The sequence below is a fragment of the Sipha flava genome, unplaced genomic scaffold (genome assembly GCF_003268045.1).
Source record: "Sipha flava isolate LNK unplaced genomic scaffold, YSA_version1 105_pilon_pilon, whole genome shotgun sequence".
Classification (NCBI taxonomy): Eukaryota; Metazoa; Arthropoda; class Insecta; order Hemiptera; family Aphididae; genus Sipha; species Sipha flava.
This window is the reverse complement of record NW_020271719.1, coordinates 364,198-430,940: the sequence shown is the minus strand read 5'-3', so window position 1 is coordinate 430,940 and position 66,743 is coordinate 364,198. Positions and strand designations below refer to the sequence as shown.

Genomic DNA, 66,743 nt, shown 5'->3' with positions numbered 1-66,743 from the left:
AACCAACGGGTGTCCGTCCTTATAAATATATGTATTATAACATTATCTTGTTGCTTTGACGGTACGTGATAATGACTGCGACGTGATGTACACGGGTCTGCGCGCGCGAACGAAAATCCTGCCAAACGGACGGGCTGCGGAACCTATTGCAGGATAATACCTTTGGCCCGATGATATTGTTATACCCAACCCGACGTGTGTCTACGTTACCGGTCGGATAAAGTGGGGAAAAAAAAACACCGATTATTGCGTTCGGCAGGAACACTTCTATACTAACGTATTACGCCCGAATATTAGGCGGACGACACGAAGAAATTATCACGTCACCGTTGACCGGCCGTTCCGCATACAACAACGATACGTATTGCGTTCAACCTTCGACGTAGCGGGCCGCTCGAAACGCCTAATAAAAATAATTTTTACTTTTCGATACGATTTGTAACTGTACTCGTAGAATAATTATATCGTTTGTCTTTGCTGCCGGGCATTGACAATTATTTTGTGAACGCTGTAAACAGACGCGTACGGTCTTATAATTAAGTCGATGCCTGGTCTCTCCCGTAAACCCGTAGAAGTCATCGAATACAGTGCCAAAACTGAAGTCTATAAATTACTTTATGTTCGTCGCGGATAAGAGAGACTAGACAGCGAAGACAAACTCATTCGGGTCTTCAATAATAATAATTGTGCTCGTAAACTTTTACCGTTTAATCGAGTCCACCGGCAGCAGATCTTTTATGCTGCGCCGATTGTCAATCGCCCAGGCAATCACGACCGATAATACATGATTAATATTTTTCTTTTTTGTCATCGATTACACGTTATTCGTTCGGAGAATATTGCGCTCTTACGCGTTATTATAGTAGTAAATGACGTTCAGGCGTAACAATGATAACGCGTACATCAATCAGTATATCACCGCGCAATGAACACCGTAAAATGAATACGTGTACAAACCATGCCAGTGCAATACAATAATAATTACCGTCTACCTACATGATTATCGTATTCCAGAGCCGTAACTAGGGTAAGGCGAACGAGGCACTTGCCTCGTTATTTTTCAGATTTTTCCGAATCGTATTGTACATATTAAAAACTGCGAGTGTGACAACCCTACAACATAGGGGGCGCATTGTTTCAGTTCTGCCTCAGGATAAAAAATGGCTTGGTACGGTTCTGTCGTAGTTCCAGCAACACCAGTGTATCTTTACACGAACCAATTCGTCCGGTTATTCTAACCCATATATCTCTGTTTCCTCTTAAGATAAACTTTTTAAATTTAAAAAATAGATTAATTGCGAGTAGCGTAGGACCCTGTAAAAATGAGCCTTTAATATTGTACCATTTCGAAATGGAAGGATTTCAAAATTTGTTACTGACTCACTCACTGATCATCAATATTATAAGACACTTCCGGTATAGGTAGAAACGTGAAATTTGGCACAGAGGTAGGTTTTACAGTGTAACTAAAGGGAAAAAAGGAAAGGAAGGAATAGTAGGTAGTTGTATCTACATTGCGGCTAAGTGTAGTTTATGCCTCATTCAGAAATTGGCTAAGTGTTAAACAATACAAATAAAAGAGGAATGTTGCTCTTTAACGTAGAAGTGCAATGAGGTTATGAATTAAAAAATATCAGACTTGGCCACAGTGTAGATTTCACTAGTTTGATAGATCAACTTTTTTGGGAAGGAGTTTGGAACTCGGCCTTTTTTCACCGTTAGGTTTTTTTTGGAGATTATACATACATAAACGGTATGTAATGTTACAATTATATCTGATGAATATTATTTAATCCACGCGTACGATTAAATTTCCGGAAATACACGATGATCATCTTATCATTACAGGAGTTCACAGGTTAGGTATAGGCGGAGAGTACAGGTACACCGCATAGCGTCAGAACGAACTTTAATGACCACCCGTCATAACAATGTAAGGTTAGGTTCACATTGGCGAGCGACTGGCGACAGAGAAGAGCAATTGGCGATGCGCGACTAAAGCATTTACATCTAGTAGCGATTCGCTAAAGCGATTTTATGTAAAATATTTTATCAAACAAAATTCATTTCTCATTTGTCAATATGTCGCCGACAAGTATAATTCAGCTAACGATACTGCTAGAAAACCCTGTGCTAAACGATTTTTTTTTTGAAAATCGGTTTTAATTGAACTTCGGAAATTAGCATTTCTCTTTACTCAGAAGTAAATTTATTGTACTGGTTCATAATTTATTTTAATAATTGTAATAAAGTTAAATGTATAAAATTAATTAAAACAAGTGAACACGTTTGAAAATAAAGTACATATCGCTCTAAAATTATGACCAAACATTAAACATGATTAATATTAATCACGTCGCTCGAGAATCGCCGGTCGCTGTCGCCAATCGCTCAAGACCAATACAAACACTTCCGTTTGGAACTATGTTTTAAATACCTATATTTTAGGATATTCCTAGTCACTCATCGCTCATCGCTGTCGCCCGTCGTTCGTCAATGTGAACCCGTTCTAATGCGAGAGTTGTCGCAAGCGCTTTGGTTTACAATATTATTATATGCTCATATGGTTATCACCAGGGCTTGGAATTTGTAGCACTAAAAATGTTATTTTTTAACTCTTAAATATGCACTTAAAAACTCTAAAATATGCGCTATAAATAGCAAGATAAATAAAAAAAAAATGCATTTGTGTTGAAAATATTATAAATTAATTAGAAAAAAAATTAAATGTCGTTTTACAAATATTTTGGTTCATAGACGTTTGGACTGATTGAATTATAAACTTAACAAAAATGTTAAATTAATTAATTATATTTGTAAAAATGTACTTATAATTAAATGATTTTATTTAGTCACTAACTATTAGTACATCAAATTGTCGATGAAAAAATAAAATAATAATTGTTGTTGTCTATTTATTTCCAATTATTCAAATATTTTTAAAACTATAACTAATTAAATCATTATTATCAGCAAAATGTGATTATTTCCTGCATTATGTGAAAATATACCCAGAAATAGTATTTCTTCTTCTTTTTTTGGCTTTTATAACTCTCCAAGAGTTTTTGTCGCCATCACCAAATCACTCCATTTAGTTAGAAATAGCACTATAAACCCTTGATTAGCAAAATAGCAATAAAACCGGTAAATATGCAAAAAATAGCTAAATTAAATGTTGTGTATGATATCCAAGTAGTTTAGAACATATTTGTATCTTACTTTGGATGTTCTAGGATGAATCAAGAAAAATATACATTTGCTAAAACTTTCGAGCCCTGATTATCACGAAAACAAATCGTTTTGCTGTCACGTAGACCGGCCGCGGCGGCGGGTGCAGACAACGACGTCGAAATTCTAATATTTGATGTACACATATTGTAATTTACGACAAGACGTTATAGTAATACGTAAAATACATCGTACTGCACGCGAACAAACACACGTGTGATCTACATTTTTTTTCCTCGCCGAGTACTATGTATAATTTACGTGCAAGAGTCAACGAGACCACGCAGAGGAACGTCGACTGCAAAGAATGTACATACGTTACAGTAGGTAAATGTATACGGTGCATTATAATTTATAATGCACGGCACGATCTACAGTATAGTAATAAAAAAAACGTGTATGCTCCGTACACAAATATTCGGTAAAAAATTATCGCGACGTACAGTTTTTATTATCCGATCCGCGAGTGCAATTACAACTCGTGTGTATGAATGTAGTGTGTATTATATAGTGCGTTATTCGGCGGCGAAGGAAAAACGAAATTTCGAGGACGGAGAAAGGAAAGGAAAAAAAACCAAAAAATTATAAATAAATACAACAAAAACGTGGTACGCGCACGTACGCGTACGATTTATTTATTATACTAGGTCGTCCCCGTCGCGTTACACGTATAAATTGCTATACAAATGTATACAGTCTACCTACATATGTAATGCTGTAGCTTGTACGGCTTTTTTTTCGTATTAGTATTTTTCGGGATGCGGGATTTCGATATTTTTTCTTTCCAAGTACATTATTTCTACAATTCTCGCTCGGTTGACCGATCAAATAACTGGTGAGTTTACTCTTTTGACTGCGCCTTTTATCTAACGTGTCCCGATTAAATATTGCTCAACGTGATTTTACATTTTTTATTTATAAAAATTGATCTGACATTTCATCTGACGGATTAAAACCTCCGTTTAAACACACCTCTACGATATTCTACGTGCATTACCGACGGCATAGTAACGTTCAACGATACAACACACAGAACGCCCAAATATATTTGTACCCATATATACTCGTACATGTATTATGACACACACGTAGTATTATTATTATCGTTTTTTATTACACCGGTACGCGATATGTTATATTATTGTTTCCCCCGATATAATAATAATAATAATAATAATAATGACGTGTACACAATACACAGTAGACGGTCGGGAACAGACAATGACGTGAAAATCCCTGCGTCTAATCAGCTTATTTCGATTCGATGCCGCGCGCGCGCGCTCACCCTTCGCGTTTGGCACCGATCCCATTCATGTGTTTGCGGCGCGGTGGGTCACGATCCGCCGGAGCCTAATGATCGGTTTCGGATTCTCTGCGCACCGATGAAATCGGATAGGACCGCCGCCGCCACAGTCATTGAGTCATACGACGCACGTAATTTCTTTTCTTATATATATATTTTTTTTTATTACTATTATCATTTTTTTTTTTTTATATATATATATATATATATATTGTATACGTTTTTTTTTCTCCCGCTCCATTGTACACACAAAACCGTATAGCAGTGGGTGGTGGGGGCGATTGACGGACGACCAGGTGGAGGTGGAAGTGGAGGAGGCTGCTGCTGGCTGGCTGGCTGGCTGCTGCTGCTGTTGCCGCTGCCGCCGTGTTGCTGGGACACAAAAGAACATCCGGTGGACACCACAGGAAATCGGGTAGCGTGTTATGACTGTACACATGTACACGCGGAGGGCGACGTTCGCACACGACGCGTTGCTGCGGGCGACCGGTAGGGTCGTGGAATTCCAGCATTTTCGGTGGTTTCAGCTGCTGCGCACTATCTCGACGTTTTGAAGCAGATCTGCTGCGGACTTTGTGACGTGTCCGTCCGAGCTTCGTAGCCACGCGGATCGCAACACCGCCTTGCCGCGGGATAACGGAAAACCGGACTGCTGCGGACGCACGTCGTGCACGTCTCGCAGCGTTTGCAGATTTTTGGTTTTCGATGGCTACTCGCACGAGCCCGCGGACATTGGATGAGCAAACGTTGCGCTTTATACCACGGTAAAGCACGAACAAACGAAGGGACCAAAAAACCCATGAGATATGACGAAAAATTCTTATCGATAATAATATCGAAAACGATTTTCGGTGTACAACGCGGGTCAGTGGCGAAGCGTGGGTGTTCAACGAGTACAGGTTGGGATGATCGCGAAACGCTAAAAAGTCGACCGAGTAACTGGTGGCAGGAGTCGAACGTAAATAAAGTGGGCGGCGAAAAACTTTTTCGAAAATACCAGTTTTCGAAGAGGGAAGTTTTCGGTGACTAAAAGTACCGACGAAGTATACAAAGAGAAAAAAAAAAACCCCCCGAGCGACGTACACGTACGCGCACAGGTGAAACGGGCGAACGTCGTTGGTACTCATTACGCACGCGTGCGGATCACGTGCAGATCGCCGTCACGTACGCATTCGCACGCATCGTAAACGCACTGTCGGGGCCGTTGCCCAGTGGCGGTTGATTAGCGGTTGCGCGAACGGTGCCTACAGGTCCGAAGCCATCACAGGACCAATAGATATGTATACGTATATGTATTGTCATCGCCGGTGACGAACGAGGGGTCGAAGGGGCAGCACGGGGGAGTAGGGGGTGCCAGGTGGTGCGCCGTATATACACAGGTGTTTTGTCGTATTTAGGAACGCATTAATAACATTCTACGGAGGACCGACCGCCGCCGACGCGGTCGTCGGGTCGGGAGGGGAGTGGCGGTGGCGAACGGTGACGGCGACGGCGGCGGTGACTGCGGTAGTTCCATCCGGTGCGTGCAGGCCGGTTCGGTTCAGTTGGTTATTTCACTCACGATCCACAACATCGCAACAGACGGCGTCGCACCGCGAACACGTCGTACACGCCGCAGTCGTCCGCAGACCTCGTCCGAGTACATAACACAATACCGTGTCGCTTTTTTATTTTTTTTTACGTACGGTTCCGCGACGGTTTTGCGGTTTTCGTCGTCGTCGCGTGTTTCGGCTGTTTTTCAACGGCAGTGCGCCGAACTCATAACTCATCCGTCCAAAGCGAAACGATCTCGTCGCGAAATTCACGGGCGACATACGTAATATAATTTGTATAAATTTACATATATATATATATATATATATATATATATCGTACAAAACACTGCGGTGACAGTTTGCCGTTTCCGCCGTCATGACAGAAGCTCATCCTCGGATCGTCATCGCTCCGTGACCGCGAACTTTGGCCGCACTTTCGCACTTGCACTGGCCGCCGTCGCGACTCGGGGTAAGCTTTATTGAACGTATACATGTACGCGCTGAACCGTTCAACGTGCAAACGATGTACGAACCGCGGTACGTACGACGTCGGTCGCGATACGCTGTACCGAGAATTTCGTGTCGCGAGAAAAGCGTAAAACAACGACAAATTTGATTTTTAACATTTGAACACTAAAACGTCTCTATAATCCATAGTATGCCGTGAGCATCCACGAATTTAAATCCAACAAATAGCTTTGGATTATAATATTTTATAAAACGTTCTTGTACACACATGTGTGTATACAGACGAGAAAACCGCTGTCACATGACATTCTGATCGCCAGTAGTATGTATTTATGTATACGTGCATATGGGGTGTATACCGTGTAGTGTACAAGAATCCTACCTGTATTTCGAATTGTGGCGGGTTCCAAACAATCTAATCGCGAGGAAGAGTCCTGTTATCGGGAACGGGTACACTTACCCGGCGGCTTAAACGTTCGAATTAAAACGCGATCGTTCTAAATCGGACGTTTCGAAACAGCAGACCTCCGGGTTCGTCCGGCTACCATTGCACGTTCTGGTCGTTGCACAACGCCGAACGGACGGTTGACGAGAAAAAATAATATTAACTTGGTAATTGAGCGTATTCACTTCGCCGCGAATCCGTTTACACAGCGCTCGCCGTAGACTCATCGGTATTCATTATATTCATTTTATACGTACTGGCCGTATACGTTTATGTGTAACGTCTATAATTCTAATGTGTCGTGCGAGAGAATCGGCGGGTACGTTGCGCTGACGAACTGGCTGTCATTTCAATGTGCACAAAGAGAACTAGTGTTCGCGTATCGATGAAATAATAATATATACTCGTATCATGCGACTATTTTCAAACGCACGTCTCGACATGTCTCAACCGGGCGGGTCGAAGAATGTTCGAAACATTTCTACTCATTCGTGTACTACACAGCGAAAGAGACGCTTTGTACACAATTCGCGTACATCCGTTGCCGTTTTATAACACGGGTTTTTTTTTTTTTTTCATTAGAGATTTCGTTTGCTTAACATTCTCGTTATTTATTAGTCATCGTATGGTTATTTTATAATAAATATATATATATATTTATATATATAAATTATTTCTAAGTTAGACTTAAGAGTTCTCTTGAGAAAAAATTGTTATTCATGTGAAAACTATGAACGTTTAGATTTTTCAAGTCGTAATATAATCAAACGCTTCTTGCGATTTTGCCATTTTTACACGTTCAATACTTCTCGGAATTATTCAATATAGTGATTAAGTCGTTAGATATTATTGGCTGTATCAGCTACAATTATTTGTAACATTATTGGTTTTTTTTTTTTTTACTAAAAACAGTTCTCGTTAAATGTTTTAATCAATTTCATGTTCGATAAAATACATATTAATTAACAAATATCGTTTCTTGATAAGATGCAGGCATTAGATGATTTTTTTTTTGTTATTAATAGATTAAACTTAAACGTTTAAACTCTAAGTAGTTATTAGGTCATATACGCAACAAACAGAAGTTAGCGAATCGATACATTTAATAAACTCAGGTTTCTTTGATTTAGTAGTAACGATGAATAATTCACAACAACATATAGTTTATTGTAGAGCGTCGTATGCTATTTGAAAATATACACATATATATACATACAAATTTCAATAGTCGTAAGTTGATATATATATATAAATTGGTACCATATTTACATAAAATGCCATCATCTATTATATATATATTTATACAGGTATAATAATTATTATTTAGCAACGATAGGTATTTATGAAAAATAAAAATCCCGACAGTAGTTATAAAACTTGGAAAATCTATAATTTTCACTATTTATATAAAAATAAATTACTCGTTGGCCATAACTATTCATTAGGAACTAATTTTTAGTATTACAAATTATAAGCATATATACTTTGTCAGATTTTATTTTAAAGTTTTATTCATAATTGATTTTTAAAATTTTATTTTAATTAAAATATTTTTTTAGTTATTCATGTTTTAATTTTCCCAACCATTTAAAAAATTAATAATTACCTTATTAAGTGCCTAATTATAAACTGGTGTTTAAATTGTTTCCATTTATTTCGGGTTTTAAGCCAAGAATATATTATATTTTAGTAATATAGGTATTAAAAACAAGTTTTGTTATCATTTCTTCGTTGCTAATGGTAACATAGTTGAATTGTGCTTATTGACGTCATAGCTACATTGGTCAATTTAAACAGTTATTAATGTATAATATCGATCCGTTAATTTTTATGAACTTATTTAAAATATAATAATAATTATTTATTAAATTCATTAATTTAATACAACTATAGTTAAGATTTAGTCAAAGTTTGTAGCGACATTATGTCATAATAAAATGTATACTTACGAATAAATTCAGTCTAGTAAATATATATTTAAATATGTTTATATCGAGTAAAATAATAAATCAATACAAGTTGATTAGTTTGTACAGAATTATGGTATAGATAATTTAATTTTCAACCCATGTTTAGTTTTAAACACTTAAACATTTTAAGAACTTGTCATTTACATAAGCTACATTTTTTGAGACTTGTAAATATTTATAATTTGTATGAGGTGATATCTTTTCAACTTCATTTATAAAATTACAAAAAAAATATGTCAACGAAGATCACGAAAATGACACGTATATTTTCAATTGTATTAAAATTAATTATTGTTAATATATTTTAATAGTATGCATAGAATTTTTTTTTTAGTTTTCAAATGAAGCGTAGGTAATACTTACGATTATATGAAAAAATAAATCATGTAGTTACTTTTTAGAAATATTAATTTATTAATAAGTTCTATGTAGTCGATTGAAAATATTCTCACTGATCTGTTGTTAGTAACACAATGATTTGTAGATAATTACATTTTCTATGTTTCATTGTTTTAAAAATAATAACGTTCTAACTGTAACTGACAAACCCTAATTGTAAAATAGGTATTTAACTATCGATTACCGCATGTAATGAAATGCAATTTATGATTTTATAGCTAACCTTACATTAAATATGTTACACGAAGACATGCAATTACATGTACAATAGGTACGTATGTGCGACGTGCATAGAAAACGAACCTACGTTAAAAACATTTACTTATTTCAGACATTAATGCATGACAAATTATCCTTAAAAAATTATAATCAAATGGATCGCAGTCAATTTTTAGTTTTATTGTTGATAATTTATTGTGTAAATAAATGTAATATATTTTGTAATTAATATGAATCTGTTTTATACAGCATGCTAGTTTTTTTTTTTTTTTATTGAATACCATTAATCAAAAACATTAAACAGTTAAATCAAATTTTCAACTGCTATGCTCTTCAAACACTTCAAATACTTCGGGTGATGTGTTGTGTTATTGGATGAGTAAAAGTAATCTAATAAAAGCAATCTAAACATTAGACTTATAAAATATTTATATTTCTTAAGTGTATGGATGTCACGGTTCATATCATTACTAATTACAATAAATCGTATGATTTCTTTTGAGTATAGAATAATGTTGTTGTGTGAATAAACAATAATATAATAGTAACTTCAATTTAAAATATATTTCAATGGAACTGAAGTGATACATAGTATTAAAAATCATACATGTTTAAGTTTACTAGAATACAGTTGTATATATAATATATAAGTAATTTATAATAATTAAATGTATGCACTTTGGATTCCAAATATTTGAAAATATAATTTCTCATATTATAAAACGTATTAGTCACTGATACGTTCTGAAATTTTGAGTAATATATAGAAAGCACAATATGACATATGTATAGAAAATTACAAATATTTATTCTTTCATTAGCAAAATTTCATATAATAATAGTACGCCAATTAATTATGTTTTTTTTTTAATGAAATAATATTGTTTGGAATCTGAAAACAAATAATGTACCTACTCATAATAAAAACGCACTTGATGTTAACATTTTTTCTTAGTTATGTGTATACTTGGTTTCAAACATATACTTAAAAGACATTACTGACAAAGTAGGAAGTTAACCGTTAGTATTGTCAGTCTCTAACGATTCATGACTTATGATCCCACTATCCCAGGTATAGCGTGTGAAATCTAAAGAACAATGATTATAGGATCTTGACCTACCTGGAAGTTTGAGACCACCTTTTTTTTATTTTCTTATTTTTTTACCAAATGTTATTTTTTAAAAAGAACAAAAATTGCTACCTTTTTCTTTTATTAAAAATACATTTCCGGAACTCATGAAAAGAATTGATGAAGTATTATTCTCCTCGGTAAAGATCTATTATAATTTATTTTGTGATACTTAGGTACTAAGTCGTTTTTCTTACATTTATCAAAAAGCTATACAATTGAAAAAGCAGAAAAAATGTAGGTAAGCTTATATTTTTTAGTGTTAAACTATGAAGTAAAAACATTCATTGAATATCAAACACATTGTTAAAATGACCTTTTTTTCTTTTACCAGAGATTTACAGGTTGTACAACGATAATTTACAATGATTTCTTTATTTAATAAAACTAATAAATCGTCGAGGGGAATCATATATACATAGCCTAAAAAATATCTTGAAAATAAATCAGGAATGTATTTATATGCTCTAAATATTTTTTTTTTATTATTCAAATATAATGTCAAGTTTTGATACATATTTTTTATTTTTGTTCAAAAATATTTGTTAATTTATTTATACTCATATTATTTTTGAATAGTAAAAATGCTCCGTCGAGAGTCTACAAACGTCTTATATTTAATATTCATCGAACAACTATTCATAGATCGAATTTTAACATAATAACTAGGTTGACTATTGTTTACGATTTAATCAAAATATCCATACGAAAAATGAACATGTTTTTTAATGAGTAATGGTCACTTTCTATAGACCGCATAGGTATTAATTTAATCGCATTAATGGTTATTCTCAAAGTAATTTTAACGAGTAGATGTATTTCATGAGTCGTATAATTATGTGATCGTTAATTAATTTTCTCGAATTGAAATTACTAAATAAGTAACAGTTTTATTATTTTAACTCATCAAAACTGGTGTAATTTATTCAATTTTGTGCAATGTACCTAATATGCTATGTACATACAACAGCATCGTGAATACAATAATTATTAGGAAAAAGACTATTAAATATTTCTAAAATGTATACATGTACGAATAGATGTTTTTTGGTCATTATAATAATTTTTATAAATTAATATTTTACATGAAATTCGACAATGCGTATATAAGATTAAAATGATTATTAAACTGTCAGTATATCAACAGCTCGTGAATCGCACAATGTTATATTAAAGATAAATCTTATACGATAAAAATTAATCCATAGTATTAATTTGTATGCGCTATGGCAATTGTGCCTTAGGATTTTCTTCAAAAGTCGAAAAGTACGATTTTTCGATAATATTATTACAAAATTATATAGTTTTACCCAATTAAAACAAAAAAATAATAAAACATAATAGATTTGTTGCGTTTTCAAAAGTTTTTAAACTCTCTCCACACGTCATTATATTTAGTCATTGGCTTAATATTATTTCAACTCTACGGACATCCGAAGATGAACCGCCGTCGGCCCCCGGTACGTACGTCTTCCGAGTAATGTTATTCGTACGTTTTTTATGGACCATTAAAAATACGTTCAAGGGATATATTATAGCCGGTTGCGTTCACGTTGAATAACTGTTCGATTCGACGATCCGGCACTTAATAAATGTCTCGGGTTTTTTTATTCGGTTCTGGTGTACAGTATTTAATTTGCGGGCTCGCGGGTTAAGAGTTAAAACGTGTTCGGCGCTTAATGAATACACTAAACAACGATTTAAATAAATAAAAAAGTAACAACGGCTATCAAACACACGCGGCAGTTTATACCGTATGTACGTGTACGTGTATATATTGACTCGTAAATGTGTTATTTATGCAAATCGCGCGACGTCTCTTGGACATTGCCCATGAGCACGCCACGAGACCGGCATTATATGGTTACGTGGGTATGTATATACGAGTGTGTGCGCGCGCGTGTGTGTGTGTGCGTTCACGTACATACGGTATGTGTAAATATTAACTATATACGTATATTTATGTATGTATACGTTTACGTTATTGTGATGTTTTCGTTCAGACGATCACACGCCCACGTGAAAAATTCCATATTTACTCACAGTCATTATTCCGGTCGACACATGTTTTATGACTATATGCGGCCGGCAACGATTTAATGACCCATTGAAAAGAAAATAATAATCTCGACAATAGGATTCGTGTGATGTTTCATTCATGCGTCGATCACAATGCGCTGTGAGATGTCCGGTTATCAAGAACGAAAATGTCCACCGGTGGCGCGCTGTTACCGTTTTATAATGCACACTACTATTGTTGTACGGACGACGACGTTTTCCGTTTTCCTATAGAACCTGCATAGCGCACTCTATTTCTCTCTCTCTCTCTCTCTCTCTCTCTCTCTGTTCATAATATTATAAACGCGGACTTGTACAGAATCGAAAAGTCGCTGAACTCAACCACAGATCTACGCACATGATTGTTATTATCGTACAGATATTATGCACGTATTGTGAACCGTAAACGTCAAGTCCTTTATGTGGTGGTCTTGCTGCAGCCCTATCACTCGTGCATTTAATTGTTATATTTCCAAGCTGTTTTCCAAGTATACGATCAATTCACAAGACATAAACTGTGCTTCTTCTTACCTAAACCAAAATGATCGAATTGCGCGTGTATTACAATTATAATAGATCTGAGTTTTGAGAAACTACTTATTTTATGTGATGATTTGCTACATTTTGAAAAAAATAACATGATTGCACGTACATATATGGTTGATAATTGTTTAAATATTTCAAATTTTAACTTTTTTACTATAATTTATTTAGTCGTCGTGCAATTCGAACATTACCTTTTTCCGACCACCTGGTGACCTTTGGCCCGTACCTAAATACGCGCAGGCGTACGTATACGCGTGTATTATTCACACGCGATATTACAGCATATATATTAAATAATATTTTAATGTTTCTTTCAGGTGATCGTGCGAGATATAATCGCGCGTAGGAAATCCGTCGCAGAGGAAACTGCGGACAGTGTATACAATACGACCATTGTGCCGGGAGTGAAATAATAATTATACAATACGGCGGTGATAATGGAAAATCCTGCTTACAACCCGGAGGAGGGTCAGCGGATGGCCAACGAGTGTTTGGCCGCGAGGTTATTGTCCGGTAAGGACAACACGGGCGGTGGAGGCGGCGGCGGTGGCGGCGGTGGAGGCGGCAGCGGCGGTGGTAGCGTCGGCGGCGGCGGCGTCGGCGGTACCGGCACCGCGGTGTCCACGATCTACGACCCACGCGCCTATGGCAGCACCACCACCGCGGTAGTGACGACGCCCACGCCGGCCGCATTCCAGCCGACCCGGCAACAACCCGGCAAGAGGTGTACCTGCTGGCAACCGCCCTCGGACATACCGCATTTGCATAAGTGCAATTCGCCGCCCAGGACCATGTGCCACACCAACATGTTTGTCCTGTACACGTTTCTGTTCTTCACCGCGATCATATGCCTGACCACCAGCGTGCTGCTATACATCACTAGAATACAAGGTGAGCTGCGCGTGTAGTAACGCTGTGCGACGGCCACGAGAACGCAATTAATGTATCCGCGTGCGAGGCAGGACCGGATTGAGATGGTGTTAACACCGGGGCCGGCTGAAACACCGGGTAGAGCCCTTATGCCGTTCATATTACCTCAGCAGCATTCGATTTTAAAAGAAACTAAACGAATTAATTGATTTTCATAGAAATGTATTTCTTTAATACCTAATGCGTTTAACGTGTTCGACGCCCGTATATACATGACCAGTGTCGTGCCTAGCATAATTAACGCTCGGTGCTAAGAATCATTTTTAGCGCCCTCCCCTCTTTCAAATATTTGTCCATCTATAGGCTGTAAGGAGACTAAATAAGAATAGGGGGTAACTACTTTTGTATTTAAATAAATAAAAGAAATAATCAACAACTAAAGAACAATATAACTAATATATACAACTAAAACTGTAAAGGTAGACCAAAACATATAGATGCCTAATAACCTACTTTATTAAACTGGTATAATTAATTTACAAATCAAATTTATTCGCATAAAAAATAATTTTCTTTAAATAATTGCCGATGAAAAGTAATTAAGTACCTATGCGAATTCGGCGTTCATGAACTATGATATGAACACTATCATAGATAGGTTCAAAATACAATCGTACTACTCGTCAAGTCGACATTCATCTATGTTATTTTTTCAATTAACAATAACGTTAGAGTATAAATGGTATATCATTGTTAATTTGTTATGGACGACGTCGTCATTTCGGGAAAAATAAATACAAATACTAAAAATAAACTAGCAACACCGTCGATCAGGAATCTTGATTCAGAACAATGTTAATGATGTCGACTACGCGTCAAGACCATGGCATTGAATGTGTTAAATATTATGAATTAAATAATATGGTTAACTTTCAGTAAAATTACGTAGATCATGAAAAAGCTTTCGATGCTCCCGTCATGGCGCCCTGTGCACGCGCACCTCTCGCACCCCCCCTAATCACGGTCCTGTATATGACGATCGGTTTTAATTATTACCAATATTATTATCTGAACGTAAGAGTACAATATTCTAAAACTGTAATTAGTGTGGCTTTAAACTAATTCAAATGTTCCGATAAATAAAACTTGTTAACGTCGATGTAAAACGAGAAAATCCGACATCACATCGTCTAATTAAAAATGAATTAGCCATTAATATAACCATACTACTAATCCATCATTTCATAATTGCACGTAGAGATGGCAATTGGTACCTAAGCGTTTTCGATTTACAACAGTCAATTAGTAAGTCAAAAATCGGTCTACGGTATAAAGTTAAGCTTATTACATAATATTGTTATTTTCCACGGAGCCAAATAGAAATAAAATTTCGATTCGGAAATTTTCAAATTTAACTTATAATATTATAATTTCGTTCTGAGAAAAAGGGTAAACGGAGTTCAATACTTCAGGACCAAAAGTCCGAGCTCCTCGAGCCCTGTGCCTTGGCGCGTATGCTTCGTCAGCACGGGACGGCGGTATTCGTAACGATTTCTTCGCGAACGGGGCTAACGAGCGACGGTCACGTATAGGTATACCGTTTTGCTTCTTGGTTTTTGTCGCCCGCGTCTCAAAGTCGAAAAACACCGAGAAAGCGAAATAAGCTTTACATCACTTCATCAGTCGCCGTACCCGATACATGTTATCGTAGGCATTCGTTCGATGAACGCTTACGGGCTAAGTTCGTGCGGAGGGAGTGGCGGTCCCGTTCTCGTCGCGCCCACCCATGTGGTGCGTACCCGTTTGTTCACAACACCGGCAACAGTTCTATTATATATTTATATACGCGCAAGTATTATTATTGTTACAGCGTACGTAGACGTGAACGCGCGATCCGCTACAATGATGCACGTATACGTACGTAATACGTATACAGTTCGATTTGTGAAACACAATAGGTCGGGCGCACATAATGCACCACGCGCTGCGAAGACGTAGATCGATCAGATTGCGCGTGCGACGAAGATCGAACGATATCGAAACGTTGATACCGCCGCGCGCATAATATACGTTTCGCGCGTAGGACAGGCGCGCGCGCGCGTGTTGCCGGGCTGATGATAATAATAATAATAATAATAATAATAATGATGATGCCGATTTTCGGGGTCGTGGTTTCGATTGAAAAGCAATTTCCGTTGACGAAACCAAATTATCCGTAAAAACTAGGTTCTCCGAGTTCTTATACTTATTGTGTACATTTTTCGTTTCTTAATAAATAGTAGTAGTGAGCCGCTCACTAAAATACAGTCCCGACACGAGTCCCGCGCGGAGATATATTATTGTTTTTGGAATAGGCACACAAGCATCTTTTAATTCACCGCCCGGAGGCAATGGTGTACAACAATATAAACAATTCCGAATTCTCGAGAAGCACGTACGGCTAGATCGAAAAACCAATAGTAATTTAATCGTATATCTTGTATTACAATATCCACGCCATCACGTCGTGTTCTGCCGATACCGCGATAATAATTAACAGTTAACAAATCGATCCGGAATAGGTATACCCTACACGTCCGTTTATGTATTCGACGTGAACGTTAAATGTACGTGATGATTAAAATTATAATTCAATATTATAATGAGTTCTCGAATACAATTTCTGAGGTTTTTTTTTTTTTAATACTTAATTTTTTTTTTTTTTTACAGTTCCACACAAAGAAAAATTTACATTAGTGGTAGAAGGCGAATTTAAAATTACAAATATCCCATTCACGATAAGCTTTGTGAATAGAAATTCTACTGAATTTCAAGAATTGAGTAACAATATCACGACTCAGGTAATTTTCCACTTTATACAACCATCGATTCGCGTTATTCGTACATTTTACCGCAATGTTATACAGTTGAATTAATTCGAATTTTAAACTGTTTTGGTCTACAGCTGGACGATACATTCAAGTACAGTGAACTGTCCCCGTGGTACGATGGCTGCGAGGTGACCGACCTCAGTCCCGGCACGTCGAAAGGCGTACAAGTGCAATGCGAGATCAAGTTCTTTCAAGACCCGGAATCTGCGATCGGCATTGGACAGATCGGTATTGCGTTCCTCAAAACGCTTCGCATACAGCACGGACATACTTGGTTAGGCAACTACAGCGTGGACGTGCAGTCGATCGGATTCCAAAGTAAGTTTTCAATTGCATCCGTTGGCGAATAAAAAATAAAACGATATTCACAAAACACCTGATCAATTGCGTTCTGCGAAACAGTGAGCGGCGAGTTGGGCGAATGGACCGATTGGTCCGAATGGAGCGGTTGCGAGGACCCCGGTGACTACGTAGCTACCAGGACGAGAAAATGTTTGACTCGAGACACGCGGGAACCAACAAGCGTGGACCGGTGTTTACTCATACCAGGCAACAAGAGCGACCTGGACTTGATGCCATGTCGAATATATCTGTCACAAAACTCCGACCTCGATGAATACTTCACAGTCCCACCGCCGATTTCCACGTCCACCAGTAAAGAAGTTATCGAACAGGCGCCGGTCAGCAAAGCCACTGAAAACGGTAAGCACACAACTCGAAATATTAAACGATTTATTAGGCAACGCTATCTAATTTGCAATTAATTACCATCACATTAAAAATGCATAAGTTTTGTATTGCTGTGTGACATTCGTACATTAAAAAAAGATAAATCCTAATATGTTTAGTTTATACATTTGATTTTCCCAGTCAAAATATTCTTCGTTGGAATTGAAGTTTTGTCATTAAATAAATAAAATCAGTTGTGTTTAATACGAACTATATGATGCTGGACCATGTCTCACATGGGCTTGTAGAATCTTTCAAAAGACTTTTCAAACAATATTCTTATCATTAAAAAATGTTGAGTATTGCTATGAATAATTTATGCCAACTCGGCAATTGTATATTTCGATTTTACAATCCAATCTGTTCTGGCCTTAGGCTATTTCTCGTTTTCATTTCGATTAAATTTTAGCAAAGAATGTAAATTTATTTTTATTTGACCATTTTAACTTTAATAAAAATAAGTATACATCGTCAAAAATATTTGTTATTCGCAATTTTATACTCGATAAATAACTAACAAATTACATTTCTATTGGATTTTAGTTGAAGATAATTGGATTTGTGATGAATGCAAGGAAGATGAAGTGTGTTTAGCTGATCGCGACGAAGGGATTCTACAATGTTTACCCAGTTTAGATATCAAAGATAAAACTGGATGTGGAGGCCGTTGTGGCATAAACACTCAATACTGTCAAAATATTCATAGAAACGCGTACACGTAAGCAATTTTTTTTTTTTAATTTATATAATTGAAGGTTATGTTACAATTCAATCATCGATTATAGATAGGTGATGGATGAGAAATCATTTTTTATATTTCGGCATTCCACTGAGATTCCTTCAAAATTGGTTATTCAGTAGTTGCTACCCAATTACTGTTATTAAACAAAGTTAATTGGAATATAAAATATAAGATTAAACTGGTTTGGGTTCCGCGACTGTGAATCCACTCAAATTTATATTGTAATCATTTTTCAAACTGGTTTTCCGAAATTAAAAGAAAATTAAAATTCTTATTTTGATATTTTAATGTACCTACCTAATACAACGCCATTAGTTTTACATTTTCATTGTATTACTTAATTATTTATTAGTGGCATAAAATATAAAATTTCATTAGTAAATATAAATATATAAATAATATAACAATAATAATAAATAATAATAACAACATATACAACATAAACAACATTCGACTACAATTCGGTTATTACAATTATTGTTATTATAATTTTAAAATATATTTTTACTCTACAATTTTTTTATATGGATGACTCATTATAATGTCGATTTTTCTAATATGAAATAATCTCTTTTTTATATATTTTTTTTTTTTATGTTTTCTTTATTTAACTTCAAATCTTTTATTGTTCGTTTTTATCTAGTCAATATTTATTCATTAAATGTCCTAATTACTTTGATTTGTTATTATTTGTCACTTATTTATATAAATAAAAAATATGAGTCACACCTAAACTATTCCTTTCGAGAATATTATATTAGTTTCTAACCCAATTTAATCTTGTTATATAGTCGGTTTGCTGATATATTTAACTATTTTTATATAATGTATAACATAATAAAATACTATGTAGCTGTCTGGTTCCATAATACATCTTCTTCAATTTGAATATTTGATTTGAGATTATTTTATCAAACAATACCCGTTTAATGTTGATCTCCATCCGCCCACATTTGTTCGTTCTATGCACATTATTCTTTCCGAAACAACCATTATCTCATTCTACTATAACGATCACAGACGCCGACTCAGTAGGGGTACAAATACCACTAATAGTCTCCATGCATTTGAACAAAGGCGGATATTAATACATTTTCTTCTCCGTAGTAGTATGTGTTTGTAAATTATAGATCAATCATTTTCAACTTTATTGATATTGTTAAAAATGGAAGATAGTTTATGCAAATAATGAATGCAGGAAGTTTGTAAAAAATCTTAACGATTGAATGTGCATTATAATGAATTTATATTTTTCAATAGTATAAAATATACAAATCACAACTCGACTCAAAAACATAATACCTTATCTATATGAATCGTAATTCAACTTTGTAAAATCGATATTTTTTATACGGTTAACTGAAACTAATAAAAATAACCTAGAAATGTTTTATACAGATTCTCTTATGAAAAATATTAGCTCTCGTTGTTTAATCTATCTAACATTAAGATTATATATATCCTCCGTTAATATTAAACACACATAGTTAAGTATTCCTTTAAATGTTATCTGTATTTCATTTTATAATCTACATCGCAATATTATTTAATTAGTTTTGTGGAAACATTTTTTTTTTAAATACATCGAACGTTTGATTAAAAGTTTTAAATACTTGAGGATAATTTTTTCTTTTTTACCGGTAAATTCTAAATAGATATTTAGAATTTATTTTTTAACAATTTGTCTGTGAACTAAAATCAAGTCATTGTTATGATTTTAAATATATTTATATTTCAACAAATATCGATCGGGATATCACTAAAAATCAAGTTTGACATTTATACGTTGACAAAGTACAATATTTGGCTATTTAAGTTACCTTTTGACCAACCAAAATGTTTTTTTACAAATGTGCATAAACAAAAAATTATAACAATTGAATACATGTCCTTGTTATTTTTTAGTTGTGTGGATACATCGCCGTGTTCTAAGAATGAGTTTGAGTGTGGAAACCGTATGTGCGTGTCGGATAAAGCAAAATGTAATGGTATCTACGATTGTTTCGACCAGTCAGACGAAAAAGATTGTGGTAAGAATTGCCCGATGAACATAATTGCATCGTATACTATTATTATAACACGAGTGTTTAAGAAAAAAAATGATACATTTCGACGTTTGTTGTTTTAGCATGCGATCTTGAGACACATTTCCGATGTGGTATACAGTGTTTGCCCAAGGCAAAAATGTGCGACGGTGTATCGGACTGTTGGAACGGCCACGATGAACTGAACTGCACTCGTAAGTATATTTATCTAGATTTCATTACTTAACCTCTTATCGATACATCGAGCGTAGACAAAACCAAATTGAAATATTAGACGAGTACAATATTTTATTATCATTATTGTACACGCGCATAAACCAAAATTTAGATTGCGAAGACGGCAAATTTGCTTGTAATTCAAACGACGAATGTGTAAGCCACGATCGTTATTGCGACGCTTACGCCGACTGTTCGGATAAGTCCGACGAACCGTTAGGCTGTGAAGGTCCTTGCAGAAGTGATGAAAAAGCTTGCAGGTATAGAAATCGCATCATTAGAATGCTTCTTCACACGAGTTTCTTTGGCTGTCTTGAGCACACCAGTTCCTTTCAGAATTTTCAAACAAACGCGTCGTTTAAATTAGCATGATAAAACGAGTGTTGTGATTGAAATGCGGATTCATCAATTGTTACTATTGATTTATTATACCCGTATTATATACTTCGCTTGAGTGTGGTAGTTATTCAACTTTCAAGGTCATAATAAAAATTCGAAAGACATTCACATCATTATAATTAAAACTATTTGATATAAATCTATTGTTTATAAACGTATAAATATTTATTATACAAATTCAAATTATTGTTTAAAAAAAATTTTAATAATTTATTAATTATTTATTATTATTGTTTTCAAAGTATATAGTATAAAAAAATTGTATAATTTACGTACTAATTTTAAAACACGAATATTTTTTCTAACGTTTCTTTTATTCACGTAATACATGAAAATCGAATATATTTTATATAAAATCAATTTTTTCATTAATCTCACTATGTTGCTTCATTATTACAGTGCACAATTTGCACGCATGTTTATTAGTAAATAATGTTCGTGGAATGTGATATTTGACTATAACATTATTTACACACACCTTAGGAATATTAATCTCCAATGCTTTTTTGATTTGATTTAAAATCATCGTGTGTAATATAAGTAATAGTGTAATACCACTACTCACTAACTGTAGAAATTGATAAGAATTTTGAAAAAATATTCTAAATTAAATTTAGGTGAGACTAATACATTCACGATTTTTTCAGAAATGGTCGGTGTGTAAAAATCTACAAACCTTGTGATGAAATAGAAGACTGCGGAAATGATTATAATAATAAAACTAATAATTGTTAATATGTAAAAAAAATAATAACAATAATATGTATATTAATATGTTTTTTTATAAATTTTGTATTTGTTGTATGTTGTAAATTAGTATTTATTTAATAAAAAAATAATATGTTTTAAAGAAACTGGAAAAATTATACTCAACAGCGTAAAATATATTTTAAAAACCTGTATTATTTGTAAGTCAATATACATAAAGTAATAACTGGTCAATGATGGTTGAAAGAGGCATTGACGGACTCCACGAAGCTGGGGAAGAAGATAGAGAATGGCTAAAAAATCAGTTTTATTTACAAACTGTAGCAAACAAAAAAAAAAAAATGACAACCAACATTGATAACAACAAAGTGAAAATACATTTATTGATACCATCGACGGTTTGAACTCATTAACATTTAAACTCGATTGTGAACAAAAAATTATTGTGATAAATGTAAATAAAACGATATTACTTTTTTGTCGATGTATTTTTAACTCTTTTAGTAATAGTAATTATATATAGTTCGTGGATGGTCATCAATTTGATTAATATAAGTATATTTATTAGATATATGAACAGAGATTAATATACATGTACAATAATCTTTGTGGTGTAGTGCATACAAATAATTTTAATATAATAATACAGATAATTTCTGGTTAACTCAAAACGTCTAGATGGTTAACGATTTAAATATTGATTGTATAATATTGCATAAAACCATGTGGCATAAAATATTTTAAAATTTTTTAAGTAATTGCAATAATATTGTTTTTTGTAAACTATTGTTTATTAAAAGAGTACATGAAAACGTCTTGTTAAACTTTTTCAAAATTTATCAAAAGTCTCTGTATAATATTTTTTGTATCATTATAATCCCTCAACAGTTGCATGAACTATAAGATGCAGGGGGTGGGAGATAGAAAGAATACTTAGGTATATAAAACAACGGGACGTCAGTGGTACCTACATGCAGCACATTCGCTATTACACCATTATTACATAATTGCAGAGTTGTCTGCTCACGTTTGTGCAGTTGAATAATAACGTTGGTCTATTATTTAATATTTCGAGTGCATTGTCTTTTACAGATGTCTCGCTAAAAATCGACACTTCCCCTTGGATCATTTGAAATTCCTCTTTGAACGTGTCCTATTATATAAAATGCGTATTACGTCTCATATCGAAGACTTACCTATTTGAAATCATACAAACGTTCACCACTATAATATACTTATCCCTTCACGTGTTCATTAAACTATCTTATTTTGCAGAGATAATTTGTTTCCATAGACATCAAACTGGTCTTCGTTATTGCGTGTTCAGATTGAAACATGCATGGTTGAATAATGAATTGAAGATTCAATTAAAAAAAATTGCAAAAATATTGTAAAATTAATCGATAAGAGCTCGACATTTAGATCCTTGGAAATCAACATTTGAGCTTGATGTGATGGATAGTTGCATTTTAATTTCATGCAGGGTAGTTGCTGTTAAAATTACTTTCTTATTTATTTCCTTGTCAAAATAAATTTAGCCTATTATAACTAAGTCATAATTTCTTTTTTTGTATATTTTGATTAATTGCATACATTTAATGTATGGATACATTTATGTAAGCATATGAATAATTAATTAAGCAATAATATTGAAAAATCCGATTATTGCTTTTTGCATCTATTTTTATATCTCTCGAGTATTTGTGTAATAGATCTTCTCATTTGTTAGATTTTATCATATGTATTATAGTATTTCATAATCTTTAAATAGTCAATATTAAAAATCTTCAAAGTAACGCATTGATATAGTCTAATTGATATAGTGTTTAATTAATTAAACAAAGTAGAAGTTTTACTTTTAATAGTAACAAAACTATTACTTTTATTAGTAAACAAAATTCAAAAAAAAAAAAACATTTCACCTTTGATGATTTAATTTACTAAAATAAATATCATAGTCAATAATAATAACACACCTAGGAATAATGAACTGTCCAGTGAGAACGAGACCCCAAAGATTAATGAAACGCCTAAGGAAAACATAACTGCAAATTATTTATACGAAACTTTGCAATACCTAGATCAGGGATCTTCAAACTTTTATAAACACTGTACCCTTTTTTATCAATAAACATTTTTGGGTATCCCTTCTTAGTTAGAAAAACTAAAATAAATATAAAAAAATTTAAAAACTTAATTAAATTTTTATTTCATTAAAAACTAATACACACAAAATGTTAAAAACAAAAGAGCTTACTTTCAGAAAAAAAATTAGTGAGAAGGGTTAGCTTGTTTTTGTTGGCACAGTCGATCCATATTGAGTTCTAATTTAGTTAAATACAACCTTAAATCATTTCAATATTTAACTTGTTTCTATATTTAATTTTAAAAATGAATAACCTTTTGCTCATAAATAATTTAAATTTAAAGATTTGTTGGCCAGACTCGTACCCCTTAAAAATTGTCGATTACCCCCAAGGGGTACGCGTACCACAGTTTGAGAACCTCCGACCTAGATAATACTATAATAGATAATGTTGAATTCTTACAAATTGTCTAGAATTCCAAAGACCAATTTTATATAATATATAATACTGTTATTGACTGACGTACGTAGGATATTATAGAACTTATAACAACAGTTGTAATTACGTCAACATGACAACATCATATTAATCTGTCTGTGAATGTCACTAGATCTGGTATGCGAGATCATTCAAGGTATTTCGTATTGTACGACGTATTTCGTATTCCATTGATAATGAAGCTGAGCCGGCCGAAAATTGTTTTCCGATCTGAAAATATATAAATTTATGGTGGGATGAAAATATCGTAATTAATATTACAGATGTTCGATGTATTATATTTAACTTTGTCTAAAAATTAAATTAAATATTATGTTTAGACAATAATTTACATTATTGTTATTTTATCAATAATTAATTCGTTTTCTAGTCGAATTCATACTTAAATGTATGTACAATTAAATGAACATAACTTCTTAAATACAATGGCAGGTACAACAATTTAAAATCCAAAAATAAAGTATAAATTTCTTGCATTAACTATATTTAAGGATTCTTTTATAAAATACTTCGAGATTTTAATGCGCTAGCATAGAATATATCCAGATTTATTTTGAGTTCTAGAATATTTCACCATTTGGTTTTTTTATGAGAATTTTTTCAATGTTATGAGAATATAAAAATAAATAATATATATATCTAATTTAATTATTGCATTATTAGTGAAATAATAAATGTGAATAAAAGTAATACAAATTCACATTACAGTTAAGTTTTAAGTACAGAAGTGATAACTTACGTGGCTGTTCTCTCGTATGAACATTAATATTGTATTTTAACACAAATAATATTATTTTCAATAGCAAAGTAATATGTATAGCAATTCCTTTTATTTTAGTATAATTTAAGTATCAGTAATGTTTCGAATTTCTACAATATTTTTAGGGATTTACAATATAAACTTAAAGTTTAATGTCAATTTTGAGTGTTTCGATTTTCACCATCATGTTTTTGAATTAAACTCTCATTTGATCCATAAAAATGAATCAGAAAAAAAAAACGTTAAATGAAAACACACATGTTTAGACTTTACCAAATATTTGTTTTTAAAAATGCAGGAAAACACTTTGAAGTTGATCGAACCTGATTATGGAACTGAAGCGCTGAATGAGGCACATTGTGATTCAAATCGAACACTCGATGGAATGGAATATATTTTATTTCACGTCAGCAACGATGATTCATTAACATTGTTATTATTATTGTTGAAACAGTTACAATGCGATTTGTCTGAGGACTTTCATATGGTACTTATACTCAAACATAATATTACGCTATTGGATTGGACGGTTTGTGCACAAATATTTTTTAATTTATTTTATTTTAAGTATTATTACATTAATTTTTATCTGACTTTGCTGATGACAAAGCACTAATATCCATTAACAACAATCCAATCTTAGCGTCAATAAATCTTCAAACTCACCTTAATGCTATGGAAAAATGGTTTACAAAATGGCGGTTTAAAGTTAACCAGAATAAATCCGTTCACACAACCTTTACCCTAAGACATACTCCTTGTCCTGGTGTTGTCCTATATGGAATTCCAATTCCCTACTCTCCAAAAATCAAATACCTCGGCCTTACGTTAGATCAAAGATTAACGTGGGCTCATCATATCAGAACCAAAAGATTAGCATTGAATCATCGTCTTCGATTACTTAAACCCTTATTATCCAATAATTATCACACCTCTCTTAGAACTAAACTGCTTATATACAAAACACTATTGAAACCACTATGGACCTACGGCCTTCAGCTTTGGGGCAATGCGAAAAAGAAAAATATTTTGAAAATCCAAATCTTTCAAAATATCGTGCTTAGAAAACTAACGAATGCTCCACCTTACGTGTCAAATCATACACTACACACCGACTTGAAACTTAATAAAATAAATGATGAAGCTAAAATCTTTTACAAAAGATTCTATTACCGTCTAAATAATCACCCTAATCAATTAATAAAAACTTGGCCACTTCCACAATACCTGGAAATCCTCCGAGACGTCTGAAGCATAAGTGGTGTAGAGATCTCTTAAATTAAATAAATTATATATTATATATTAAATTAAATTAAAAATAATTAAAAAAAAATAAAAATAAATAAATAATTATCAAGTTAGTAGATAGTGCTATCAATGGGTGGCTTCTTTCAATAAAACCTCATGATATGTTAACCTTTATCATATTTTCTTATTGTGTCTAGTATGGATACAGATTGTTAATTACTTTTGAATATTAAAAAAAAAAAAAATTTTATTTGAGACGTTCACTAACCGAAAAATTATGTTTCATGCGATACAAATACTACGAAATCCTTGTGTGAAATATAAACGCATGGGTATATTCATATATTGTACGTGTTCAATTAAGAAATTCTAAATTGGATTTATTTTTCAAAATAAAAGTTGCAATTTTTATAATGCTCAATGAATTATATAATTTCCAGTTTTCATAAAAATTCACTGTTATGTTAAATAATAGCATTAAAAAAATAAGTAGCATATATTTTTTTTTTATCAGAATATTTATAAAATAATTTTTATTCTATAAGAATGCTCTTCGGTTTAATATTTATGAAGTATATAAGTTATCGTCAATGTCGGCAATCAGCCATTACCAGAAATGACTAATCATTACTGTGGTAATGGCTGATTTGGTTTGGCATTGTTGACACTATCTAGACATTACTGGCTAAGATTAATAATCAAAGTTGACAATATTTAATTTATTTTGTTTATTAAAAGTTAAAAATCAATACAGTTTAAAATTGTATTAATTTTCACAGGGTAAGAGGTTCAAAGGTTCACTGCTATTACGACTTTCCGAGTTACATAGAGTTTTTGCTGTTCGACAAACACATCGATTGTTTTTACATTTTGTTTTACAATAACACTTCTAATAACCTTGGCTCCCAGCAACCTCCCGGAGAATTACTTCATTTTGGCTGACAGTATCGTACTTTTTTAAGTCGATCAACTTTTCCTCACAAGGAACTATTTCTGTTCTTGTATGGTATACTATGTTTCAGAAAACCATTGTCTGTACCTACAATTTTTAATCAGTTAATAAAAAAACATCAAATTTATAAATTATCGCATTTATAATTTAGTTAGATACTCACATAATTTATACAAGTTATTTTGAACATCTGTAACGACAACCAATATATTTCGAGATGATCCTCTAGACCAGTGGTTCTCAACCAGGGTGAAATGGACGCAACGTAGAGGTGACACGATATATCCAAGGGAAAAGAAAAAAAAATTAATTTTTATAAAATTATATTATTGTCACAACTGTCATGTAAATAGCATACCTTTAAGTTTATGTCTTTATGTTATTTAGTTATTCACTTTAATTTTAGAGCTATGGGTAATAACCGCTCGGATCATCTATAATTAGACAGCGTCAATTAAATTGGTAAGAATACAGACAATTATCTAGATAAGTAAAAATTTTATCTTGGATAAGTAATTAGATAACTTAGCGTTATTTATCTAAATACGATAAAAGATGACAAACAATCAATCTATAGTGCGTTTCACGAAATCAGAGACTCGACTGTAGCGCGACCGGTGGTCTATAATCAGTAGGGGCACTCAAAATGTAGGCTAAAAAGCGCACGTAAATTGAACTGCCGTATACAGCGCTGCGCTCAGTACACAGAATGACAAGATTATGGACCAATGGTTTTTTTGATAAAAAAATAATGATACTGAAGTAGCTGATGCGCAGATTTAGGTTAATTATCGTGTTGTTATTATCGTTAACATTACACGTGTTTGTTTGTATTTTCTAATCGAGATTTCATAATTATTATCAGTGTAACCCGTTTCACCACAAAATAAATCCATTATCGTTTTTGTTTAGATAATTGTTTTACTGATTAATAATTACAGTTAACTCGCGATATTTGAAAAATATACCTACTGTTTTTTTTTTGTTTTTAATAATTTCACGACATGTTGATATACATTCACAGACAAAAAATACAATTTTTAATGTTTACAATTATTTTAAAAAATTGTCAAATAACAAAGTGAACGTCGAAGTTGCCAAGTATTTTTGTCAGACTCAACAAATTACTGCGGATGCTTGTGGAGTCAGTTTAAGTACCGTAAAAAGGATTACGACTGAAGGTGTCAAATCTATGGTACATTCAGAACCAGAAGTCGGCCTTTCATGTGTTTCATTTACCTCTTCGCGAAAACAATATAAGCGAGCAAAGTATGTAACAAGTACTGACGACTTTGATGCGAATATTGTACGGAGAACTATCCATGAGTTCTACGACAATTGTGAGTACTCCACAACAACTAAACTGCTGAGTAAGTACCAAGAAAAAACTGAATATAAGGGATCCAAAACATCTATGTGGTAAATTTTGAGGTCTTTACATTTCAAATATAAGAAATGTAACGATGGTAGAAAATTTCTTATGGAAAGAAACAATATAGTTGCGATGCGCGTTAAACTTTTAAGAACCATGTGTAATTTACGTCAAAATAAGGATACTCGTCCTGTAGTTTATCTGGATGAGACCTAGATAAATCAAAACTACACTCGCGGGTACATATGGCAGAACAAAGATAATACTGAAGGGTTGAAGGTTAGTTTAGGTTAGGTTACCTACTGGAAAAGGGAGCCGATTAATTATTTTCCATGACGGGTCAAGTTCATTTGGGTTTGTAGCAGGTTCAAAATTAGTGTTCCGTTGTCAATTTGGCACAAATGTAGACTACCATACCCAAATGAATTCAACTATATTTAAAGACTGGTTCATTCAAATGATGAAACGTTTGGAAGAACCCTCCATTATCGTAATGGACAACGTGTCATACCACTCTACAACTTCGGAAAATTATCCAAAATCGAATACCAAAAAATTTGATGTTCAACAATGGTTAACCAATAAAGGTATAGACTTTTCACCACTCGAAACTTTGTGTGAATTACGTGAGAGGGTAAAATATGTAACACCAAGAGAAAAAAATTACGAGCTTGACGAGATTGCATTACAAATGGGACATTCAGTTGTACGATTACCACCGTACCATTGCCAGTACAATCCCATCGAGCTTATATGGGCGCAAATTAAAAATAAAGTCGCGGAATTGAACACTACTTTCAAAATTGTGGATGTAGAAAAACTGGTGAACGAAGTCATAGACTCGGTAACGGTCAAAGATTGGTAACGTTGTGTCAAGCACTGCTAAAAATTGCAAGACGACGACTTCATTAAGGAAGGCTTACGGGACGAGATTTTAGAACCCATAATTCTTACTATAAATCCCGATGAAAGCAGCGACGACAGTGAAGATTATGAAGTATTATGAATGTATGAATGTATTTTTTATTTTTAAAAAAAAATAATAAAATTTGTTTTTTTTTTTATAAAATAATTTGTGTATTATAATATTTTCATTTTTGTTTAAATAATACATTACTTTTTTTTCATTTTTTTGGTAAATGTCTAAAAAAAAATCATCATTAAAAAGGTATGTTTATTTTCAAATCAACCGCGCTATTGTAAAGTTTGAACGACACTGAAATGCAAAGTTTTGACCATCGGTTGTGCTACAGTCGAGTCTCTAATTTCGTAAAACGCACTATAGTCCCAACACTGATAATAACTAATAACTAGGCTTAGGGACTTATAGCTCTAAAAAATACACAAATATGCATGCAAATATGCTTTTAAAATCATTAAAATATGCATTCATATGCATTAAAGAAAAAAAATGACCACATAGAACACAAAATAAAACGTGTCCATCGGATGTAAATGTATCTTTAAACTCCGAAACAAAACTTTGTAGTCGACTAATCGTAGACTGTTGTACTTTCGACATTACACAATGTTACAAAATACGTACCTTTTATGTATGATTCGACGTTGGGTGGTTGCGAGACACAAAAATAACGACGGATAATAATCGACTGAACTGAACATTAAATAAATAATCTATTATTCTATATCAACTATTATCTTTATCGACATCCGGTCGATATCTAAATATGATCGATACGGGTTTATAGTAATATTTATACTTACACAAATATTATAACAAAATATGTGAGGTAATTTGCAGATAGCATATTATTGGAAGTATTAAGTACTAATTATTAAGTAAATTTTTTTTTCGATCGTTTGAAATATGTATATATAGTTATACGTATCTATAGTTTTTAATTTTAAATTTAAAAAAATTGTCGAAATATGCAAAATAAGCATAACAATTTTAAAATATGCACTTTCCTGCAAAATCTATCAAATATGCAATAATATACACATTCAAATTTTAGATCTGATATCATGGCATCGAGAGACGAATTTATTTCGCACTCTGCTATATTTAACAATAATTAAAAAAAATATGCAAATGCTAGAAATTCCTAAGTCTACTAATAACAAATGTATTATAATTTATAAACAGAAAAACAAAATAAAATGTAATATAATATACTGTATATATATGCAACTCACATCAAGATGAATAGTTTAAAAATAAATTTACGTTAATTTATACGTTAAATTTATTTTTTTATTTTTTGTCTTAGAAAATAAGTCAATGACATTGTCAATAAATATTGGGTCAGTGACTAATTCACTCAACATTTTCTTCTCGGTAACCATAGTACACAAATTTGAGAATCTATCGTGTGTCATTGTATTTCTTAGAAATGTCTTGATTCTTTTTAAAGTACTCATACTTCTTTCACTAGAAGCCGTCGTTATAGGAATACACAAAATTAATTGTAACAATTTTGTAAGCTCTACGTATACTTCTTGTAACTCGGCTGAAACAAATATGATTATATTATAATTTAATACATAGTTTTTAAAAATAAAAATTAACCAACTTAATTTAATATATTAGTATGTACCAACCTTTAATAATATAGTTCAGCAATTCTTTAGGTTGGAGATGTTTGTTATTATCATTGTAAATAACTTTCAATTCATTTTGTAATCTCTCTTGTTCGAAAACTCCAGGGAAAACTTTTAGTAGTTGATTTAGTTTCTCAATTGGAAAATGTTTTTTGTAATTCTTAAACTCGCTGTTGTTTGCAAGCTCAATAAATTTCAAAACGGGAAAATCTTGAAGTCGAACTTCATTTTGGATAATTATTGAGTCCAATATTTCAAACGTAAGATTTTTCAGGCTATTAACATCTTTGTCTGTATATTGAAGTTCGTTATTCAATTCCATTGCAGATTCGCAACACTTGGTTATAATATTTTGGTCATTTCTCATAGCAGATAATTGCGTAGATAAATTTTTTATTTCAATTATGCAAGTTTGTACATCCGCAGTGCATTTTTTTTTGAAGTATTAAAAATACATGATCCGAGTATATAAATATTCGATGAAATAGACATAATAAATAGACAAATTTTGGATTTGATAATTTATGCAGTAACCCATAAGCCGTACTTATAGAAATCGGATCCTAGTCTTCCTCTTCTGTTACATACGATATCGCTTTTTGTAGTTCTTTAAAATGTGTATTTATAGTAGCTGCTGCTCTTGAATGGTAATTCCACCTTGTTTCGCTACTTGTTGGCAACTTAAAACCTTTTTCCCGTAGTAGCTCAGTTCGCTTTGGTGATCTACTGAAAAATGTGTGAAACATTGTAAGGTCGCTTATAAAAATACTAACGGACTTAATATTTTTTGACGCATGTAAAAAAATTAGATTCAGTTGATGGGCATAGCAATGAATAAATAGGGCTTTTGGATAAGTTTTTTTAATAGTGGCTTGGACTCCATTTTGTTTTCCTGCCATGACGGCTGCTCCATCATAAGTCTGACAGATAATTTTATCGTTTATGTTCCATTTGGTTATTTCTGCCAATAAAATATTTGAGAGTCCAACAGCACTTTTATCTTTTGATACGTCAAAAAAACCTATAAATCTCTCTTCAATATTGTTGTCAACAACGTATCTTAAAATTATAATCATTTGTGATTTGCACGATACATCGGTGGTTTCATCGGCTTGTATAGACACAAACTTTGCACTTTTTAAATCGTTCATTATTTTAGTATTTACAACATCTGTAATACAAGCAATTAAATCATTTTACACATCACTAGACGTTCCTTTAAATAAAGAGTTCGACAAAAAATGTTCTTGAGTATTTGTTCTTCTTGAAATAAGAGTTCAAATAGCTCTAAATAATTACCCTTACTTAATGAGCTTTTTTGTACATCGTGTCCACGGAAAGCTAATTCTTATTTCCCTAAATAACACACAACATGAATTAATCGAGTTAATATGCGACGATTAATGCCAACTTGTTCATTATATTTTATGGCTTGCAAGCGTCGCCCTTCTGATAGTGCATGATCAATTATATTTTTACCGAGTAACTTAAATTATTCCTGACAAACAAGATGGCTTTCAGAAATAGCATGTTTGTTTGCTTTTCGTTCGAAATTTTTCATATTTGACAAACCTTCGTTGCTCCAGGTTTTCTTTCCTCTTAATAATAAGCAATAAAAATAATATAACTTATTCCTTACCTGACTACCAGTAAGCCATTTATATTTTGAATACCACACGAATTGAAATTTTCAAGTTGTTTTTCCGTCAGCTGTCGTTAAATTCAATAAGGGACATGGTTTTTTATTTCTTAGTTCAAATTTTTTTCCGTACGAATAGTTATTAACTCCATCGTTTAAAATTACATTAATTAAATCGTCAGCCATGATGAGGACAATTAATTACAAATTACAATACGAAACAATAACTACTTTGAAACACGTACGACGTTGAAATGGCGCTGCGTGACCACCGACGGTGACGTCGATAATAAATATTGAGCACTGAGGTAATTACGAACAGCGAGACGTGTCTCATAGCGTACGTAGTAAACCCCACTCAGATTAACATTCCTCCTGTACCCGCGCATCCATATTTGCGAGACGTTGCGTCGTAATGTCTATTAGATATAATACCATATTTGGAATGACCCGATCGCCAGCTCGTACACACGACCGTATAGCCCGCTTCTAATCTATTTTAAAAATTCTATAACTCTACAACACTGTCAACACTACAACGAAAAACCGATTAAACATACATCATATTATATTTTATAATATAAAATAAAATTCACATTTTTAAATATTTTATAAAACAAAATAATTATTTATTTATCCCGTGTTCTAATTTCTAAGTGGGGAGACATTGTCTCTTTGTCTCTTATGACGCTTCGCCACTGCCCATGTCTATTATAGATTAAACAAAACGATTCGATGGAAGTAGCATTAAATACTGCTATATATTATTACACGAAAAAACAGTTATAGTTGATAATTTCTATAATTTCCGATTTAAGTTCCGTTTAAATGCTCGTCGGATGGAGTATACAGTTTCCAGAAAAATGTGAAATGGTAATCAATAGCAAACAAATTACTCTATGGTCGTACGGAAGTTCTAGAAAAAATTATAACTTTCGTTTTTTTGTGTCGTAGAAACAGAAAATTTTAATTGCGAAAATGGAAGTATCAAAACTTCACGCTGAGATCAAAAAAATATAATCAGATAAACTGAAGCTGAAATTGATCAAGCAAAGCATCAATCAGTACGATTCTACACCCGGTAATTGTCCTGTAATCTAACAAACCGGTGCAAATCGTGGGCGCAAATGGTTTCATTTGCGCCCACGATACCTTTTTTATAAAGCATTTTCGCCCAAAATATTTTTAATAAAAATGTATCAAACCCGTACAACGTTGCCAAACTAACTCTGGAATATAAGCAATACTAATTATCTTTTAAAGTTAATACGATTGTACATATTATTTATCAGTTTTAACTATTTTTAATTTTTACGTCACACTCTCTTGTATGCGTAGTGCAACTTTACACAAACTACAAATCCTTAACTAGAGTATTATACGTGAGTTGCGAATGTATAAAAAAGGATTTTAATATTATAAATTAGGGTTTGAAACTGCTCTAGGAAAAATTGGTTACCGGGTCTAGAGAACCCGGAAATTTTTTCAGGACTAGTTGCTGGTCTTCGTGGTTTTTAGAAATAGCGGTAATCGATTCCCGGTTACCAAAATAACAATAACAAATGGGACTACCGATTATCTGTTTGGAAGCGGTTTTAAGTCATCAAAATTACCGATAACCACTTTTAAACCGGGTTTCGGTTTTTGTTTTTCAACAGTTGATTTTATTTTATTGAACTTAAATCTTAAGTTCAAGTAAGTATCAATCTTAGTGTTATCTTAGAAAATTATTATATTTAATTTCGGTTATTTACCGTTATAAATAAGAAAATTATAACAATATATTTTTTTTATGCAATTTAGTTTTTTGATTATCATTATCTTGATCATAATATATTTTAAACGTTAAAGTAGTTTGAAAAAATAAATATTGAAATTAAGTGAAATCGACCAAATTAAAGCATATTAAGTTTTTAATTTTGTAATAATAAAAGTTATATTATCAACCAATGAATCGCCTAAATAAACTGTTTTAAAAATACGATTAAAAAATTGAAAAATATGATTTTTAAAAACCGGTTTTAACCGGTAACCGATTACCAAAAAACCTTATCATCGGCTTTTAAACGATGAACGGTTATTAAAGTTTTTGAAATATCCTTAGTGAAAGGGTTACCGGTTACCTAAATATCAAAATTAAGCGATAACAGGTTACTGGTTTTAAAAAATATTCTGCTCCTACCGGAGCTGATTACCAACTTAATTAGGAAACGGTTTTAAGCCCTGTTTAAAATCATATCCTAAATAAAATGTAATACATAAATATTGTTTGTAACTTCTGTAAACATTTCTCAGGTCTTCTATAAATGTCTCGTGCGGGATTTAAATTATTTTAAGTATCGCACAACTACTATATTATTTTTAGACATTAGGCACTGCGCATCTGGAAAATTTGAGTCGTTCGGGTGTTATTCAATCGCGTATTGATATTTGGTGTCTTATAAAAATAAATAATAAAGATTTTCGGCATGATAGCAGCATGTCGACATACAATATTCTACTTCAAATTCCAACACAGCATCCCATGCAAGTATTTAACGTCGTAATATTATTATCTACATATAACTTTACCAGATAGTTTTATCCAATTATGAAAATGTATGATTCTTAAATATTTAATGATATAAACTAATTATATTTAAAGTTTATTTCACTTTGACTAGAAACGCTGCAATTAATAGTTTAAAAAAAACCGCAAAAATTGAACAATAAAATCTATAAACTTCTAGAAAATAAACACGCGTTCACGCACTCCGAAAATAATAACCCTTGATCACAATCTTAAATCAAAGAAATCAACATGGCACCACTAAGAATGTCTTATTATTAGTAATAATAATAATATTCAAATGTATGTGATTCAAAACGAGCTGAAGCCCATTAATTATAATAATGAAAAAATAAGATAAAGATGACAGAACAATAAACACACAGCTTAAATACTCATCGTGCCTATTTAGGTTATATTGCGTAGTTAAGATTTTTTATGAAGTTATTGTTGGGGTTTATATATAAAGAGACAATGATTTTGGAAAGGGTGAGTAACTGAGATGGTTACACTCAAATTTTGTTTCGAAGTCGCTTTGACTAAACATCATGGTAATTGTATTTTATTGATTTTAGTTCGAAATTTATATATTTTTTCTTTAGTGGGTTAATTATACATATTTTTTATTTTATCTAAAATAATAGAAAAAACGTAATATTATAATAATATATACGAGTAGTTCAGAAAAACTAAATCTTAAATATTATCAAATAGGCAACTACACACCCATCTACTAAAATACGTATAAGATACATTGAGTTTTAGTAATAATGAATGTTTGGTTGCCTATTACACAATTTGTGATGTATGTCTTAATAATAATTATTCGAAGAAACACAAAAACGAAAAATTCTCAAAAAAAAATGTTTATTTTGCGTAACCCTATTCAATATTACAACTGTATTAGTAAACAACTGTTAATTATTTACCATCCATTTATAGAGTAATTAGGAGTATTATAAGTTAATATTCCTAATAGTAGGTAATAACAGTAGATAATAATTGTTCATCCAGGAAGGAAAATGACGGTACACGTGACTAATATATTCTTAAAATGTTGTATAAATATGATAGAAAAAGATTAATTATATTTAAGAATATGTATTTTATATATACACTTCTTGAATTTGGCGAAACATTTTGGCTGTAATTGCTAAATTATTATAATAAAAATATTATATCTCAATTAAAATCGAAAATGTTTACTCCATTCATCTAAAACATAAAATACATATATTTAACAACTAACTTAAAATGTATTATTGTAAATTATTTATGAATTCCTTGTGAATTCTATATAAGATAATCCAATCGAAAACTCTTTATCCCACAACTAATGCTCTTTTTTATGTCATGAATTTACCGATCATTAAATACAAACAATAAAAGATACTAGTACGGTACCCATTTATTGTATAGCAGGGGTGGCTAAACCGCGGCTTGCATCTTAGACTTTTGCGGCTCGCTTCTCATCGTAATATTTTTACAAAAAGTTTTTTTTTTATATGAGTTTATGTATTTGAAAAAGTATAATAGTTTATTAAATTGCAGTGTATAGAAAAAAATTAGTAAAAAGAAAGTGTTCTTGGTATAATTTTTCATTATTGATTATTTTCTTATTTGTTGCATGTTTATTTTGCTCGTAAGTTTTTTAAAATCAGGATTTTACGTTGTTAACGTAGCCCTTAACAATTTCGTTAAATGATCATCTGTTAATGTTGATCAATGTTTAGATTTAATAATTTTCATGATTGAGTATAATGACTCACAAGAATATGTTGTTCAAAAAATCGATATTAACTTTTGAGTGCAAAGAGTAAATTTTGGTTATTTAATAACAGTCACATAATTCTCAAATTCCAACAAAGAATGATAACTATATTTGAACTACTTTGGTCCTTCATCTTCCAAATAATTTCAATTGATATTTTGATATTTATGGTATTTTATGAAGATGAAATTTAATTTGACATTATTGTTATCGTATTCTTCACATTTTATTAAATTCGATGTCTTATCTTATTTACAATATCATACATATATATATATATATATAAAAATATGACCTTTTTTTTTCATTTTGGCTCTTCCATATTTATTAATACATTTGGTAGCTCGCGAGTCTCTTCTCGCTGGCCACCCCTGTTATATAGCATACCACTGTTTATTCCAAAAAAGTTGAATACTAGGTAATTCGTACGTTTAAGCAAGTATGCAAGGAATCATGTCGAAAACTCTCACGGACATTCTTAAATTTTAGAACGTTCGTGAGGGTTTATAAGACTATGATCTAATAAGAATATGAAAAGTTCGCTTTAAGTGACTTTTTCTTCACGGCATATAGAGAAAAATTATAAAAAAAGTAATAAGTATGCATATTGTTTAAAAATAAACAAATTATATAGAGTAGAAATAATACTAGAATAATCGGAATATTTTTACCTCAAAACAAAGTAGGCTTGCTAAGCAACCCGAAACACTCCCTTATGTACATTGGCGTAAACTAGGGGAAGTCAGTTCACTTAAAAAAGTTGAGATCATTACAAGTGTAGAATATTATTCAGTATAATTTCTGTTTAGTTAGCATCGGTTGAGCTTACCCTGATGCTCAGTGGTAAAATATACAATAATATGAAAATTAAATTTCAAATCTTCATTTTAAACATTAAATTCTTACTTATCTAATTAAATATCCAATTAAGAAATTGTGTATGAAATTAAAGATGAAAAATAATTAAATAAATATAATCGGTATTAACAGCAACAAAACAATTAGATTTAACTATAATTACATAATGAAATTAATAATAAACACAAAGGTTGAACTATGAATAAGCAGTATCGGAGATTCAAAGCACTTAACAAATCCTTATTTCTGAGTATTACTGAGTCTATTGATGTATGTTTTTATCTTCTAAATTGGATAATGATAGTATTATAATATTATACAATATATAACATATAGTATTTAGCACTATAATGTTTTACTATAAGTAACATACTCATTAACAAGTTAAATAAGATTTAAACGATATTTATGCATCACATCAACTTTTATATTATAATTATTTTTATGTGTCTGTATCAATTGAGTAGTGTAATTATTTTTTTAGAAACCGTTTAGATAGTAACTACTCAATTTCATTTCATTTATACTTAACATTTATTTTAAGAGAACAAATATTATACGAGTACATCAATATCTAAAAATAAGTATATTTATTGTGTAATAAGTCTTATATTATCTAATATTTTTATATTTCATTCTATATTTTTAGTTTCTGTCTAAGTTTGATAGAACTACGAATTTTTTAATTGTTTAATACAATTTGATGTATAAAAATTAATATTCATATTTTTATTTTGTGAAATTATTTTGCTATACTTCAATGTTGGAAAAGAAAGACAATTCAGAACTCACATATGAAATTACTCTTTTATACTATTAAGCAAACATTTAAGTACTTGTTCGTAGTTTTTCAAAATTAAGCTTTGAAAAATTATTCTCAAAAATATTTTCTTAATTTATTTAAGTAATTTTCGGAATGAAAATTTGAAATTGTGTAGCTTGTCCTTAAATTAGTTATAATATGATGACAGTGCTTGTTTGATAATATTTGCAGTTTTCGGTAATTCCTTTCAACATTTATGTGTTAATTTAATTTAACTCATTAACATTTAATTACCTAAACGAGTTTTTAAGAAAAAGTATATAAAAATAAATTTCTTGTACAGTATACTTTCTTCTATAGGTTATAAAAGTCAAAATGTTTCAGTTTTATATGTGAAAATTTAAAGTATCCGTAAAGCTTCACTAATAATGAAATTATAATGAATTGCCTTAGGGACTTTTATCACTAAAAAACAAATAAATATGTTTTAAAAAATAATGAAATATGCATTAAAATGTTTTTATTTCGCTGAAAAAATTGATATATACCTAATATATTATATTTTAATATTGTTATTGGTGTTTAGGTAAAGAATTAGTTTTTTGATTGATTTGAGAGATATTAACAAAACTCAATCCTTGAAATGTAAAACAGAACGACGAGTTTACACTATATTTAAGTTATTTAAATTTTTCTCTAATCTTTTTTATGTTTTAAAAAGTAAATCTGTGACTATTATTTTGAAAACAATTTATTTTATTTTAAAAATCTTGGTTCCACATCGATGGAAAATATTTAAAAACACTAGATCATCATTTGTTAGATTTTCAGCCAATCGAAAAAATAAATACGTGGCATAGAATAAGATATATGAGTAGATATGATATAATATGATATATAATAAATATGACCTTCTATAGCACTAAAATATACTCTAAAAATTGAAAACTGTAAAATATGCAAAATAAAATTTAGAATTTAAATTCTTTACATTAGGAGTTCCCAACCCGTAGTACGCGAAAGGCTCGTAGGTGGTACACGAAGAAATGTTATGGTATAATTATTTTTATTATAATTTGCATTCAATATTATTTACTTCAATTTATTTGATATTATATAATTTTTTAAATATCGATGACACTGGGTTTGTAATCATAGTAATTTATTTTTATTATTATTTATTCAGACTCATATTGATGTTCTTGAACAAAATAAAGTACAACAAATAGCACATTAAATTTAAAAATATAATTGTTATTTCTATATTAAGATTTAACTAAAAATTAAGATTTTTTTACTTTCATAAATTTCAAATAATAAAAAATGTTGATAAATAAATGAATACTAAAAATATACGTCAAAAATATGTTGACTCCCAATTAAGTTTTAGAATTAAGATGGTACGCGTATTGATTATAAAAGTGTCTGATGGTACTCGATGATAAAAAGGTTGGGAATCCCTGCCTTACATCAAAATGAGTATTTTAGCTTGACTCTAATATTTTATTTATCACTCAAAAAAAATATGCAAATACTTTAAGTTCCTAAGCCTAATAATTAAGATCACTCATAACATCTGTATCGATTTTAAATATTTGCATGTAATTAATAATGAATGAATAAATTATTTTTCTCAATTTAATTTAATTAACATTTTTTTTTTTTTTTACATAATAATATTAAATTAGAACTATCAAATTATATACAAAAAATTATATATTTCATACAACATGAGTTTACGATAGATGTGTGTACTCTCATTCAAATGTAATACATTGCTCAGAAAATTATATTCAACAGCTGTTGTTCTTTGGAATGTATAGAGTGTTGTTAATGAAGTTTTAAAGACGAGACACGACGTAAATTTTATAGGAAAACAGAGCTGCAAAAAACAATTTTATGATTTCTCAGTGAACACCATAATAACTGTTGTACGATGAAATCATCCAGTATATAATATACAAACAGGGATAGATTGGCAAATTTGTTCAGCCCGGGTAAGATAAATTTTGAATTATGTTTTTAAGTACCTAATTTAAATTATTTTAAAAAATAATTAAGCTTAACTTTTATTTTAGAACAGTCTTGAAAAATCTATTTACGTTTATAAAATGTACTTTTTATGTTGAAGTGTTATTTTTAAAACATACATGGAACTTCAGATTCATCAACTTAATCAGGTCTATCCTACCAAAATAATGTCATAATACTTGATTTTTTAATATTTTATACTTATTTTACAACCATTTTTTTTTGTAATTATATAATAAGTACCTAACAAGAACCGGCCCACCAGAAAGATCCCCGATTTCCCGATAGGCCAATGCACCTTTATGTACAAATGACATAACTATATATGTGATAATAATCCATTATAAAATTGTTTAATCTTACATTTACTTCGTTGATTACCCTCAAATATTGAACGCTCTACACTTGTACAATCGTTTAAATTCACTCAATATTTTTTAAGTATTAATTGTAAATTATGTGCACATAGTAAACTGTACTTGTATACGTATGTATTCTTATTTTGGTCACAAATTTTATTTTTAAACGACTGTCAAACTCGGAAGTTTCAATACTTCGAACGTTTTGAAACTATGTTAAATGGTTGGATCATATATCATAGGTATGTTAAACAATTTTTTTTATTTGATAGTTATTGAAATTCACTTCAATATTATAATATTTAGGGGCTCATTTTTTGTCAGAGGCCTAATCGTGAGCCAGACCTACGATAGGCGTGACCTCATACAGTAGTATGAAAAGGAGTACGGACTTTAAAAGTTTGAGAAACCATTATATAGACATAGAGCATTTACGACATGGTTTCTCAAACCATGTTTATATATATAAATAGTTAATTCGCGAGAGTTACTCTCTCTTCCCTTTATGCTAACATTTTGGACATTCTATTATTTAGGTGTATAGATCAAAACTTTTACTTGTTGATGATGGCTACTTTCTATAAATAACGATTTATAATATTTTATGTACTTAACATAGCTATACAATACTTAATAGCTTATACTTTACAAAAATAAAGAATTATTATAATTTCTATTATACTTAATAGTTGGAGTTGGTTTATTAATTACATTAGTTAAATAATTTTGGAATCAAATTTTAATTGATTTTTAAATGTTTCAACAATTAACAGCGGAAGGAAATAATAGCGTTATATATTATTATACATGTAGTTTATTGATTTGTGGAATAAAAGTATATAAGTTAACATAATTTATATTACACAAAATTATAAGTCTTATATATTCATACTAATACACTGTAACATATACAAGTATAAATATATTATTAAAATGTAAAATCAAGCGTTAAATAAATAAAAATACAAGTTTGCAATGGTCTACAGGTCATAACAACAGCATTATATACGAGTGTGCATGTTTTTATGAACCCATTGATAATTTTTAACTTATTTGTATAATACGAAGATTAATTTTCAGTTACCACACCAAAAAAATAATATAATTTTTCATAACAGAAAACATAAAATAATGGAAAAAATTAGGATTTATTATTATCATATAAAAATATCGATTGTATTTGAGTAATTTTTTAACAAATTTTTTGTAAAATCAAGATTTAATTTCAGTATGAATAATATAATAAGTATAGAATAAGTATAGAATTACATATGGAGAATTTCGTTCGACCGCACACAGATGGTCTTCAGTAGTGGTTTTGCATAATATCTGAAGAAATGAATTGGAATTCCTCTTTTTTTCCAACACAAGTGCTTAACGATATGAGATCTACTTACAATATAAGATTTTATAACAGATTCATTTTTTTTCTCTTTTGGTCTAATGTATTTACACATGCTCGCAAAAAATTCAAATAACCCCCGATCACGACTGAAAAAGTAAAACGAATCATAACTCCAGAGAATTAAACGAAGCTTCATGATTTATAATTGATTCAATTATAATTATTTTATATGCATTTTGAACATCACGGAATAAACTGTTGAAAAATAATTTCTTAGTAAGCTGTATGTCGTTGCAAATGTTAATATACGTTGTCCGTTTAACATAGTGATAGTGATTAAAATTGTACAAAAAAGTATTTCATAAATTAATAAGGCTATTGTATTAATTGCTAAGCCAGGGGCGTATTTAAACTTACTTCTAGGGGGGGGGGGGGGGCAAATTTTTCTTTAATTCAGGTTCAAAATTTACAAGTAAAATGTTTGGTAATATTTAAATCAGATGAATCCTTAATATTTGTTTTTTTTTTAATTTAATGCAGGATCGATCCACTTAGAATGTATTTTGTGTAGTTCTTTTTTAACACCTGTCTGTGTTTTGAAAGTTTTGCTTGTGTTTTATTTGATTTTTCACTAAGTATGGACCAGGATTCTTAAATTAAAAGAATAAATATTGTTTACCGTTATGGGATATTTAAACGTTACAAGCAATTGAGCGTTTAACGCTGTAAATAATTTAAACGTTACTAAATTTAAGCGTTTATACGTTATACAGATTCAAACGTTTAAAAAATGTTCGTTATGGTACCCAAAAAAGTATACCTATAAAGATCTCTGATTTTTAAAATGAAACACGTACAAATATTTCAAAAATATAAAAACTATAAGATGTTTCTTACAAATTCTCCGGGAAATAGTCAAATATTAATTTGATTATTGGCAAATGTCAGTTATTAAGTACTCCATGGTGTCGCGTAATACAGTTCATTTATTGTGTACATAGAGGACAACAGGTTGACAAACGTTTCGTTTACGCGTAGTCATGATTGTATTCATGCGAGTGGAAGTTTTTTTTTTTTTTTTGATACAATCAATGTCAAGTGGTGGGTTTCATCGTCTGGTCTCTAGTGACGGCGTTAGGTAGCGTCTGCAACTTATATATGATTCATGATTTCTATGTTTGAAAATGACAATGCCCTTGGGCCAAAGTAGTCTAGATCAAGTTATGTTTATTATCATTATGTGACACATCATGTTTAAGGATTTTTAGTTTTTTTTTTTTTTGTAAAACCAGAGAATTCCAATTGTTTATTTTCGGACGTATTAATTACACTTTTTAGTTGGTCACAGACGGGATGAAGCAGGGATGAATATTGGCCAGGTCGGGAGGTTACTTTTATGTTTCGCTACACCTCTACATTTGTCTAGGACATGACGTGGGCACAACGGTTTGATAAACATACAATGCGAGTGTATGACGTGCGTAGAAGGCAGCCATGGTAATCGGAATAATGCGACAACACCGGTGTTGTAGCCGCGTTCGACGATATATTACAATAAAATGTGACTGGTTGAATACTGGTACACAACGGCAATTATTATTAGCAGACATGCAGCTCGACAGGACGGAATGCGTGTTCGAAATACATATAATGCGCGCGTTGATAATTGTTAATTAATATCATCGTTAAGTGAGTTCGTAGACCAATGTATACATGTGTATATTGAGAGAGAGTGAGAGACAGAGAGAAAACTGGTTTCGGAACGCTCTGTATACGCGCACCGTCACCACCCCGTGTAACCGCACTGCCACCGATCACTACGTGAATTGTATACGCAGCGTTCGCTTCGAACAAGACGGATTCGTCTGGCCGTCACGAACGGTGCTATGGTCTCCTGCCCGCACCTACGCCAACAACGACGATGACGACGAACGGAGCGGTAATCGTGGGCGCCTCAGCGTGCGTGCGACGAACCGAAGACGCGACGAACGGTCTTGCCACACGAGTTCTCCCGCCCCGCACGGACGGGTAGCAGAAGCCAGTGGCGTATTTTCAATTTTTTCTGGGGGTGGGTCCACAGTTTATACATGATTAATATAAACTATATATTATATTGTAATAGTAAGAATTTTAGTTTATTTTTTAATTTTTGAAGAGGTTCTGGTGGGGCCAGTACCCCTGGACCCCCCCCCCCCCCCCGTAGATACGCCACTGACAGAAGCCGTCGGCGGACGCGTACCGACAATCGTTCGATGTTTTCGCGCACGGTTCGGGTCGACGGGGTAAGAATTCCCGAGGAACGGAACGATTGTTGTTTTTGGACCGCGGAACGGAGATTCGTGCGCCGGTGACTGAACACCCACCCCGTCGTTCGGGTGCAAGCGCGTACGGACGCGCGTCACAACACAACACGACCGTCCCCCTCCGCGGTGCTCTCGGGCACCTATGGCTGGCCGGGACGTGCGGGGTTGACCCTGACAAAGGCTGCCGCTGCACGGTGGGACGTATCGATTAATATTTCCCGGCCGCCTCCCCTCCGCGTCGTTTTTTTGACGGTCATTCGAAGGGATGGAATCGAACACGGCGGCGGCGGTGGCACGGCGATGCAGGAGTAGGAGGAGGAGGAGGAGGAGGAGGATGAGGAAGAGGCTGAGGAACACAGCGATGCTGGTGGCGGTGACGTTGGCTGGCGGCGGTAGAGGCGACGGCGGTGGTGGTAGCGGCGGCGGCGGCGGCGGTGCAGCTACGTTCTGACGCGGCGGATACACGCACAGACAGTGCTGCGCGGGCGCGCGTGTGTGTTGTTGTTATTGTTGTTGTTGTCGTCGTCGTCGTCGTCACCACAGCGCTGTACAGTGCCCGGTTACGAAAAATATTGTAGCGTTATCGGTTTTCTACGTTTTCGCACCGTGTTCGGCCGTCGCGCGAATCCGTACAAGTCGTGTGCACGTACCACACCGTCCGATCGCCGGCACCAGGGTCTTCGTGTGCCGATCGGTCGTGTTCCTCGTGTCCACCGGCCATCAGTAATATTCGTTCGTCACCGCCGCCGCTCACTCCCGGTCGGCTCTTCGGCGCACGCCGTGTCCGTCACTTTCGCCCCGTCCGCCGCGTCGAAAAACCGTATTGCAGTGCACGCGCGCACACGCACTACCACCGCTCTCGGTCGTCCGCGATAATGGGACCGAGGAAAAAATATTACTCGCCGAGACGACCGCCTCCGATAACCAGACGAACGCGGGACCGTGACCTTGAGACGATGACGACGGTTCAGTAGATCAGTGTCGCTGGTTCGTGTACGACTCCGAACTCCTCTCCCGCAACACGTCCGTAAATAACATTTATACACTCGTATACACGGGCGCGCGCGCTCGCGCGCACGTACTCCGCTCACCGTCGGCCGCGGCGAAAAAGGTGAGTGAAAATCGCTCGAAACGATATTTATTATTTACGTAACCGCAATGTTATTGTTTGTTTGTTGTTGTTGTTGTTCTCATTATTATTATTATTATTATTATTACTACCACCACTACTACTACTACTACCGCCACCACTACCAATCGTGTCCTGATAACGTCGAACAGGTTGGTCACGGTCCACCACGGATCGTAATGGTTTCCCTCCGCGTTTCGCGCGTGTCCTCTCATATCCGTTCGCGCATTCCGTCGACGACGGGCCGAAGTCGCGGACGCGTCAGTGGCGTTTTAAGGGCGGCCGATGAGTACCTGCTCCGTTACGTCGCTCGTACCGTTACGACGGCGGCGTATGGACGCGCGAAAACGGTTTACCAGCAGCAACCTAGTCCTACGATAACGATTCCGACGTTGGCAGTGCGCCGACGCGATGTCCGCGACAAGTGCACGCGATTTGCATAACGTTTGTTCACCTGGGCCGTACACGTTGAACGCAGCGCACTGCCGTCTACAGCGCGGTACGGTATTAATCATTGCCGTGCGCTCGCGTACGATTGTTTCCGGTGACACGGACAAAGGATCGAAACGAAACAAAACAAAAAAAAAAAAAACCTCCGTCCCTTAGCGGCGCTACGACGGTTTCGGCGGTGTAGGTGCGATCCCCTCCGTCGTTCGTGTCCGCCTCCTTGGCGTGTACCCCTTACCTATGTTGCCGCGCAGCTGACGTACCAGCCGATTGGAAACGTCACGGTGCTCCGAGTCGTTACGGCACACAAGAACGTTCAGCGGTAACAGCTGCTCCCCGTCCCCGGGTTGGGTGGGTCACGGGAATGCGACCGATGCCCAACACCGTACAGTTGGGCACCGCTACTACTACTACTAAACTGGTACAGCAATGCAGTTGTTACGGACTGCGGGTAGACGCGGTTTAAATCGCTGGTGCAAGTGTACACGACGTCGCACAGCACCGACCAACAATTGTGCACGACGTACGGTTTTACTTGTTGCCCGCACCACTTCTTCCGCGAAGATATCGCTCGTAAACAGTGGCGCCAAATGGTTTCCCCGAACGTACGTTTCGGGGTTTTGAGGCAATAAATGCATATTTCTGTTCGTTTCAAAACGGTTACCGTCGACAAGACGTTCGATCCCCAGGAAAACGTACCGAACATCCATCATGACGCCTACGCGTCCGGGGTTATTACCTTTGCCGCGCCATTGCTCTACTCCGTTTTTCAAAGCGTGCCTCTATCTCTCATCACAATCATCAATCGTCTAACCTAACACGGAATCGGAGCCCTGAAGACTTTGCGCCGTCCGAATAAAATTAATACCTATTTGATGGGCGTCAGGTACCTGCTTGAACTTGTACCCCTGTTCGAATTCCATTGTCCGCCATTGTAAGGAACGAATATATACCCGTTATCGTTTAGCGTCGCTCAGTAATCGATATTTTTCTATACACAAGCACTTCCTCGGTCGTGTTACGTCACGTACGACTTGAAAGTTATTTGTTCTACGTGTGGCGGTCAGTTGTCGAGGAAGTACCTCGTTGATCACACACAGTCGTATATCCGTCACTGAACGGATTTTCGACAGTATCAACTGATCTAAGAAATCATGATAGTAAAGTCAACACTTTTAAAACGCCGACGTCGAGTGTTGACATTTCCATAACACAAAAAGTTACGTAATTAGTGAATTATTTTTTATGCTTAAGCTTAATTTGCACGGACCACATTACAACCATAAAACGGTGGTTGATATGAATCACTTTTCTGTGTTCGTTAGAAGTCCGAACCGGCGACAATAGAACCGCACCACGACTACAAATATGGCGTATATTCCGTATTTCTATTGTTGTAACTTTTATTTTTTACAAAATGTATTTAGAACAAAAACGAACTTAGAAGAGGAAGCACTGTTGTTAATTTTATACAACAATATTGTTAATATATTATAATAATCATGATTATCGTGATAGTGGTGAGTGGTTAGAAAGTGGTTGGCGTGTCGTACCACAGCCGTCCGCAATTTAGTGGGCGATACTGTCATTCAGCTGCAACTGCTGTTTGGGGTTGCTATAAATTTATAAGACGAAACTGGGACAACACTAGCACAATATTGAGTAATAAACTTTTTATATAACTTTAAATATATTGAGAGGACCAGTGGCGTATACAGAAAATATTTTCGGGAGGGGCTACTATGGACAGAGTTAAATTACCACTGCTTTCTAAGAATTACTAACAAGACACAGTAGGTACTTATATACATTTCATTTACAGAATGTCCCAAAATAATTTGACGTTGGGCGTAAATTCTAAATAAGCATAAAGCACCATTAAAATATAACAAACGTTTAAAATAATTTTTAAGTTTTTTAAAACATTTGGGGGGGAGCTGTAGCCCACTAGACACCCCCCTATATACGATACTGCAAGGGGGGATGTGGAGGTCAGATTCCCCTAGGCTTTTTTTTCAAATGTTATAAAATAATGCTCTTAGCGTGAGAGCGTTAGAAACGTAAAAAAAAAAAAAAAAATAGTCATATAATAAAAATAATGTTGTTGCAAATTAGTTTGTAAATGATCTCTCCCCTTACAAAAGTTATGTATACGCCACTGAAGAAGACCATTAATGACCGGCAATATAATATTTAAAAAAAATGTAAAATAAAATATATTATATATTATATGTGTAAATTACAAATTATTTTTTTATTTTATATTGTTTATCGATTACGATTAAGAATGTACTTTGAGATAAACTGGTCGAAATTAAAAATTGAGCAATACTACATTTCCTATAAACGTCTAAGCCGGGACATATGAATGTCCCGAAAACATTTTTCGGGACACGACGTCCAAAACCAGTGATAATCCTGGTTTTCCGAGACGCATGGCAACCCTAATGCTGTTGGATGTGACGTTAAAAAATGGTCCGTCTGTGTACGACTGCGTTTATAATTTTACTGTATGTTATTAATATATTGATCACTAGCGATCACCATTTTGTTGTCGTAGCGTGATTATAATATGGTCCATGAGTCTCAATTTAAAATATGTAGATATTATTAACCCGATTAGGTACCCATGCAGTGCCGTAAAAACCGAATGTGCAAAGGGTGAATTGCATACGGGCCTCGAACTATATATTATCAGGCCTCAAAAGGTCAAATACTGAAAAACGTTTGATGATTAGGAGCCTCAAGATTTTGATTCGTACACAGGCCTCGAATGGTCTAGTTACAACACTGTACCATGGGTTATGCTTATTTATCGCCATATCATCTCAAAGATAGTTATCATTGATTAAAATTACATAAGTATGAACAATTAAAACCTATAATATTTTATGACAGTAGTTTAAGTTATTTATTTCATCTCAATGTATCAGTAGAAGATAATTAATCTCGGCGTGTAGAACTAATATAATTCATTATACCTAATATTTATTATTTTAAATAAAATAATGCATGTTATCAAATTGTTATTTTCTAGTATAATTTTATTTCCAATTAATCAATAAACAAATAAAATAATAATAATTAATAATAAAATATAATATAATTATGATTAATTATTATTAATTAATAATTTATCCGTTTGCATTTGATAATTTTGTAAAGCAACCATATTAAATTTGATTAAATTTATATGTTTATTATTTATGTGGATGTTTAGTGATCTACATAGGTACTGAATTAACAGAAGTTTTTTTTTATAAGGCGTTAAATAAAACTTCACAATCTAACTTAACTTTCAAAACCTTTTAAGACGGTAAAATACTCAATTTTCATCAATTTCATTAGATAGAAAATTATTGATTTTTAAAATCTTGATAATTTATAGAAGTATAAAATTAAAAAGAAATATTAAATAAAACCATAAAATAATCTTTCATAATTGAGTGATAAAATCCTTAATTTTTAAGAGCTTTTATTATTTACATATAATGTAAAAACTATTAAGTTTTCTATAATTTTAATCGTTGAATAATAATAAAACTACAAAATAGTAGTTTTCTATATTGTAATATGCAATTCTACTTTATTAAAAAATCTCATGCAGCAGACAAAGAAAATATGAACTCTGTTCAATATTGTCCAAATTTAAATTATTTTTTCAAAAATAAATTTTATTATTCTATAAACCTAGGCTCAGAAATATTACATGATTTCTATTAAAGCTTAAACCTGTTCAGTGAACATTACACATTACTTTTTAATACTAAAGATAAGTATAACTTCATTCATCTCTGGCCAAATCAATGATAAGTTAATATTTCACATTTTAGTACAACATACTCAAATAGGAAACAGTAAAATAAAAATTTAAAACGTAATGATATATTTGTATATTGCAGTGCTTACATTTTTTACAGAATTTTTCAATTTTATTATTATTCTAGTTCTTAACTAGGTGGTTTTTCATTCCTATTTTCTTTTGGTTTTATAACTTCTGACATTAATTTCCTCCATAACTCTTGTTCCATTCCATTATTAATTCCTCTGGCTTCTTAAAATAACTCGTTGTTAGTTTTCTTCATAAGTAATTAGTCTTATTTATGTTTACTTATTTGCTTTGGTGTAATGTTTTGAATAAAAGCAAGAAAAAAAACTAACTAGTTAAAACTAAAACTTAATTTAGACTTCTAGAGTTAGTTAAAAAGCATAAAATTAAGAAATTGACTGCATAGAAGATATACTAGTCCTTAAAAATATTCATGGTAATTATAATTTAAATATTAAGTTTAAGTAGGAACACTATTATCAAATACTTCAATATTAGTTTTATTTCATTTTGATGTGTTATAAATATATTTTAATTCTATATTTTTGTGTAACATATGCATATGAGTCTTAGAAATATTGATGAATCAAAATATATATTAAATTCATTTACAAAATAAAGTTATTATTAGTGAAGATTTATAATTAATAACTCATGTAATAAAATATTATCAGTGAACATTTTGATCATAGATTAAGTTGTACAATTCTACAGATATATTTTACTTATTAATACTATATTTTAATTTAATACATTTGTTATTATATCACAATCTTGAAGTTAATGAATTTGATTTTTGTTTAAAAATATTATAAATAACAAAAGGTTTACATATTGAAATTATTTAATTTATTCAAAAATATCTAGTATATTCTAAAATTATTTAATTACCAATCTACAGGTTGTAATTTTATAAATTTTGATAAAATATAAACAACTATTAGTGTGAATGTAACAAAACATATTACAAATAAATACCATGATTCTTCATCAAAAACATCTGTAAAAGCAGGTAGTTGATTGTAGAATCCATTGATAATTGTTGTAGTATAATGTTCTTTTTTGGCCATTTTATTTTACCGTTTTCCCTTTTTATTCTCAGTCTTCTTAGCAGAAACTTCAATTATTTCTTCTTTGGGTGCTAATGGAGTAATATGTTTGTTAAACTGTTGAAATATTTCCAATATATTCAGATTCTCACATTTAAATAAAACAGATTCACCATTCACTGCAAGTAAACATTTTATTAAATGTTTTGGTATCACAAATATAAATAATTAATAATTGTACCTAATGAAATATCAATAGTTGGTTCACTTCTATCATTGACAACTTCGTTTTTTACAAGACAGAGAGGATTTGTGTCGATCACTTTAGGCGATAGCATGTAATACATGAAATTTCTGAAACAACAAAATATATCAAATATATATATTCAAATTACACATATACAATTATGTATAATTTATATTTTTTGTTTTAGGAATAAACAATATAAAAATAATCATGGAAGCAAATTTTATTATACAACAGGATCCAATCAACTTTAAAGCAGTTTATGAAAACGTAAATGGACATTTCAATGGAAGTTAGTATTTTAAATTTAATAAGTCACACATTATATTGAATGCAAATTAAAATGTATATATTAAATTACTGTGTATAAATAAATAAATATATATATATATGTCTAGAACATTTTAATATATTTAAAAATATGATAAAATGTATTGCTATTATTTAATTTAGTCAATGATAAGATCAAATTACATTTTGATTTCATATAGTGAACATATTTTTAACATAAATAAATTATTTACTCATGAGTACAAAATAAAAAAACTAATTTCGTGAGGATAGATCGTAAAATCACAATGGTAAAATATATAAGAAACGAATTTCCATTGTTTTTTTTTGTTAATAATCGTTTTCTACATAAAATCCTACGAAAACTGGATATGAAACATTCCGAATCCAAAATGGCCAATATGGCTTTATGAGTTCAAAAAATGTTTATAACAATTAAAATTGTAAGCCGTTTAAAACAATTACCTTGCTGTGACGGCATTTTGACTAAAAGGATCAAACTTGACCAACACTCTTTTGACGGGCTTTAAGTTCAATAATTGCGTTTGTTTTTTTACTGCACTCACTAAACCCGACGACCTTGTTTTCGAGCCGGAAAATGGCAGAGACATGGTTCCCAGAGGCAAGCGGTAGTCGTATGTTTTTTTTTTCGGAAACTTAATCAATAAAAGCTCTGCGGGAGCAGCAGCTGCAGAGGCAGCAGTAGTGCAAACATTTGATAATATACAATAGATAAACCTAACATTGAGGTTAAGACTGATGCCGCAGTACCACGGTCACGGTGACTACCGTTGCTGCGTCCGCCATTAGTATTTGTCGATCGAGCAACGTAAAAAGAACGACGAAAATTAAATCCAGTTGGGCTGCACTGGTCGTTGGGCTTGGATCTTCGACGTGTGTACTTTGTTGTGATTTTTTTTTATTCTGTAATCAGCCTTTCGGTTTTTTATTTTTCACATTATATAATTTCGATTATATTAAAAAAAAAAAAAAAAAAAATCCCAAACAATAATGTGTTCGTTCAGTTGATCCTCACCACCAACAATGTCCGGCGTTTGTCTTTAGGGTGTACGAATTCTGCTGCCGCCGCAACCGTCACCACCGGAACAAGACATGTATCCCGTCGGCCAACGTGAGTACACACACATACACACACACATACACGCGCGCGCTCACTGTAGCTTTGTGTATAATTGATCAACAGAGGCAATGACCTCCATTCCTAGAATAATTTGGAATATCGTTTGTCTCTGGCTGACGGGTGATTTTGGCCCTATCGTCCCGTTCCTGTTTCGTCTCGATTTCTCAATGCGACCCGCCTTTGCGCGCCGAGCAATACCGTTTCATTTTAATCTTCCTCTCCCCCCTCCTCAATTTTTTTTAAATTCTTCCTCGCCACTGTGTGCGATAGTCCATGGATGTCGCCGTCGTTTGTAGCACGCGATGCTGCGAAATATGTACTTGGCAAATATCTTCGTAAATTATGTATGCGATAAATTTTGAAGCCATTGCTAGGTCCCAGAATTCGGGCAATATGTACGAACGGTCTTCAAAAGTTAGCAAATATTTTTTTACGCGCCAATTCGTAATTTAACATAGATATATGGTTGTGCGTCTCACCTTTTGACTGGATTCTGTTTTTTTATTTTTTATCACTTACACCATTGAGTCATATTTTCGGTTTACGATTATTTTTGAGAACTTATATTTATAAATAATAAAATATAATTAGTAAATGTTTAATACTCTTAAGTTAATATAGGTATAAATAAATATTTTATTAAATATAAATGATAATAATCTTAACATTAAAATGTTAATATTGCTTAGTACTAGGTACTTAACTAAAATTTTTATTTATTTGTAATTTAATTTATTATAACTGGAATATTGTTGGTTTAAATGTCTATTAATTGTTAAATGTTATATTACTCAGGTTTCAATTAATTTCATTTTGTCGACAAAAAATATATTAGGGTTATATAAAATTGTTCTAGTTATTTATTATTATGTACTTGTAATTTTTAATCTACTTATGTTTAAGATAGATCAGATATGAAATACTTTTTCTTATTAGTTTAATCAATTTGTTATAATCTTTAACCCGTTGTAAAATGACTGCACTTTTTTTACACCTTTAATAGAACATTTACATTTATACTTCAATTATTGATATTTATATAATATGAGTCAATAATATACAATCAATAACATATTTAAAAGGTATACTGAGCGTCAATGATTGAAATATAAAATGTAAATGTTTTATTTGAGAACCAAAAAAGTATGGTCATTTTGAGGATAGCATGACTAATACTGGGTTAATTTGTTTAAATCTATTAAAACATTAATAATTTTACCATAAAAAATTTCAATTAATATTTGCAGTGGTGGCTTGAGTTTCTATAACTCGGGGAGTAAATTTCAATTATAACTATCTACCTCCCCCCCCCCATACAAAACTATTATTAGTATTATTTCAAATAACTTAAACATTGTTAAGACCACTATTGTTGATAGTATTACATTAAAAAAATATAGATGAATTGTGAATTATAATTTTTAGCATATTACATATACTTCAGTTAACTATCCATAGTAGATAATACCTCCTTTTATGTATCAAGAGCAATTGCTCCAAGTTATCTTATAGCAGGCTGCTTCTGAATATTTATGTACAATAAAATTGTATTTGCCCTCTTTTAATGCAACGTATACTTATTTTTTAAATTAAATTCTGAACCAATGATTATACTTAATATATGAATAATATTTAGTGACACTGTTTTCTAAATTTAAGTTTTTTGGTATTAGTAATCTCATTAAGCTTCTTATATTATTCTTTTGATTTACAAAATTTTTAAATTTATATATGAACCTATTATATTGTATATTTTTATTAATTCATATTATACATCAGTATAAAATAATTTTAATTTTTTGATAAAAAATTTTGATATTTATACCGTATTTCATGGTAGTCTTCAAATAATTTTTTTTATGTTATTAAATATCATGTTCTTATTTATATTGTATCAACAAATTTTTTATTGCTTAATTCATCGGATAATTTTAGTTTGGTTCTCGTGTCAGGAAATAACTTAACTAACCTATTTTGTTATATTAAGCAAGAAAATTTGAGTGTGTCTTAACATTTACTTTTTTTTTTATGATTATTATATATTTTCATCAGTTATATGTTGGAAATATATACTAATCAATTTTATTATTCCATCTACTTATAAGTATTAACTAAATATTAATCTAGGTATTAAAGTTATAGAATTGAAAAATAATTTTATAAATATGCTTTTCTTAATTTAATGGAGTTGGGTACTTTTTTCTTTCTATAAAAAATTGATATATTGATAATAGATAGATCATTTTTTTTTTTCATTGCTAATAATTATATTTTATTTGTAGTTATTTATTTGATTTATAAAATTATGTTTTAGCACCCGCGCCACCTGTTGCAGCTCCAGTACCGGTTGGTGTACCAGGAGCAATGGGAGTTCTGCAACCGCAGGCTCCTGCATTGCAACCACAACTAGTTGATGTACCTGGTAATGTTTAATATTAATTAATTTAGTTTATATTTCACAATGAACTTGTTTTGATAATCTTGGCTATTGGGTAGTATTGATCTGAAGAGTTAATAACAATTTCAAATTAAAATAGGTATTTAATATATTATGTATACATCAAAAATTTAAGTTTAAAAAACTTTTGTTTGTGTTTATATTTTTTCTGTTTCCTTTTAATTTTAAATCTTTTTTCAAGAATTAAGATTACCAAAATTAATTATAATTGTAATAGATATTTTTTATTAATTTTTAATATTAAACAATCCATATTTGTTTTAGTATTTAACTGTCCACGTCGACCGAATTTGGGACGTGAAGGCAGACCGATTGTACTGCGTGCTAATCATTTTCAAATATCTATGCCCCGTGGTTATGTACATCATTACGATATAAACATTCAACCTGACAAATGTCCACGAAAAGTTAATCGTGAAATTATAGAAACTATGGTTCATGCATATAGTAAACTTTTTGGTAATCTGAGACCTGTATTTGATGGTCGCAACAATTTATACACAAGAGATCCATTGCCAATCGGAAATGATCGAATGGAATTAGAAGTATGGTTTTTTATTTATATCTTAAAAATAATATTTAATTGTATTGGTCATTATTTTAGGTAACACTGCCTGGGGAAGGTAAAGATAGAGTATTCCGTGTTAATATTAAATGGTTAGCCCAAGTATCATTATTTGCTTTAGAAGAAGCATTAGAAGGTCGCACAAGACAAATACCATATGATGCTATTTTAGTAAGTTAACTTTATTATTAAGTAAATATTTTTGTCTTTGTATTAACTGCTGTTTTAATTCAATAGGCTTTAGATGTAGTTATGAGACATCTTCCATCGATGACCTATACACCAGTTGGTCGATCTTTTTTTTCTTCACCTGAAGGATACTACCATCCATTAGGTGGTGGTAGGGAGGTTTGGTTTGGTTTTCACCAATCTGTTAGACCATCACAATGGAAAATGATGCTTAATATTGATGGTAATTTATTATCAAAAAATAAATAAAAATAAAGCTTAATTAATGTATATTTTTTCAAATAGTGTCTGCAACTGCTTTTTACAAAGCACAACCAGTAATAGAATTCATGTGTGAAGTGTTGGACATTAGGGATATTGGTGAACAACGAAAGCCATTAACAGATTCACAAAGAGTTAAATTTACAAAAGAAATAAAAGGTCTTAAAATAGAAATTACACATTGTGGAGCTATGCGAAGAAAATATAGAGTTTGTAATGTTACAAGAAGGCCTGCTCAAATGCAATCGTAAGCCATATGTTTTTTAAATTTTAAACATTATATACATTTATATAAAATGCATTTTTTTTAGTTTCCCGTTGCAATTAGAAAATGGTCAAACAGTAGAATGCACAGTAGCTAAATATTTCTTAGACAAATACAAGATGAAACTACGGTATCCACATTTACCCTGTCTTCAAGTTGGACAGGAACATAAACATACATATCTTCCTTTAGAGGTATATTTGTTTTATTAAAACCAATTTTAGTTAAATTAATTAACTGTGAACTATTTTTTTATTAGGTCTGTAACATAGTTGCGGGTCAACGATGTATTAAAAAATTAACTGATATGCAAACATCAACTATGATCAAAGCAACTGCACGAAGTGCCCCAGATCGTGAAAGAGAGATTAACTCATTGGTTCGTCGAGCCGATTTCAATAATGATTCATATGTACAAGAATTTGGTCTTACTATATCAAATAGCATGATGGAAGTACGGGGTCGTGTTTTACCACCACCAAAATTACAATATGGTGGACGAACTCTTCCTAATCAAGTAAAAATAAAGTTTTTATTGTTATAGTATGATTAATTTATTTTCCTTATATCATTTTCAATTTATATTATTTCAAGGGAGGATTAAATGTTCAACAAACTAAACAACAAGCTTTACCAAATCAAGGAGTTTGGGATATGAGAGGCAAACAGTTCTTTACAGGTGTAGAAATTCGTAATTGGGCAATAGCTTGTTTTGCCCCACAAAGAACTGTTCGTGAAGATGCCTTAAGGTAACATAATTTTTATTTTGGGAATATTACAAGATTGGTTTATTTTTAATTTTGTTAATATCTTATATAATATATATTATTTCTACAGGAATTTTACAACACAACTTCAAAAGATAAGTAGTGATGCTGGAATGCCAATTGTTGGCCAGCCATGTTTTTGTATGTAAAATTTAAATGGATTATTATTTTATCAAACTAATTATTTTTATTACAGGTAAATATGCAACGGGGCCTGACCAAGTCGAACCAATGTTTCGTTATTTAAAATCAACATTTACTGGGTTACAACTTGTTGTTGTTGTTTTACCTGGAAAAACTCCTGTTTATGGTGTGTATATTTTTATCTAGTATTTTGTGTTTAAATCAATGTTTACATGCATTTGATTTTTTATATTTTTGTATTTATTAATAGCTGAAGTTAAACGAGTTGGAGATACTGTTCTTGGAATGGCTACTCAATGTGTTCAAGCTAAAAATGTTAATAAAACATCTCCCCAAACTTTATCAAATTTATGTTTAAAAATCAATGTGAAATTAGGTGGCATAAATAGCATTCTTGTACCAAGTATCAGACCTAAAGTATGTAAACTGATTAAAAAGCTAAAATTTATTTTGTTTAACCATGATCAAATAAAATGTTATAGGTATTCAATGAGCCCGTGATATTTTTGGGCGCAGATGTAACTCATCCACCTGCAGGTGACAATAAAAAACCTTCTATTGCAGCAGTTGTGGGATCTATGGATGCACATCCTAGTCGTTATGCTGCTACAGTACGTGTTCAACAACATAGACAAGAAATCATTCAAGAACTTAGTTCTATGGTCAGGTATGATGTATATAGAAATAATTATTGTACTTAAAATGTTAATGTTGAAATGATTAATTTCAGAGAACTGCTTATAATGTTTTATAAGAGCACTGGCGGTTATAAACCTCATAGAATAATATTATATCGTGATGGTGTATCTGAGGGACAATTTCCTCATGTATGTTTTTGATTTATATTTTGTTTTTTTATACTTCAAATTTATACTTAGTTTATAATTTACTTTAAATTTATAAATATTTTATAGGTCCTACAACACGAACTTACAGCTATTCGTGAGGCTTGTATAAAATTGGAAGGTGATTACAAACCTGGAATCACATTTATTATTGTTCAAAAACGTCATCACACAAGGTTTATTTTTAACTTTTTTTTTAATATTTAAGTTGTTTTATTTAAATATGTTTTTATTAGATTGTTTTGTGCTGATAAAAAAGAACAATCTGGAAAATCTGGAAATATTCCAGCTGGTACAACAGTTGATGTTGGAATAACACATCCTACAGAATTTGATTTTTACCTATGTAGTCATCAAGGAATTCAGGTAATACTTTTTAGATTTTACATTCTTATATTATTTACTAACTTAAATAATAATTAACAGGGAACAAGTAGGCCGAGTCATTATCATGTTCTATGGGATGACAATCATTTTGAGTCTGATGAATTGCAATGCTTAACATACCAATTATGTCATACATATGTTAGATGTACACGATCTGTATCTATACCAGCACCTGCATATTATGCTCACTTGGTTGCATTTAGAGCTCGATATCATTTAGTTGAAAAAGAACATGACAGGTAAAATTATTTAATTTATACATGCATTATGCTATTATTAAACATTTTCTATTTGTGTGAAAAATAGATTATAAAATGCATTTTTAATTATACTCGTAGAATTTAGTTTTTGAATGTGAAGTCAAATTTTATTATTTTGTGTAACACTTACCAAATCCTACCTTGCATCAATTTTTGGACTCGACAAAAATAAAAACTACCAATGGATTTTTTCAAATCATTATTACTTACATATATATATTTTTTAATTATAGTTAAATTTTAAGTATTACACCTATGTGGTAGTAAGAGGGTATGAGAAAAAAAATTTGGTTTTTCTGTTTATTATGCTTTCCAGTAAAGTTTTACATGAAACAATAGATTATGTTAAAATGTTAAATTAGTTGCTCATTTAGTCCTGGATCAAGGTTTAATTGATTAGCTGTTAGCTATGATATAACAAATTTTAAGTATAATATGAGTTAATTTGGCTAGTAAAGCAAGCAATTAAATTTGATAACAGAAAAAACCTTTAATATAATTTAAGATGATACTAGAGTAAATTGTTTTTAATATTAACTTGAAACTAAAATTTAATTATATAAAATTGTATGTTTGTAATATGTGTCTTTAAAAATTCCTAATTCATTAAATATTAAGTATTTGGGATGACAAGGTTTTCATTCTTATGTGTACAAGCTCAGTTTTCACATACATATTAATTAAAATTTTTAATTGAGAGTTCTTGTTGAAATACCTGATATTCATCAGTTATATTCCTTGTGCTTAAAATGCATCCAAATTATTAAAAATGGTTATAGTTTTGGTGATACAGTGAAATTTCTATTTAAGAAAATGTTCTTTTTTATTAAATATTGTTAAAACCATAACCTTCATTGTTAATCATTTGTATATCTTTATATCTCTGTATAACAAATCTTTTTTTGTACAATGTACTAATACAGTCATTATCAAATATTAAACATTGTTAAAACTAAAATGAATAATGAAATAAAACTCAGTCATTATTATTTCACATATGTTTTGAATATTACTATATAGCTTATTTTATAGATGGAAACAGTTTATATGGTTTATTAGGTTTTTGACTTTTTTTTTACTTCTCAACTAAGATATATATATTTATATTTATGTTTATGTTAAAAATTCAAAATGTTAAATTGTATATTTATGTATAATTTTATTTGTTTCCATATGTTTTTTTATTTATGTCAAATTATTTATTTTCAGTGGTGAAGGTTCACATCAATCTGGTTGTAGTGAAGATCGAACACCAGGAGCAATGGCTCGAGCCATCACAGTACATGCTGACACAAAGAAAGTTATGTACTTTGCTTAAGACACCAAAATCGAAAAAAAATAATTGATTACCATTTAACAATTCTATTTATATTAGGCATAGACCAGTTACAACTTATCTTGCCAATCTTTGCCTTAAGTGTAACTGAGGCCAAAATATTCTGTTTTCGATCCCTGACAATTATTTTTTAAGTATTCATAATCTTTATTTTTTTACATTTTAATATCCATTTAGTTTTTAGAAAATTTCCAAAGTTCAATTTTGTTGTTGCTAGTATTTGTTATGTTACCTATTTTTCTTTCTTTTATTCTAATCAAAATTAGACATCACTTGATTGCTTCCAATATCGTAGTTATGCGAAAATTCTAGTCTAGCAGGTGTTTCGAAAACATTTTTCGAATAGCAACAGCAGCAATGAAAAATGCATTCCTCTTTTAAAATATATGATTATTGTATAATATTATTTCTTATTATTGTTAAGTGTGTATTATAGTCATAATTAGTAATTGTTTGTATTCCAATTTACCTGCCAACTTAATCTCTACTTATCTGATTTTTTTCTTCGATTCTCGAGCTTAAATAATTTTAATTATGATTAGCTATTAATTATATTTTGTTTTCCGGTTTGTTCGTTATTTCCCATTTGTTGTTGATATAGTATAATTTTAAGTGTGGTTCTCAAAAACAAAACTAGAAATGTGGTACCAATCATTGTTTAATATCTCAATAGTCTTAATTTCATAAGTTAAAAATAACATCTAATATTCTAGACTAGTATTTTTAAATGTCTAATGGCTTTAACTCTTTTACATTACATTTGTATTATGTTGATAATTGAAATTAATTATATCTTATTTTTATAATTTGGTATTATACCTGAAGTATATTAATTGGTTAAAACATTTTTATTTTGATTTAAGTAATGACAAACACTAATTGTACCTGATATTTAAGAACTATAAACCTTAATGTTAGCAGTTAAGCTTACAATTTAAATTGTATAAAAATAGACAAGATCAAATGTTTAGGTTACTAAAAATATAATGTACATTCAATTTTATCTTAAAATATTTATTATAAATTGTAATAATTGTTTTAAGAAAAAATATTATTTTTCTTTTAATTAAAATTTGAATAAGTTCTATATTTATCAAACCATGTATTTTCTGGAATATGCATTTGATTGGTACCACAATATTGCTAACCCTCCGATTATACAATTTGAGTATTATAAAACAATTGAAATTAATAATATTTATTTATATATTTACATATATCCATATATTCTAATTATTATTATTAATTATTAATATTACTATTTTAAATAATATATATATAAATTGATATAATTGTAGTAAAAAATTTAATTTTGGTTATGTTTAGTTGCTAAGTATTCAAAAAGTATATGAAACCTTATTTTTTAAGTAAACTATGCTTTTTGAATTACTGGTGAAAATATTTATTTATAGGAAAAAAATAAAGGGATACAATTTATCATACCCATTTATAATTACGCTTATATTCTGTTGTTAGTTTTTTTTTTTTTTTTTTTTTTTCAAGAAAATGATGATCTATAACTGCAAATCGAAAATTATACGAGGTATTTGTATTTTAATATATATTTTAACATTGTAGTGTAAATTTTTAGTTAAGGTTATTTGTTCTAAAAACCCATTGTTTTTACGAATGTATGCATTAAAAACTTTTAATTTAATTTGTGCTTGATAATTAATATCCATGTATCTATCTCAATTAATTCTATAATAATTGGTTTTGGGGGTTCAACAATATTCATATTTTTAAATAATTGTATATGAAAATAGCTGTTTTAAAAGGTAATATTTGTAAATATAATAAAAATAATATATATTATCAATAGTATGCAAGTATTGATGGATATGATGTGTTCCAACTCTGTAATATTATTTATTTAATTTTAAACAATATACTTTTAATATTTGATAATTATTTGAGAACATTAAAATGTGTCGAATTATATCTTGTATAATATAATTTGCTAAATGTCCACTCCTGCAAACTGTTATTTATATGAATTTTGACTTAAATTTTTAAAAATGTAGTTTTCCAACTAACTAAAATATTGATTCATTTTAATTTCCTATAATTAAAAGTTTTATTTTACAAGTATAAAAGAAAACATTTATATAATATTTTTATTATTATTAATATTGTTCAAGGTGCAGTTTTTTTAAAATTTAGTTTTATTTCAAGAGTGGGTTCAAAATATATTTTTCCTCTAAAAAGTGTCTAAGTATATATTATTACATTTTAAATCATAGATATTTTTCAAATTTAAAATGTTACACAAGTCAAGTGTTTTCCATTCCTAGTAATTTTTCTGTAGACTATAAAATATACTCAATTCATAAAATTGTTCTAATAGTTTTTAATTGAAAATAAGAAACAACAGTTCATTATTATCCATTTTAGTTTAATATTTTCAAAAAATAATGGATGCTTGGAAGATAACAGCATATGATTAAATATATTTATCACTTTATGAACAATAATTTTTCTTATTAAATATTGTATTAAATTTAAAAATGCCATACTTGATCTGTTTTTATTAGAGCTATATATACATTTTGAAATGTTACGAAGAGGGCTGCTTCAAGAGGGACAAGGTATGCCAAAGCACCACATTTTACCTTACTAAAATTACACGAAAAAAAAATAACTTAACAATAATAACAAACAAGTACGTATGGACCGTGTAATGATTTAAATTCTAAAAATAAAGGCTTCATTAATAATGTAAAATAACGGTTGGTAAAAAATATTTGTAATTGTTATTTCAGACTTATTCTGAAAACTTGCCGTATTACTTACAAAAAACTAAAATTTAATTAATGTGTATGTATATTCTTAATTGTTATTATTCAATTTTTTTATTCACATCATTCACATTGCGGTGTACCAAAGCACACTCCGTAAATCCACCTATGCATATTATAATTTTTAAAGATTCTAAATTATGATTGTCAATTTTACTTGTTATCATGAAAATATTGATAACATATGTAATGGGATGGGGGTAGTTGTTCCCCCCTAACATTGATTATAAATACTCATCCAGGTAGATAAACAATTATTGTTATGTACTGTATTGTATTTTGTATTGTTTATCTATCTTGATGGGATTCATATTGTATAAAATGACAGAACAGTATAGTTTCCTACGCATCAAATAAATCTCAACTCTAAGTTATCAGGTTAGATTTAGTTGTTAATAATATTTTAAAATTGATGTAGAATAATGGGATGTGCATAATACTCAAACTTAAAAATGTGTAAATCATGCGAATGCTTAAAATTTTGTAACAGCATTTTTTACTAAATTAATTGAGAATTTAATCTTTTCTGAAGAAAAACAAATGTTTGGATTTAAGTGATTTGGATAAGAATCAAGGTAGAATACTGGGTGCCATTCTGATGTATGCTCTTATCGGTTTTTCCTGTTCTAAGTCAGTTTTATACCCATTATTTATTGGATAACGACTGTATTTCTTATGGATTATAGAACGTGAGTGCGAGGCAGGATCAGAAATGCATTCTGATAGGCTCTATATAGGTGTCTCACAAGTCAAGGTTTATTTCGTGAAACGGTAAATCATCAAATCTCATATGTAAAGGAAAATACAGGAGACCAAACTCAAATCATTGAAACGTCATGGTTGGACATGAAAATGATATTATTGAAGAAAATGAGGGGAGTTTTTCTTCATTATTTGGAGTCTCATCTTGATTACTGTTGCTAGCTAATTGACGGTAAGTCAAGATAGTACTGATCTATTTCTCGTCTTGTTGGAAGACATTCAGAAGGTTTTCCAACAACAAAATTAAGTACAGTTTAAACAATTTATGGTAGAACCCATACTGAAACAAAAATAATCCATAGAGCGGTTACTGAAGTGCTACCGAATACTGGGTAAAAAAAATCCTCAATTCTATTGTCAATATTATAACTTTCTGTTATACATTTCATCAGTAATATATTATTGTTTCAGGTAGCATATTGTACTGAGTTCATTATGTGCTTTGTTAGATAGTCTCTATATGTAGCTATAGCTCTACGTGAAACTTTGCTAGGCTTATCCTTTATAAATATGATAGTTATCTATACTATTACCTTAAGCTAAGATATTTATATATATATAATATGATGTATATTTATGTATATTAGAATTTTTTGGTTACCTATACATTTTCATAATTATTATATATTACGATTGATTGATCAAAATATAATTTTTTAGTATTTTTATGTTTTATTTTAAACTAAATCTCATAATTTTCTTGTTTTTTTTTCTTTTGAGTTATTATTTTATTACACAAAATATTAATATTTTTGGTTAAAATAGTTTTTGAATGCTTTTGATTGTACACAAATAAATGTGATTTATATAAACAATTACTTATGCTTGAAATTAATTATAGGTATATAAGTAATTTTTGTATATTTTTTTCAATTTAATTGAATTTTACATCATAAAAATCAAATTTTATTTAATAGACTAGTTAATGATTTATCAAAATTATGAACAAAATCAAATCCAGAGCAACAAAGAATTATAATTTATATTTGTATTATATTAATTTTCTTTGCTTTTTGATAGAATAATATAATCTTGTCATATAATGTATTAATTAGAAGTTTTTATAATATTTTATGATTTATCTAAGGTTTTTTGTAACTAGTCTAAAATACATTTAATTATGTATTTTAATATTTTCATTCACTTCAAACATGAATTATTAGTTGGTATATTTATAAAATGGTAAATATTAGTAAATAGTGTACTTGTTAAGATCTACAATTGTTCATTACACCTTTAGTTAGTGGCGTATCCATGGGGAGGGGTGAGGATCAGAAACCCCTTCATGAACCTGAGATGGTAAATTAACTTTTACATGAAACACAGTTTTTTCTTTACATTTTTATATTTTAGAATTTTGACTATGCATATTAATAGTTGTTATAAACACTATAAATGTATTATACACACACTACACACACATACACAAGTTATAATATTATGATTATATTTAGATACTTTATTACTATTTTGATCATTTTTGCTTGGGAACATATTATTTAGGTTTTCTACAATGGTTGATTCTAAATCGGTCGTCTGGTCCCGATAACTGAAATAAAAGTGATATTATTGTCTGTATTCAAAGTTTATTTTGGGTATACCTGTTGCATACTCGGCTTGCCGATCATTTAACACAAGCACCTTATTGTGTAAAACTAATAGTTATTAGTAATTAATTGGTACTTGCCCGTTGGTGTCTCACTGTTTTACTTACTACTCGTTTCTTCGTTTATATTTGACATTTGTATTCTATTATATTTGTTTTATTTTAATTTGACATAATTCTAAGACGTCTAAACATTCCATTATGGTAAGATATTTTTAAAATTTAATTTTTAGTATACCTAAGTGATTGGACAGAAAATATTCTAATATCTAATATTTCTGTTCTTATATTAGTTCCTAGTTCCTAAATTGTTATTATTATTAGTATCATTATATTCAAATTCTTTAACAAATAAGCAGACTAGAAAAATTAATTATTTTTTTTACCCAAGTCAAAAAAACTAATGTCAACCAGACTTAAAAATACTGAAATCAACACAAATAGTAGTCAAAATGATAGTGATAAGATTAAATATATATAAATTTGTTGAACCCCCCCCCCCCCATATAAAGTTCCTGGCTACGCCAATGCCTATAGTTATAAACTAGATTATGTGTATATTCATTGGTATATAAATGTAATCATTGTGGTCATCCCATTGTTCATTATTGGAGCTCAATTATTTATTGATTATAAATTAAAATATTATTATTAGTTTTGAAAATAAATTATGATTTAATGAATTGAATTGTGATTCTTCAACTGCTTATACATAAATTTGAATTTTATGATTTCAGGTATTTTATCTGAATGATCTGTTTACAATTTAATATTTTTATTATTGAACAAGTACATTGCATAGAAAAACGTTATAATGCAAACCAAACACGAAAATAAACAAGATAATGTTGACTGTAAGATTAGATTTAAATTTGATTTTGAGGAATATTCATGGAATAACAACAAAAATGTGGATCTGCAAACATGTGGAATGGCTAGAAATGCATTGAACAAAATTGAAACTGAACGAAAGAATATAGAATATGATTTA

General features: G+C 31.2%; 5 protein-coding genes and 1 long non-coding RNA gene across 9 annotated transcripts; 2 read left to right on the top strand and 4 right to left on the bottom strand.

Moving 5' to 3' along the window:
- Positions 1–6,037: 6,037 nt before the first annotated feature.
- On the top strand, positions 6,038–21,927 carry LOC112684417 (low-density lipoprotein receptor-related protein 1-like). 2 transcript variants are annotated; one of them, XM_025555956.1, is made up of 10 exons: positions 6,038–6,535; positions 13,619–14,192; positions 16,881–17,011; positions 17,116–17,359; positions 17,444–17,743; positions 18,314–18,488; positions 20,418–20,542; positions 20,641–20,751; positions 20,886–21,033; positions 21,820–21,923. In XM_025555956.1, exons 2-10 carry the CDS (start codon positions 13,739–13,741, stop codon positions 21,905–21,907), a joined length of 1,776 nt encoding a protein of 591 aa, XP_025411741.1. In that variant the 5' UTR covers positions 6,038–6,535; positions 13,619–13,738; the 3' UTR covers positions 21,908–21,923. The 2 variants fall into 2 exon arrangements, with proteins under 2 accessions (XP_025411741.1, XP_025411749.1); XM_025555964.1 differs by lacking the exon at positions 20,886–21,033 and having other exon boundaries at positions 6,042–6,535; positions 21,820–21,927.
- A 5,257-nt stretch (positions 21,928–27,184) lies between these two features.
- Positions 27,185–30,465, bottom strand: LOC112684492. The gene is made up of 3 exons (XR_003148704.1): positions 30,344–30,465; positions 27,589–27,859; positions 27,185–27,512 (listed from the first exon to the last, which is right to left on the bottom strand). It is a non-coding gene; the product is annotated as an uncharacterized LOC112684492 (long non-coding RNA).
- A 485-nt stretch (positions 30,466–30,950) lies between these two features.
- Positions 30,951–33,280, bottom strand: LOC112684479. Of its 2 annotated transcripts, none has more exons than XM_025556033.1 (3): positions 32,999–33,280; positions 31,360–32,715; positions 30,951–31,268 (listed from the first exon to the last, which is right to left on the bottom strand). In XM_025556033.1, exons 2-3 carry the CDS (start codon positions 31,724–31,726, stop codon positions 30,982–30,984), a joined length of 654 nt encoding a protein of 217 aa, XP_025411818.1. In that variant the 5' UTR covers positions 31,727–32,715; positions 32,999–33,280; the 3' UTR covers positions 30,951–30,981. The 2 variants fall into 2 exon arrangements, with proteins under 2 accessions (XP_025411818.1, XP_025411825.1); XM_025556040.1 differs by having other exon boundaries at positions 31,360–32,082.
- Positions 33,281–45,439: 12,159 nt separating this feature from the next.
- On the top strand, positions 45,440–60,568 carry LOC112684659 (protein argonaute-2). Of its 2 annotated transcripts, XM_025556289.1 has the most exons (19): positions 45,440–46,087; positions 51,865–51,969; positions 55,424–55,531; positions 55,832–56,112; positions 56,172–56,303; positions 56,370–56,544; positions 56,607–56,829; positions 56,894–57,041; positions 57,107–57,364; positions 57,442–57,596; positions 57,685–57,755; positions 57,811–57,924; positions 58,009–58,175; positions 58,241–58,425; positions 58,489–58,585; positions 58,673–58,779; positions 58,840–58,969; positions 59,030–59,229; positions 60,460–60,568. In XM_025556289.1, the coding sequence occupies exons 2-19, from the start codon at positions 51,888–51,890 to the stop codon at positions 60,566–60,568; spliced, it is 2,742 nt and encodes a 913-aa protein (XP_025412074.1). In that variant the 5' UTR covers positions 45,440–46,087; positions 51,865–51,887. The 2 variants fall into 2 exon arrangements, with proteins under 2 accessions (XP_025412074.1, XP_025412085.1); XM_025556300.1 differs by lacking the exons at positions 45,440–46,087; positions 51,865–51,969 and adding an exon at positions 53,082–53,100.
- On the bottom strand, positions 51,250–51,469 carry LOC112684692. The gene has a single exon (XM_025556336.1). The coding sequence runs from the start codon at positions 51,449–51,451 to the stop codon at positions 51,269–51,271; it is 183 nt and encodes a 60-aa protein (XP_025412121.1). The 5' UTR covers positions 51,452–51,469; the 3' UTR covers positions 51,250–51,268.
- LOC112684672 (39S ribosomal protein L53, mitochondrial) lies at positions 51,361–52,689 on the bottom strand. Its single transcript, XM_025556311.1, has 3 exons — positions 52,434–52,689; positions 51,672–51,784; positions 51,361–51,609 (listed from the first exon to the last, which is right to left on the bottom strand). The coding sequence occupies exons 1-3, from the start codon at positions 52,577–52,579 to the stop codon at positions 51,458–51,460; spliced, it is 411 nt and encodes a 136-aa protein (XP_025412096.1). The 5' UTR covers positions 52,580–52,689; the 3' UTR covers positions 51,361–51,457.
- Positions 60,569–66,743: the final 6,175 nt, after the last annotated feature.

Excerpts from the sequence above, each read along its gene's own strand:
- LOC112684417 (XM_025555956.1), top strand. The coding sequence starts at position 13,739 with ATGGAAAATCCTGCTTACAACCCGGAGGAGGGTCAGCGGATGGCCAAC. Across the intron at positions 17,360-17,443 it reads GCAGTCGATCGGATTCCAAA|TGAGCGGCGAGTTGGGCGAA; the intron begins GTAAGTTTTCAA and ends TCTGCGAAACAG. Across the intron at positions 20,543-20,640 it reads GTCAGACGAAAAAGATTGTG|CATGCGATCTTGAGACACAT; the intron begins GTAAGAATTGCC and ends TTGTTGTTTTAG.
- LOC112684479 (XM_025556033.1), bottom strand. The coding sequence starts at position 31,726 with ATGAGAAATGACCAAAATATTATAACCAAGTGTTGCGAATCTGCAATG. Across the intron at positions 31,269-31,359 it reads GCTGAACTATATTATTAAAG|CCGAGTTACAAGAAGTATAC; the intron begins GTTGGTACATAC and ends TATTTGTTTCAG.
- LOC112684692 (XM_025556336.1), bottom strand. The coding sequence starts at position 51,451 with ATGGCCAAAAAAGAACATTATACTACAACAATTATCAATGGATTCTAC.
- LOC112684659 (XM_025556289.1), top strand. The coding sequence starts at position 51,888 with ATGGAAGCAAATTTTATTATACAACAGGATCCAATCAACTTTAAAGCA. Across the intron at positions 58,426-58,488 it reads GAACTTAGTTCTATGGTCAG|AGAACTGCTTATAATGTTTT; the intron begins GTATGATGTATA and ends GATTAATTTCAG. Across the intron at positions 58,586-58,672 it reads CTGAGGGACAATTTCCTCAT|GTCCTACAACACGAACTTAC; the intron begins GTATGTTTTTGA and ends AATATTTTATAG.
- LOC112684672 (XM_025556311.1), bottom strand. The coding sequence starts at position 52,579 with ATGTCTCTGCCATTTTCCGGCTCGAAAACAAGGTCGTCGGGTTTAGTG. Across the intron at positions 51,785-52,433 it reads CAAAATGCCGTCACAGCAAG|AAATTTCATGTATTACATGC; the intron begins GTAATTGTTTTA and ends TTGTTGTTTCAG. Across the intron at positions 51,610-51,671 it reads AACTATTGATATTTCATTAG|TGAATGGTGAATCTGTTTTA; the intron begins GTACAATTATTA and ends GTTTACTTGCAG.